General features: G+C 29.3%; 4 protein-coding genes and 1 non-coding gene across 6 annotated transcripts; 2 read left to right on the forward strand and 3 right to left on the reverse strand.

Moving 5' to 3' along the window:
• Positions 1 to 1,823: 1,823 nt before the first annotated feature.
• Positions 1,824 to 4,610, reverse strand: LOC123295677. The gene is made up of 5 exons (XM_044877098.1): positions 4,332 to 4,610; positions 4,145 to 4,269; positions 3,982 to 4,075; positions 3,154 to 3,363; positions 1,824 to 2,089 (listed from the first exon to the last, which is right to left on the reverse strand). Exons 1-5 carry the CDS (start codon positions 4,572 to 4,574, stop codon positions 2,018 to 2,020), a joined length of 744 nt encoding a protein of 247 aa, XP_044733033.1. The 5' UTR covers positions 4,575 to 4,610; the 3' UTR covers positions 1,824 to 2,017.
• Positions 4,611 to 7,066: 2,456 nt separating this feature from the next.
• LOC123294612 (acylamino-acid-releasing enzyme-like) lies at positions 7,067 to 11,445 on the forward strand. Of its 2 annotated transcripts, none has more exons than XM_044875697.1 (11): positions 7,067 to 7,166; positions 7,225 to 7,436; positions 7,496 to 7,659; positions 7,878 to 8,029; positions 8,090 to 8,503; positions 9,124 to 9,301; positions 9,364 to 9,624; positions 9,988 to 10,125; positions 10,182 to 10,482; positions 10,838 to 11,050; positions 11,124 to 11,445. In XM_044875697.1, the coding sequence occupies exons 1-11, from the start codon at positions 7,140 to 7,142 to the stop codon at positions 11,221 to 11,223; spliced, it is 2,160 nt and encodes a 719-aa protein (XP_044731632.1). In that variant the 5' UTR covers positions 7,067 to 7,139; the 3' UTR covers positions 11,224 to 11,445. The 2 variants fall into 2 exon arrangements, with proteins under 2 accessions (XP_044731632.1, XP_044731633.1); XM_044875698.1 differs by having other exon boundaries at positions 7,069 to 7,166; positions 10,841 to 11,050.
• A 137-nt stretch (positions 11,446 to 11,582) lies between these two features.
• On the reverse strand, positions 11,583 to 24,829 carry LOC123296181 (GATOR complex protein Iml1; the record flags this gene model as incomplete). Its single annotated transcript, XM_044877642.1, has 17 exons — positions 24,694 to 24,829; positions 24,498 to 24,632; positions 24,127 to 24,428; positions 23,830 to 23,970; positions 22,737 to 22,879; positions 22,470 to 22,657; positions 22,214 to 22,410; positions 21,285 to 22,143; positions 20,856 to 20,984; positions 19,936 to 19,956; positions 16,088 to 16,902; positions 15,467 to 15,565; positions 14,860 to 14,933; positions 13,261 to 13,365; positions 12,800 to 13,104; positions 11,839 to 12,695; positions 11,583 to 11,768 (listed from the first exon to the last, which is right to left on the reverse strand). Coding segments are annotated over exons 1-17 (4,602 nt in total), but the record flags the coding sequence as incomplete, so codon positions are not given.
• Positions 24,830 to 25,364: 535 nt separating this feature from the next.
• Trnak-cuu lies at positions 25,365 to 25,437 on the forward strand. Its single transcript has one exon. It is a non-coding gene; the product is annotated as a tRNA-Lys (tRNA).
• A 649-nt stretch (positions 25,438 to 26,086) lies between these two features.
• Positions 26,087 to 34,385, reverse strand: LOC123296182. The gene is made up of 5 exons (XM_044877643.1): positions 34,275 to 34,385; positions 27,813 to 28,030; positions 27,606 to 27,734; positions 26,325 to 26,390; positions 26,087 to 26,122 (listed from the first exon to the last, which is right to left on the reverse strand). The coding sequence occupies exons 1-5, from the start codon at positions 34,342 to 34,344 to the stop codon at positions 26,087 to 26,089; spliced, it is 519 nt and encodes a 172-aa protein (XP_044733578.1). The 5' UTR covers positions 34,345 to 34,385.
• Positions 34,386 to 54,644: the final 20,259 nt, after the last annotated feature.

Below are 54,644 nucleotides of genomic sequence, written 5' to 3' on the forward strand. Positions count from 1 at the left end.
AAAGCATAGAAGAAAGATATGTGTATCCTTTTTCTATAGCAAAAAGTAGTTGTATATTTTATGGATGTAACTATTATCATTTTTTTTATATAATAAATATTATGATTATAATTTACAGGTACATTAATATTTACATATATGGGATTATAACTGTTATTAGATATTACAAATATTTACTCCCTTCATAAGGAAATAAATAGTTCTTCAATCCTTCGGCTAATAACTCTTTTTAGATAATTGGACAATTGTTGTGACATTTGTTCAAATTTCAACAATTTATAAATTTTTAATTTTATTTCTTTGATAAATACCGTTAATCAAGTCATATGTTTTTTATAATAAAGTATTACTTGGTTCTCCCCCCCTTAAATTATTTTATAGACACGTGAATAAGAATAATAATGTATTTTAAAATAAACAAATTTTGTTTAGAACATTTTGGCTTAAAAATTAAAAAAAAAAAAAACGTATTTTCGGTGTACCATCATATTTTTCTTTGCATTTATTCAATAAATCTAGATTGTACAATTAATTATTTTCTGGACATATCTTTCCCCCATGGGTGATATCAAATAAATATTCTATTATGCTATTCCAAAGATGTTTATTTATAAATAATTTATAAATAAACATTCCATATTATATTCTAATAAGTTTAATTTAAAATACGTAGTAGGTATGCAAAATAATTATTGAGTCGAAAAGATAATGGCTGTCATTATACACCTAGGGTTCAAAGTTAAAGAATGTCTCATATCTCATGCTCTGACAAACATGAGATTTGATACATTCTTTACTTGCTCCCGTGGTGTGTATACTATTTTTCTCCCCGACTTCTGTCAACTTCGTTTTGCACACTGGGCAGAAAGTTGACACTTTCTACCCGGAGGTGGGAAAAATAACTTTTTATAATTTATAATACACAAGAATGTATAGATTAGGTTCTGAAGTTAGTCAAGTATATCATGTGAGAAATGAAATTTTTTGACTGATTCGTATGCCTCAAGAACTATGTTATCAGATTGAAAATTGTTGCATTTACTCTCAGCATTTTTTAGGAGTCTGGGACAATATTAATTCCAAATCGAAAGAAAATAATGTTTACGTAATATTTGTTTTTCAAGCCAAGAGTTCTCAAAGGTATTTTTGACTTAATTAATTAAGCCGTTTTCGAATCTTATGTCTGAAACTTTCGAATGGGATAAATATTACAAGGTGTTGTACCTTGGGTTTTGTATATGAAGACAAAATTTACTCACCAATAAGCAAACAACCCCGAGAAAGATTGTCTATGAGTTTTTGTTTTCAAGTAAAATAGAAATGATATTTTTTGATAAAAAACAATAAATGTAGCTTTTACTATGTTAACAAGCTAACTATTGTTTTACGAGCTTTGTTATGCCATATTTTAGCAGATAAAGTTTGAAAAACCTCGCCGTATTAGGTCAAAATTATATTTACATTTTTAATAAATGTAAACATAATTTTTATTAGAGCTACCTAATATTACTAGAGCTGCTTAATATTTATTTAGAGCTACTTAATAAACCCTTGCAGTAAGCGTGTTTATTCGATATATCTGTATATTTATCAATGAAAAGGGTGCTCAGTTAAATACGAAGATTGTTAAATTTTAAAAAAGGACTTTTGATCCAAAGTACATACGATACTCTCCTCTAATACTGTATATATTGAGCGGGGTCTGGCTTATTAAGAATACATTATTATAAAAAAAGAACCAGCAAAATAAAACAAAATAAGAATCCAAAATTTATTTAGCAAATGTTTGTATACATATATATTTAACAAATATTAATCTCCATAATTCAATAAAATATATACAAAAACCAAATAACATACCGATTTGTACAAAATAGGACTTTGTATTAATAAAAATAATAATTATATTCTTTTTTTGTATCATTAAATGAATGGCAGATTCATCACTGAGAATTATACTTAACATACCTATATTAATAATTAATTGCACTTTCAGATATGCATCATTAAAAATAACTCATATCTGATCATACACAGTGGCACCAGGTGGTGTCACTTTACAACCATTTTGAAGAAATACAGCTCCATCCTAAAACAAATTTTAAAACATTTAAAATTTTTATAGATATATGAACAAATTTCAAATGATCCCCCCTCTTTTGGAAAAAGGCAACTTTTTGTTACAGAATTAGATTCCAAAACACTTTACATTCAAGTACAATTGTCAAAGTTCAGAAAAGCAGGGTAGTTATATTAAATCTGCTGTGCCATATGTTCTCCCCTAGTTTTTACATAAATTTTGTAGTTTGTGTTCTTATATAAATTATGTACACTCAAAGTCAAAATAAACAAAAAAGTTGAACCATTCTAAGTGATATTACTATAATACTACATGTAATTCACATATAAATGTTATAGATATATTACTTAGAATGGTAAAACACGTGCATTTTTTGTGTCTCAGAGGGACATATAATTTTTTATATAGTTAAGTCGAGATTTAGTATTTTAAAGAATTGAACATTGATACACTACAATGATAGTTAAACGACACAGTGACCAAAATTAAATTATGCAATATACAATATTGTAAAAAACAATTCCGTTAAATATTATATATCTATAAGAGTTAACTCATATAGTTCTTTTTTATATCGCTAGATAGAAACTTTCTTAGCATTAATATCCCACAAGGTCTCTAGAGCGAGTCTTAATCAAATGGTTTCATTTTTTTTTACAAAATACAAGGGGCATTTTTAAATTGCTCTTTCCAATAGGGCATTTTTAAATTGATCTTTCCAATAAAGCATTTTTAAATTGTTCTTTTAAATTTTTCTTTCCAAAATAATTCAGATAATAGATTTGTTCTGTCAGGTTGCGAACTATAGTCTTGTCATCTTTGGGTGAATTAAAAGTTATCAAAAATCTTAGATGTAATGTATATAATTATATGAATGTGTGGGTAAAAATAAATATGTATAATAAAAACTTTTTTTGAAGTTTTTTTTTAAAAATATTAACTTTCATCTAAAATATAAAAATTTCGAAACGCGAGAATTTATTCTAAGTAGGATCAAAAAATTCTTAAATCAAAATTCTTTCAATATGTGTTTATTAAATAGAATAATATTAATTATTATGTTAGTTACTTACTCGTACTAAATATGGTAAATCAGTCCAAAAATCAACATGTGGTATCATTTCACGACCACGCGCTCCTCGCAAGAAATACAAGGCTGTTCCACCACCGATAAAATAGATCGCAGATGTTAGTAAAAAGAACATTACTAAAATTGATCCAGAACTCATTCCTTCACCAGGTAAATCCACTATACAAGCTGTAGGACTGTATAAACCTAAATTCTAAAAGAAAATAAAACATTTTACGATTGTATCATTAACTTTTTATTTTACGAGACTTAATTTGATAAAATTACAGACTTTCGAGGTGCACATAAAAAATCTTTTATTAAAAATATACTTATAGACTTAGTGTTAAAATTAAAATTATCTGTAAGGATATTCGGACACTATCGTGTATTTAATGGCTCTTTGAACGTTAACGCTATCTTTAATGACTTTTATTAAAAAAGATTTTAGAATCCTAGAACGTCAGGTAAAAAACCCAATTTAAGGATTTTTTACGTAGATTACGAATCTGCTCGTCTGTCGAAACTTTAAAAAATTAATAGTTTTTCCCTGTGATTTCGTTCATTCACTGATCTACGAGTTGCCTATACCTTTAATGGGGTCGGTTTAGCACGAGTTTAAGGGTTTTTTAGGCTTATGATTAACCCTGTAAATAGATTCATTCACTGATCCACAGAAACTCCGAGAAAAGTTCAAAAAACTTAGATAATATTCTGTTCACGCTAATCATCTACTTCATATTATGTTAATGTGAGGCTCACGCTAAATACACAATAGTGTCTAAATAACCTCTAATTTTGTTTAAAAGGCATAATAATATAAATCATTTACCACAACTTTAGGATTAGGAGCTCCGACGGCAGGTAATTCAACAAGATGAGTTTGGTCAAAATTTTCTACACAAATTAAAGCAATAATTGTATGGCTAAAATACACAAAATAAGTCATTAAAAAATGTAAAATAACACATACATACAAATTTATAAATACATACATATCATTATGAGTATATTCCAGTCTGTTAACAGTTTGATGAATTTCTGGTGGAATAAATTCACCTTCCGCTGCAGTTCCAATATTTTGATATGTTACGACAGGTCCATTTGATTTAATACATATCTGAAAAGATCATGTATTATTTAAAATAGTAAATAACAATTTTATTTTATTAATTAGCATACAGATGTATTATTGCATGCTTTATCAGGCATTAAAGTTGAATCAGTGCATGGATGAAAATAAATTGTTGAATAATTTGCTAAAGTAACTGATACTATTGACGTTTCTTTTAAATCTATTCCAGTTCCATCATTATAACGACATCGGCATGCCGTTTCTTTTCTACAAATTGAATTTCCAGTAATTGCTGTACAATTTAGTATTTGAAGCAAAATAAAAAGTAAAAAAATAATCAACGAATGCATTTTATGAAATGATAAACGTAAAATAATGACATTTAAAATGACAACATAAATTTTTAAAAAAGTGGTAGCACTGAGTGAAATTCGGAAATACCCAACATGAAAAAGTTAATTTTTTAAAATTTTGCTAACTTCACAATTATGGAGTCAACCTAACTAAAAAAAATAAAAACAATTATTAATTTTCTTTGACTTTCTTACACAGTCGTGCATACCGTGTGTGTTTGAAGCATCTAGGGATAGAATTATGTCTGTAGTATGACTGAATACAGAATACATTCATTAAGTAATGCATCTAAAAGAGAGGAGAAATTGTTATAATAATACCAATAAACAGAATACAAACACGTATTTCCAAAAGCATTCACATACTAGTAATGATTGAACGTTATCAAAGCACTTAATAATATTTGTATGCAACAAATCTCCCACTGTCTGCAAGCATACAACAGCTTGTCCTATCGTATCTGTTTATCGTATCTGTAGTCTTACTCTTTTAGATGCATTACTAAACGAATGTATTCTGTATTCAGTCATACTACAGACATAATTCTATCCCAAGATGCTTCAAACACACACGGTATATGACTGTGATTTCTTGTCACAGAAAAAAGAGAATTACCGCGCTTTTGTGAAGCTGAACAATACTAGTTGTATGTATTCTTTGACAATAAAATTAGCTGCGTCAAGCCCAACTTGGGATAGTTCTCTTAATTTCGACACTCCATCGTTCTATAATCTATTTTTTGTTTAAGACACATGGCATGCCCGCATGCCGTTAGTCACTGGGCAATACTGAGCGATCACTTCAGATGCTTAATTTGGGCCTCAAATTATGTCGAATTGATACTAATTATTTTGAGCACAAAGCGGTGAGCGACGAGCGACATGCGCTTAGGCGTATAATTTCATAGAATTTTATGAACATTTTTGTTATTAATCGTACACTGCTCATCGCCTATCGCTTTCTGTGTGAACTTTTGTAAATAGGTGATTTTCACGCCAGATTTAGTCATTTAACTCCAAGATAGATAAAAAAGACGCATAAATTGGGTATAGAACGACAACACAAGCTTGTACAAAATAGAATTAAAAACGATAAATACTTTTATTTATTTTTTTTAACATTATACATGATATAGCATATAACTAAATTTTTGGCCTTTGCGTTCGCCCTGTGATCTACGGGTTAGCCATGCCTTTAATGGGGTAGAGTTATTATCTGCCGCAGGTTTTTTTGGCCCTTGCGTTCACCCTGTGGTAGAATTCACTCTGTGATCTACGGGTTGGTCATGCCATTGATGGGGTCTAGTTAGTACAGGTCTGCGGGTTTTTGGTCCTTGAGTTCACTCTCTGATTGAATTCACTCTGTGATCAACAGGTTGGCCATGCATTTAATGGGGTCGAGCCAGGACGGGTCTGCAAGTTTTTTTGGCCTTGAGTTAGCATTGAACGGTATCGAGTTAGCATGAGTACCGTAGATTAATAGTTTTTTTTAGGGTTTTTTAAAATTATCCATAATTGCCATTACACTTATTTAATAAAATATATCAATATCAATTTTAATTTATAACCAAAAAAACTTTTTAATTTGACATTTAATCTGGCGGATAAATTGCAAATCTAAACATTTTTACCATTAAAATGTTGTTGTTCATATTTAAAATAATTTTACGTTATATATTTGTAAATTAAATTTTAATGCTGTTAAATAACCATTATTGCCTTTTTTTTCATACATAGATGTTCAATATAATATTTTTCTGTGCATATTATATAAGAACTGTTCCCTCTTATTATCTGGCGTTAAAACACACTTTTTTGACGTGATTTACACCTTTTTCGACGTACATTTAAATCGCACCCAAAAATTAATAGTAGATCTCTATGCTTATGAAATATGTTCCATAATTTTGATATATTCTTTATGATCCCGATCACAGACTAAAAATAGCCAAACCGTTATATCCATAGATAGGGAGAGATTTTAACTACAAAGTAGTCATCAATTCATCATCAGTATGCATTGATCAATATTATCCAAGCTGTAGATGAGTATGAGAGTATTTCACATAGATATCGTAACATAGCTTTTCACGTTAATATAAATTAATGTAAAGTATAAGATCAGACAAGAGTGCCAAAAAAATATTGCAATTCTTTTCAATTTTGAATCATCTTAAGATAAATTACTCAGCTTTTTCAATTGCTCATGCTCAATTGTCTTTTGTTAAAAAATGGTAATAATTGAAATTTTATAGTTTCTTATAACCAAAAAACATTGAAATTTGACATATTATATTAAGCATTATCTTTTGTTAAATTAAACATACAAAAATAGATCCATTTGTTTGCAAATTTTTTACATGAAAACAATACCTCTTTGTTTGATTAAACATTTTTAAATTGATAATAATTTAATTATATGACAACAAGTGTTTGTTTATCTTATCATTTAATTATTTAAGTAAATTCAATTTCATAGCTAGAGACAACTGTTGTAGATGTCAACTTTTTAATTAGTCCCTAATTAGTAGTGATTTTCAAAATCCGTGCTAAATTTTTACTATGGATAGTAAAGATATAAATAAACAGGTATCATAGCTTTAAGTTTATATTTATATAAATTATTCATTATGTGTATCTAAACTAGGCAAATAAAGTCGTTGATTTGTTTCGAAAATTTGCCGTAATACCGACTTTGGTAAACGGTAAAGTATTTTTAAAGAATAATTCAACTCCTATTATTCATTCAACATGGACTCAAAGAAATTTAGAAACTGGTACAAAAAATAAATTTAAAAAGTTCTTTCTATTGGACTCTACAACGCCAATTGAAATTTCTACTACAGATGTTTCACGCGAGTATGTATTTAATTGTTTCTAACATTAATAGCTATTAAAGCAAATAAAATTTGTTTTAGACTTTTATGTGCTACCAGTCCTTCTCGAAAATATACAGCCATTTTACGAGATGATCAAAACAGTAAAGCTGATAAACAAATTTTAGAAATATGGGATGAAAAGTCAATGTTTAGAACCGTGGATTTAGCTGCTTTGGATTTACATGGAAATGTTTATACAGATGGTATGTTGATACTTATTAAGGAGGGGGGGGGGAATATCAGATTATAAAGTACGTGGGTCAAACAAGTTTTGTTTCCGATTCTTTTGATGGTGTATTCCCATACGCCCTATTTTTTGATGGGGAGAGATCTGTCTGCTGTACTACTGTTTGTAAAAATAGATCATTGTTCCATAGACAATTTGCTTTATTAAATCCAATTATTTTTAACATTATTTCAGGTGAGTTTTATACTTTCGAATTTTCCCCATGTGAAAAAAAATTAGTTTACGTTGCGGAGGCGAAAGCACCGAAAACTGAAGCTTATTATAAACGAAAGCCAGTAAAAGATCCTAAATCCGAGTCAAAACCTGAAGAATCCGAACCGATAAAGGTATTTTTGTATAAATATGAATCTGTTTTTACATATAATCATTCAATTTGTATTTTTTAGGGCGATGAATATGTTTATCGTCAAGAGTGGGGCGAACAATTAGTGGGAAAAATTCAATCAGTCATATGCATTTACGATATAGAAAATGACAATGTAACTATATTAAAAGATTTTCCAGAAAATTTATGTCCAGGTCAAGTGCATTGGGAAAAAAATGGAAACGGTTTCTTTGGTGTAGCAATTAATACCGTGCCCCGAAAATTAGGTTTAATTTTTTGCACAAATAGGCCATCGGAAATATTTTATTTAGATAAGGAAGGGATTTATAACCGTATATCCAATTTGGATAATTCTGTTCGCTCTCCACGATTACATCCAAATGGTAAATATTTATATTGGTTAGAACGATTGCGGGATGGTCCTCATCATAGCTGTGAAGCACTTATGAAATTGGAACTTCCATATCAACCTCAGGTATGCAGTTTAAAGATTGTCCTGGCAAATTCTTCACAAGTTGCTATATAGTTCGCGGGACAGCACTATTTTTGTTAAATGATCAATGCATACTTGAAACTTCGTGAATGGCTTCCTTTTGGAGAGTCAACGAAACTTTCTCTCTGCGACTTTTTTCGAAAGTGTGTGTATGGCCTGGCCTAATGTCCAACAAATTTGACTGTTGCGTTTTTTTACATCGATGTCTTAAATATGACATTATTATGCTCATATTTGAAAACGCAGTACTTTCGAAAAAAGTCGTAGATAGAAAGTTTGGTTGACTCGTCAGAAAGAAGGCATTTACGAAGTAATAACAAAAATGATATTGCCCCGCGGACTAATAAACTCCTCTGTGGAAGTAAAAAGAAATCTAAATTTTCGAAAAAGTTACCAAAGTTGAGTAAAAATTCAAACTCAAAATTGAGTTTTTAAGGAATCAAGTGAGAAAAAAATGGAGCAAAAGTAACATACATATTTTTTGCTACTCTAATAATCGTATAAATAATTTATTTTTTTCTACCAAAGTTCTATTTCATGTCAGGACAATTTAAACAAGTTTTTTTTTAAATTCATTTTTGAAAATTACCAATTATTTTTAGACAAAACCACAAGTTATTATTGAAATTGTAGACGATGTAAAACAATTGAAAAATTCTAAAAACTTTTATGGAATATACAGTCATGATTTACCAAACCGTTGCTTTTCAAAAGATGGCAGACAATTAATTTTTTCTACATCACAGCAGACTGAAATTCTTAGTTATATCTTAGATTTAGGTATTTCCATTTTGAATTTAACGTGTGGATTTATGCATACGTAATTGTATATTTTATTCTAGAATCGAATGAACTGCGGCAAATTATTTTACCAAATTATCCAAATTATAGCCAAACAGTTTTGGATGTAAATGATGATCTTATATTATTCCAAGTGACTAATATTAAAAATCCAGATATTCTAGTCTTTGGAAAATTATCAGATATTGGTGAAAATGGGGAATTAAAAAGTCTTGAGATACAAAGTTATGGAATTATTCCTGAAATTCATGATTTTAAACTTGAAAATTTAGAATTCAAACAAAATAATGATGATGCAGTTAGTAAGTACTTTCGCTTTTAACCTTTGAGTAATAAGAAAAAAAGGTATGATAATCAGGTCCCCAATACTCGCAGCAACTATATTTAAATCTTCTCTAGGTCCGCCTTGGTTAGAATCCATACCATAAAGCAAAGATGTCTTCAAAAGTCTTATTATATCGGAGGCAAATCAAACTTAAGTATTCTACCGACAGAGCTTTTTTGCCCGGACGATTTTTGATTAAAAGGAAAACTTATTCCTAATTTTACTATATTGAAACTTACCTTTATTACACGAGTTTCTGAGTAACACTTTCAATAAAGAGTGAATTTGTTTGGTTTTTAGTGAATTTTGACTATTATTAATTTTAAATCAACGATTTCAGCTGAATTTAATGGCATTTATTTCGGTCCAAAAGAAGCTTCAAATGCATCAACACCATTAATTCTCTATATTCATGGTGGCCCACATAGTAACTTTGTTAACTCGTATGCTTTATCATTGGCTCTTCATGCTAGTCTTGGTAAGTTTTAATTTTTTAAACCGTGGGTTCAAGTATATAATGAATTACTTTATTAGGTTTTGCAACGTTGTTGGTTAACTACCGTGGATCAACTGGTACCGGGCAAAAGAGTGTATATTTTCTACCCTCGAGAGTAGGTCAAGCTGATGTAGAAGATTGTGTACTTGCAACTAAAGAATGTGTACAAAAATATACGGAATTAGATCCAAAACGTGTCGGGTTGGTTGGTGGATCTCATGGTGGTTTCTTAGTGACACATTTAAGTGGACAATATCCTGATTTGTATCGTACGGTTGTTGCGAGAAATCCAGTTATTGATATTGCTTCAATGTATATTGTTTCTGATATACCTGATTGGTAAGAATTTCTATAAAAAATATTTAAAATTTATTCAAGAATGATTCGAATTGTGCAAATGGGTTCTCGAAATCAAAAAGTGTTTTTTTTTCGAAGATGATTGAATTTTTAAAATAAATAGAACGGCACGAATAAGTTCAAGAACGAGTGAATTGCTGATCCCTTCCCTATTTCCGCAGGCAATTGTCTAAGAGGGTATCGTTATTCTTAATGATATTAGAAAATTTGTTTATTTGTACTTTTGTCTTGATTTTCTGATCAAATAATTTTCTGTGCGTCGTGTGATTCAAGAGTTCTGTGAAAAATTCTAACCACTTCCTGGTATTGAACACTTTCTAATCCATATTTTATGAAGCAGGTGTTCAGTTGAAGCTGGTACAAGTTATACTCAAGTTGGTCCAATTAGTGAATCATTGATGATCAAACAAAGAACAGCTTCACCTTTAGTACATGCGCACAATGTTAAAATACCAACATTATTGCTCATTGGAAGTAAAGATTTACGAGTTCCACCTTCTCAAGGAGTTGAATTTTATCATCGTTTAAAGGCAAATGGTGTTGACGTTCGGTACGTAAAATGCACAGTTTAATTAAAAAATAAATGAATCGAACTTAAATGTTATTTAAAATTTTAATTGCAGGATGCATATGTATGAAGATAATCATAGTTTATCGAAGGTACCTGTTGAATTCGATTCTCAAGTGAAAGGCATGTTATGGTTACTTGAACATACATCGTAAATATGTAATTCGATGATAAAGAGGTCTTGTAAATTCCGCTAGAATAATTTAGGATAGTAATGAGACGAGTGTTGTATACTCTTAACTTTAAGGCCAGCAGAACATTTACAGAACATTCTTAGAAATTCTGATAATAATTTCAGATAAAATGTGGTAGACCTCAAATCGACTTATTTCTATAAAATTCTGATAGTGTGAGGATTTCTTGAAAAAAAATTTCGTATATGCATTTTTATAATAATTTTTATAAATATAAAATTTTTAATAAGAATAAAAAATATTTACATTTCAAATGTTTTTTCTTTTTATAACAAATAAATATTAACCTTTTATATTACATATACAAATTTTTACTTAATTGATGCATTTTCTTTAATTTCCCAACATTTATCCCAAAAATGTTTTAAACGTCCATCAGTATTATTACAAAACTCACGAAAATCACGTAACATATTCGTTTGAAATGTATCATCGCCAGCCGCTGGTGTATAACTTGATCTCCACCGACGTGATAACATATGATTCCATGACCATAAAAATCCAACCTGGTAAAAGGCAAGTTAAAGCATTTATTGCTAGTTGAAAGCGATCATCTAACTCAGACTTAATTCTTACCTTTTTGCAATTGTCAAAATCGTCTTTGTTTTTTCCACTAACATGGCGTGTAATATACGCATGATGCGGACTAGATAATGTCTCAGTTTTCACAACCTGTGATCCATTTCGACGTTGCGTAGGAGCTGTAACTGATCGTTGTCGTGGCCGAATCGTTGGAACACTTGGTATTAATACAAACACATTTCCTGACCTATGTACATACTGATGATCATGCATAATTGTTAAATCGTTTACGTGAGGCATTTCAATTGAACATGCCATAAATCCAAATTGAGCAACAATAGATTCTTGAAATAAAAATAATCGTTCTGACCAAGTGTCCTCTCGAAATTCTTCGAATAAAAACTGTTTATTCTTTAATAAACAATCAATGTTTAAAGGGATAAAAATTGGTCCCCTTAAAGGATCTGATTTATTGGTGAATGGTAAGGCTAATAAATCAGCGGGTATTGGTATCATTTGAAGGCCACATGCTTGAGCTTTACGAGCCCAACCAAATACTAAATCAGATATAATTGCTGCTGATGATGTTAACCATTGGACAACAACTTCGTATGGTTGATCAGGCCTGTACACACTTTGATAGCGAGCATGACCCCATTCAACACGATCACTTTTTAAAGTGATATCGGTTTCCAAGTATGAATGTCTGTATAAAGGAGTTATGTCATTATCAATATCTCCATGTAAATAATTACTCTGTAGTGTTTCGCAAAGAAAATGAGGTATAGCTCCCTCTTTATTAGACGTTGATTCTAGATTTCCCCATCCTTTCGGATCTTTTATCTCAACTTCCATCCATTCATTTTCAAATACTTGTAATTGGTCACAAATTGGAAACGTTTCGTTATTCTCTAAAAAATTAACTAAAATTAATTCCACATTTTGAAGAAGATAAGAAAGAAAAATAAACAGGAAAAACCCATCCGATATTATTTTTTATGGTCGTTGATAGTACCTTCTTCTTGTTTAACAACATAATATAAATAAAATCCAAAAACAAAATTTTTAGTTTGATCGCCAGAAGCATGACAAATTATCTTTTGTTCAACCATACTTGATAAAATTTCGACCGCACACTCAATATTTGTCAATCCTTCCACATTTGCCATTAACCAATAAACAGCATCGGCACTAACAAATGTTTGTTTTGGTAAATTTGAATGTGGTAACAAGAATCCGATTCCATTAACTGGATGACACATTGCTAGTAAAATCTCTTGAAAATTACTGGTTGCTTTTAGCGGAGTTACTGTATTTGATCTGAAATAATTAATTATTTTATAATTACAGAAAAAAGTATCATTTTGTAAGCGTCTGGAAAAAGGTGGGTTTAAAATAGAGTTTGAAAAAGCGGTAATAATTTTTTTTTCTGGAGAAGGCTGGAAATTTTGAGTATAAAAAATACTGTTTGATTACCCTTCTTCTGAATCGTCGTTATTTGAAGTAGGAGTCTCAGGTGAAATAGGTAACGCAGCTTCTGTAGCTGGAGAAACACGCCCTCGTTCAGCTTTAGAACTCGATCTAAAGTATTGAATGCATCCTTTTTAGAAATATGCAAGATTATTCAATTTAATATTGATAAATACAAAATATAAGCGTGCGAAAGCGTAATTACAAATTATAATATTTACAGAAGAAAATTTTGGTATATATTTTACTTAAAAACGATAATTTGTGACTTTAAGTAATAAAAATAAATAAAAAGTTTAAGTGCAATTTTATTTTTGTTCATAGTTAAATAAAAATGGTCATTCTTAATTTAAACATTCTCAAATAACTAATAAGCAATAGATATTTCGCTTAAATAAAATAATCTTTACGTTATTAGGTTAGACATTGTTATTATTCCGTTCATAAGCTATTTTCCTTGCATTTTCAATGATACAAATCTGAAGAAAATTTAAATTTGTATACAAACGTACTGATCTTATTTGATGGTCTACTACTATTTCGTAAACGATAGGTCTAATACCTTCAACCTACCTCTCGTCCAATATCTAGATCAATTTTTATAATACAAATACGTATTTCGCCTGAAATGTAGTAACGTAGATTAGATAATATTGTGAATATTATCCGGAGAAATGTTACTCTCTAATTTGGTGATACTTTCACGGAAGTCAAATATATATTTAATAGCATGTCTTAGTTATCTCAAACAAAATAAAACTTGATAAAAGACTGGAAACATCTACAATGTATTTTAGTCTTTTTCTATATCTGATGTATCCTTGAGATAAACGTTAACAAGTTCAAAATAAAGTAAACTTTGTGCTAATTTATATTTGATGTATCGGTTATTTTAACGATTCAAGTGAATAAAAATAATTTGTAGGATTTTTCAATGAAAATTATCTTTACTTAGTCAATTGTTTCGAATTGAGTTTAAGCTTGCTTGATAATAAACAAAAACTTGGGCATTGAAATAAAAGGGGAAAATTATTTTACGCTTGATATCTCGGTATAATATAATTTTCTAAGTATATCTAGAAATATATGAATTTAACATAAAGTTACCATTTTGAAAATATTCATAGTTAAGTTTTACCTGGTAGCAGTGGACAGTACAGAACGTTCTACCATTCTTGATGCAGTGTACTGAAAGTAAGAAATTATCAGCATCCATTAAAACTAAACCAAAACCAAAAATAAAGCCATAAAAAAATTTCAATATAAAATTTACAAACATTAGACAAAGTTTATAATTACTTTAAACCTTTTGCAATAAGTAATCATTGCATTTGGTTAAGTAAAATTTTATTTGCTTAAAGAAATAATTTTTGGCTGAAAACAAATGAAAATATTAGTACAAAAAAATTAATCAATAAATAGAAAAATAATTAATACAAAACCTACAAGCAAAAAGCGACCATTTTTCTGCAAAAAAAAAAAACGACAAAATATCCCAAAATTCAGCACTAACAACACAAAGGCAAACCTTTCCTAAACATTAAATTAATCATGCACTGTTTTAAAAAAAATACATATTACTATGTGAAAGATATCAAAAATCACCTTGGCCGCGGCTTCTCAGGTAAACGATTGCTTCCCAAACGTTCACGAAATGGCGAATTTCCTGTTCCAGCATTCTGTTGAATTTTTAACGAATATTTAATAAATTTTTCAAAAATTTGAAATATTATTTCAAATTGTTAAAAAAGTCTAATGCTGTTTAATGCATAGAATTTCATGCGTTAGCAATGTTCTAAAAATTCAAAAATTATGTTCAAAATTCTTCAAAAAAAAAAAAGATGCCTACTATTTATTAAGCACGTAGAAGCTAATGACTAAAGGTTTTTGTAAGAAGCTTTCTCGAGTACAAACGTGTCAAAGGGAGATCAGACAGTTCAATAATTCCATGTTTTAATGTTTTTTTTCGGAATTCATTCGGATTCATTTCAAATCAGAGATGTAATATAGATTATGCCTAGTATTGTCTTGATAGGTCGAGTCGGTATAAGTTTTGATGAGCAGAAAGAAGTTTTGTGCCAAAAATCATCTTTGGAATTGATTTTGGGGGTACTATTTTAACCTCAATTCACTGGAATAGTAGGTTTAAGCTTTGTTATGTAACAGACTAATGCAACTCTAAATTTCTATGGCAAATATTGAGTATCAATACCTGACTGGAAGATGATGGAGTAATAATGCTCATGCTGTAACGCCGTTGTACCTGTTGAGTCTGCATTCCAGAAAATCCCGGCGATAAACAGAAAGATGCCTACAAAACGAACATGCCACACACATTTTCTCGCCACAAAAACACAAAAAAGCTCTACTTTATTTTTTTTTAATTTAAGCTAAATAAATCATTTTTTTATATGCATGCTTCTTGTTTTCTACGTTTACCTTTTGTTTGTTCTAAAAAGCTGAATTTGATTAGAAAGTTTATTTGGATGCCATTTTAAAAAAAGCTACTACATTCAATTTCTGCATAGCAGATAATTGCATGCAATTAATTAAATCATGTTTATTATTTCTGTACCCCAGATATATTTTTTCATCGCCATTATCAATTTTTAGGATGACATAAAATATAATTAATATGAATATCAGAATTTTAACCCAATAATGTAGATATTCATAAATAATGATGATAATGGCGAAATTAGAATAATTTTTTATTGTGATTTCTTACTAATTGATAGAATTTTCTAAGACAATAATCTAAATTAAATCATGCATTTAATAGAAAAATTTGTCATACACGCATCTCAAAAAATAAAAATTTTATATTCCTTACCCTGGGATTTTTTTTCGAATTTGGCCGTTTCACACGGTTTACATATGTTTCCATAAATCGTAAAAATCCCTCAATTAAATTATTATTATCCGTATCTGTTTGTGGCGTATATATGTCACAGTGCGAATATCCATCCAAAATTTTTCGTGTGGCTGGATGTGTCAATGGTAACAAATACACACGAAATCGCCAATACTTTAACGATTCAAAACGGTTGTAATCCGTATCACCTCGCGTGCAAATATAATGATCTAAATAATTCCAACTATAATTTTCTAATTTTTCCGTAGTGAACGAAACCCAAGACACTTCATAAGTGTCATGATGTGGAGCATGGAATCGATATCGATAATGGATGTCAAAAGGTGGATACGGATGTCTTGGCCGATATCGTGTTACTGTAATCGCATTGCCACATAGTGAAATCTTATGAAATATTCGTCCAATTGACAGTAAATATTCTTCTCGTGGTTCAATATTTACCGAGCGCGCTCCAACTATACTACTTGCAGCATTTTGCTGTTGAAGATTATTTGTTACTCCAGTGTTGGCGGTTACTTTTGATTGAGATGATGGTAGAATAATCAACTGAAATCCATGGGCTAGACGTTGTGATATTAATTCTTTAAACACTTCTTTGGTGGTTAGCGGTTTTTTATTATGCGCTCGTTGTTGAGCAAAATCTGCATTTACATCGTCTGGTAATAAATTATAATCGGATACAAGATAATCATTTTGTAAAGCTCGTTTATCGGGGAAAAAATCTGTTGTTATTGGTAAACATGCTGGTATTGTTAATGATTTCCAATCGACTCCTATATAACAATAAAAATTTTTGTTTAAAATTGTAGAAAACTAAGGGTTATACACTGATCATCAAAAAAATCGGGTTACCTAAAAGTATACAAGCTTTTCCGAAAAATTAAACAGCAATATCCCTAAGAAAAATAATCGGTTCATAATAAATCACATTATTTGAAAGCACTAGTTTTTTTTTTTACTTTTAGCATCCCATGCCACTTTTTTTTCTTATTTATCCCTTAACTATTTATAAACTTTGAAAACTTACAAAAAATACACAAATTTATTGCAATAAATCTAATAAGATAAATTAATTTTTAAAAAGCGCATTTTAAAGATAAATAAACAGGCTTAAATATATTATTTTTATACGTGGTTTTATTTGTTGTTTTTCAAAAACATTTTTGCTCCCCGCGTACGGATTTAAAATTAACGGGTAACTTTCCTAATTTTGTAAAAATCTAAAGCGATATGTCTCATAAAAATTTTCTAGCTTCTGATAAAAAAATTTGATAGTATTAACTTTCGAATGAGCTGAAAAATGATGGCACTTTCCTCAGAGATACTACTGTTTGAAATTGCTTAAAAAATTTTTATGGCTAGCCCGTTTTTTATGACTAGCGTAGAATGTTTTTGCAACTATTCCAAAAAATATTTATGTCATAGGTTTGTAAGATAATTCGTTTTTTGGTGCAAAATACGAACATGATTTAATGAACTTTATAATACTATGAAGAAAATGTAATTATGCTTATGGGTTTCTTTGTTTTTCAGCAAAAAACGGATTACCTGAAAATACTACACCATAGGCCCCTAAGAAACATAGAAAATGGAAAATAAAAATAGTTCTTTACAAAATATAAAATAAATTTCTTGCTTATACGACTAATTTTAATACTAGCACTAGATGAAAAGCCGAAGCTAGGTAAGTATTTCCGAGCCACTTTTTTTAACGAGAAACGAATAATTTTGTGATCCATCAACGTCCATGAAGCCCAGATAGGATAATGTTGATATACTATCCGAGTGTTAGGATTCGATTTTATCTGTGGATAATTTTTTTAAATTGTTCTAATTGGCCGGAATTTTATTGGCCGGAATTGGCAAAATTTACGCTATTTTGCTTTATGTATATAATGATTATCATTGAATTGTATTGATTTAAAAAGGATGGAACTTAGGAAATCCCATTCAAAATTTATTCCAATATCATACTTTTCTCAGCTTTCATCTCTGTTTTATCCTTTCTCTAAAGACCTGACTCAAATAGTCACTTATTGCATTACTTATAATATAATAAAGAACTGACTCCTTAAGGATCTTCAGTTTATGTTATTTAATTTTTGTGCTTGTTCCATTTTCTATGCCTAGATCAGTTTGTAAGCAAACTTAGTGTAAAGCAACAGGAGATGAAAAAATTGATACATTGGATTACAAAATCATCCATTTACAAATACAAAACATGTTTGATTTCGGAAAATTTGAGTGAATTTTCTTAGATGATTTTAAATAAAACAAAAGCAACATACAAACTACGCATAAAATAAATTTTACAAGTATGCAAAAAATAGTACGTAGCTTTAAAGCAAACGGCGTTTGAAAATGAAAGGAGATAAAAAATTATAAAAATGTTTTAAGGAAAATTCGGGATATTTTTAATGTTATGGTAATCGTGATTTTAAGTAATATAAATGTTTTAACATATTTATTTTGTCTGTTAAAATTAAATTGTTTCAAAAGCAGTATTTAGAAGAAAGTCCCTTTTTTGTTAATTCAAATAAAAATGAAATGCATTGGTTACTTACTAACATGCAAATCTATAGAAGTAATGTAAAGTTTTCATTCCTGGGGTAACGATTAGTAAAAATTTTTTAATAACTTTAGAAAAATAATTAGTAAAGAAAAATTAGAATTTACACCAAATGAATGCAATAATTAAGCTACTATAAGACTATGGTTGTAAAGAAGTTATTTTCAATAAAGAGAGGGATAAAACTATTTGTAGAACTTGCTTTATCTTCAAAGATGTTGCTTTCGCCAATAACTTAACAATTCTCATTTACTAAGATCCCTCTTTGTTTTCGGGACAGTCCGATTTTTGCTAAATGATCAATACATACTTAAAACTTCTTGAGTAGTTTCTATAACTTTTTTAAAAGTGGTGCGTTTTCAAATGAGTATGATAACGACATATTTTAGCTATTGGTCTGAAAAAACGTAGAAATTTGGAAGGAATTTTCCAAACACAAAAATACTTAAATATGGTATGTTCGAGGTGATAGGCAAGCTCATTGATCTATTATTTTGCGGACAAAATATTTTATTGTTTAATAAATAATTATTAAAGTTATCATGTGGTCATGTGTCCGACAAATTACCTGCTTCGTTTTTTCAGACCAATAACTTAAATATCACATTTAACATAAAGGGTGGTGTATCGTGGACTGTGTGTATTAGAGATCTGGGAAGCCTCATATACCGCTTGAGATACGCGGGAGATCTGTCTGCGATTTCCTCTCTTATGTATTAGAAACTTAATGGCGGACATCCCGTATGATTTGTTTTAGGCACTATCATGCTGTTTCGTTTACTTTCGTGACCAATAGGAGTTGCATCTCATGCTATTGGCAGATTTTAATATATAGATGGACTTTACCATGTACTAGAAAAAGTATAATCAGAGTTTGGACAGAACGTTTGCTGCCAATTTTAGTCAAAAGAAAAAAAAATATATAGATATGTTTTGAGTTAACATGGCGAATCAATCAAAGACTATCTCGTGTCTTATGGCTCAATCTCACATTATCTGTCTAGTGCCTGTTTCCAAAAAGTACTGTCGGTCAAATAGCTACGATTGTAAGGCAGTAGCTGTCTACATCAGTTAGAGCGAGCATTAAATTAGGTTAAATTTTGTATTCATTTGATGTAAAAACCACATAAAAAGTAACCATCTACGTAAAATTAGTTTGTTAAAATAAGGCAAATCTTTCAAGTGCAAGTTAATAATCGAAAAAAAAAAATAAAAAAAGGATTATTAAAAATCAAACCTATTATAACTTCATTCACTGCTGATGTTAAATGACGATGAATTCCAGAGACCATGGAAAAAATGATTGTTAATAAAAAAAATCATCAATTATGTTCGATTTACTTTTCGATTTTAATATATTAATTGAAATATCTAGAAATGCTCAACACCTACTCAAATGGAAATGAAATTACAGAAGGTGGGGTGGTAAAAACATTTAATTTAGCATTCAGGATGAATAAATTTGATAAAATTTAAGACTAGCACAACATTGTAATGATTTTATATGATATCAATTGATTGGTCAGAGTTGCCAGGTATCCGATATGTACTTATAGTTCCTTTATTTCCTAATAGGAGAAATTTGAATCTAAAATTTTAAACCTGCCTCAATTCCTAAATTAATTTTTATATTATAAGTAACCGATTTTAAATCGTGTAATCATTTGCCGTTTCTAGAGTGATTAGGATCCAAAAGTCATGAAAATCTAGTTCATTTGACTATTCAACAAGTGGCGATTTTGAAATTTTATATTAAGTAACTAGAATCCCCATTTTCCCCACAAATCTACTATTTAAAAATGTAAGCGAATCTGGTGATTTTACGCATATTAAAAATAAAGAGTAATATTTTTAAAGGCTGTCTATCGAAATGTATGATTTGCCACTAATTTTTATCTGCAAAATTTTTTCTATACACGATCCTACTCACTAACCATCATTTTAGCTCTTTGTACATCGCCCATCACCGTTTTTTAGCTACGCTAAAAATATTTATATTTTTTTGTACAAATCTGGCAACCTTGATTTTAGCAACTTTATATTACACGGGGAAAGTATGAAAATATATTATACAAATTGAGTTAATTTAAACTAAAATTAGTTTGATCACCACTCAAAATAGTTATAAAAATATTCACAAAATTGTAACCGTGATACCTGTAGTAAGAGCTGGTGTCCATTCCTGTTCCCCAGTTGCTCCCCATAGTAATGTTAAACTTTTTTGTGGACCATATTTAGAAAATTTTCTTGAATTTGTATTTTGTAACATGCTATTTCGCTTCTTATCTAAATTAAAAATAAACATTAAACTATTCATATTTTGATAAAATGTTTCAACGTGAAGGTTGTCTCTATTTTTCACTGGAAACGGGGGAAAATTATTTATTAATCTGAAGAACCCACACTTCTTGAAATCTAATACTAGCAGAAAATAATAATAATAGAGGCAGAAAATTTTTTGTTTAGTTTCCAGTAAGAAAATATGCCAATAAGACTGGCGTAAGTTTGGAATCTTCTTTGTTGGAAAAAAATTTGATTTGCCTCTTTTTCAAAGATATGTCTATGACGTTTACTTTTAATATTTACCTATGACTTGAGAATTGGACCGATAAATTGTACTAGGAACAGGGCTCGAACTGGGTCCGTCAATTTCCGAACAATCATCCGAAACAGGGTTAGTAGGCACAGCTTGATAATGATGTTGTTGAATTAAAACTCCCGTAGGTCCTTTGGGAAATATATGTGTCCATCGTCGACGATTTGATGTCAATTTAATTGTTACATGTGATGGATCAAATGGATTGATTAAAGCCCGACTTGGCCGTAAACCAATTTGTCCCATGGGTGGCGGTGAACCAGCCGAACCCACAACAGCCCTACATGGCGGTGATAATTTCCCATCCAAAGCATCTGTAGTCCAAGGTTTTGGTTTTTTCTCTTCTTCTATGATTGGTGATATTAAGGGACTTTCCGTGTTTGTATATGATGAAGTCGGAATGGATATTGCTTGAGATTTAGGTGTTCCAGGACTTGCTAATTCACCACCATGGTGAATATCCGGATCAGACATTTTTCGATGCAACGACTTAGTCGAATCATTACGATTATTGTCTAATGCTGGCATCTTTTTACAATGTTTTTGATTGGATCGTTGTAAGCTGCTTGTCCCATGTGTTGAAGGTAATTGAAATACTTGAGCATCATAAGCATCATAATCGAAAAATGAATTGTGAATACATTGATCTTCATCTTGGATCAATTTTGTCTTGGACATATGTTTACCATCAAAATCATTAGCTGAATTTGTAGCTTTCGGCGGGAGTTTTATTCGTGGTATAAAATTTGAATATGCTACTTTTTTATTTGTCGAATAAAATGAAAGATTTATCCAATGGGGCATAGAATAATCATCCGCCGTTGTTATGTATGTATCTTTGTTATGGAACTAGAAAACAATAAAATTCACACGTTAAAATCGTAAAAAAAAAGATCGGGACGATAATCGACACTTTTACCTTTAATAAAGGTACAGCATGTAATGGCTGTTCTCCAACACAGACAAGATCGCTGCCTACACCGTTGTCAATAATTCTTTGTTTTGTTACATTAGTTAATTCACGATCAACTTCAAATACTCCCACTCCAGGTGTAATAACAACACTAAGTTGTCCTGTTCGTTCCAAACTTCGTTCTAAATAGTGTTTTTCGAATACTGTAAAGAAAAGCAACATTTACTGATTGAATTTTAACAATTTTTAAATTTTTTTTTACCATTCAATGACATATTTAACACTTCGAGAAAATTTCCTTGAGCAGCTGTACTATTTGTAGCAATGGGAATAATTACACCGGGTTTATCGTGATAATTTAATACGTGCCGTTGATAATCGGAAAATAAACGTCTTAATTGAACTAAAACTGGACTCCAATCATCGAATCGTTCGTTTTGAACAACTACTCTGAAAACGAAAAGAATTAATTATAAGTTGGTACATTATATTTGCTTGCAAATAGAAATAGAATAGTAATTATTTTTACCGATAAAAATCTTCATAATACCGCCCTCGATAATCTAATTGTAAACATTCTCGCATATACAGCGGAAAATCTTCAACACTATTTGCTTTATAAAAAGTTCGTGAAAATAAGACAATTGTAACTTCATGATTGCTACCGTGTTTCTGTGAAAAAATAAATATTTAAATAAAATTATTTTAAAAATAGCTGTAATTTAGAAAAGAAGCATTTGAATAACTTTTATATACTTAATTTCAAATGTAATGTATTGAATCATAAAGGAAATAAATAATCGTTTGAAGAAAACCAGCGGGGAATATAATTTTGACCCCAATTATATATTTAATTTTTAGGAAAAGGGTAAGGTAGGACTGCTTGGATAAATATTTTTTAAACAGAAATGTATAAAAACATCATATATTAAAAGTAGGTCGGAGAATAGCTCCGAGAACGAAATAAAAACAGTTCAAAAAACTATTTTATAAGATCTTTATAAAAATTGTATTCGTCTTTCCATGCACCAAAAAAATTACCTCAAAAAACATATTTTCACACCTTTTAAGGATGTTAAGGACGACTATGAGTTTGTAACGACATTTCGATTGCGTTTCTATTGTGTTTCTATTTTCACCCAGGAGGCTCGGGTTTGATTCCCGGTATTAGAACCAAAGTAATATATTTTTTGTAGCCCACTTTCTGAGAGTAATTGGTTATTAACGTAAACAAAGTAATATATGCGAGATGATAACCATAGATCTCATTAATCTTGTATAAGATCAAAAAGAAATAGGAGTCATCAAGTCGTTACAAATTCATTTCTCGAGTTCTTACGTCTCTATGTCCCTTTTTATAGTCGTAATAGATGAATTAATTTTTCCAAAAAGTGTATGTTAGACCTAAAATTATTTTAATTTTTCCGCTGTCATAAATAGCTCTGTACCCTGCCTTTCTCAAAATTGTTTATTGTAAAAAAAACGTAGGTACTAAGCTTCATGGAATACCTTTAAGAAGGAATTGAGATGCTCCAGAACTACATGAGATATTGTACTTAGAAATAAACTAAAATTTGAGACACTTTTCTAAAATTACATAGTGTTTATTTATAAATTTCTACCTTCCATTTTGTAAATAAATCAGCTAGAAAGCCATTCACTGCTTTTTCAAAATACAGATCGCCATGAATATCAAAATCCCACATTTCTGAAGACATTTGTAAAAATAAATAAACCATTGATGTAGATGATCGAAAAACTATCTGTGAAAAAATAGGGAACCATTACGGACAAAGATCTGGAAATATTGATGAATATGTTCCGTTTTACACTCTGACAGTAGTTTTAGTGTATAAACGGAAGGTAGCTTATATTTTACTGATGAAAATACCTAAGTATTTAATTGTTGTGAGCTTTACCTTAGTATCTTCAGTAATTACTCCACATGCGACACGATCACCCTGTGACCACATTTCATAGACTTGACATCGAATAGCACCCATACAAAATTCTAATTTCTTATTCATGTAAACACAAGTGTTCACTAAACTATTTTTAATACGCCACATTTCTGATCGACCCATATATTGATCTTTAAATGTAATTTCTACAGAATCTAAGGCCACATCATTTGCAGAAACAATCCGTACCAAAACATCAGCGTATGTTCGAAGCTGAAATGTGTTTGCAATACTCTGCTCAACGCTAATCGTTTCTGTAACTAAAACAGAGATTAGTTAATCGATAATCTCACGAAATACAATAAAATGTAAAAAAAAAAAAAACACACCTTTGAGTAAATCATCTTTCAGAGCTGTTATTTGTAATAAAAGTCGAGGACCAATATCTTCAGGGTGATAAATTTCAACAATATCACCCTCTTTTGCACCTTGATAATCTTTTAAATTTATTATCAAATCGGCCTCTAAAAAAATTAATTTATTTATGTATTTTAATAAGATTAAAATTAGGATGGAAATATTTACCGCTAAAATTCTTTTGATGTACATATAACTTGACCTGTTTGATCATTTTTTAAAATTTTACTTAAGTAAAAATCTACAATTTCAAAATTACATTACACCATAGCTATTAAAATTATTATCTAAATGTCAAAAAATTCCATACTATCATTTTTGACAGTTCGTAAAAATGAAAATAAACAATTTTTAAATTGTGCGTTCATGCAGTTTTGAGGCAAACGACAATAAGCAAGTTGGTTAATTATCCCGAAAAATTCTCCCTTTTTTCATAATAAATTGGTACATTCCGAATGCTGAGTGCAATGATTAATTAAAAAAGGATAAATTAAAATTCCAAACCAAAAGTTTTTTTATAAAGAAAAAATAGATCATTTTTCTATATTTTTTTAGATTTCGAAATTTTAAATCGCAAAAATTGAGTCAAATGAGATCGGATTTCTTTAAAAGAAGTCAGTTTGATTGAGAATTTAAAAAAATTTATATTGCCAATTAAAAGTAGGAGTGAACGTTCCCTTTTACTGCTTTTATTTTTGCAATAAATGAAGTTGTCGCTAATAATTGTTTACATCAATAGATGGTGCATAGAATAATACAGTTCTTTCTTCATATCTCTGTGAGATGGTGCACAATAAGTCTGCAGAAAAGTGGTATTGTAAAAGAAGATGTGATGTCAAGCCCGGCTAGCTCAGTCGGTAGAGCATGAGACTCTTAATCTCAGGGTCGTGGGTTCGAGCCCCACGTTGGGCGAAAATAAATTTTTTCAAGAAACTATACAATTTTTCATAATAATATTTTGTATCATTAATTTTCGTTATATGACCGGAGTTCCAAAATGGATAACATTACGATATGTTCTTCAAATTTTTAACAAATTCTCTTTTATGAAATAAGTCTAAACAAGGTGAAGATATTTGAAAAAATTTTGGCAGCTGAACGGAGAAGGGACTGAAAAATTTTATGTTGAAAGTCGTAAGTTGTTTCTATTATGTTTGGAAGTTTATCTTAAATATGCGTAAATCCAAAAATTTTCTGGATACAAGTTAATTTTTATTTACAATAATTCGCAGCTATCGAGCTTACTATATTTTTATGCTTCTAAATCTATATTATCTATAATTTTGGAGAGATATGGAGTTTAGATATCCGTAGATCTCCCAGTACTTAAATTTAAAAGGGGAAATCTATTTTTTTTTTGTTTATTTTCAATAGGTCGGGAATTTTCATAAAAATACACCTTTGTTGCAAGATTCAAACTAAATGTTTGTACCCTTTGACAACTCTATTTGTGGATACCCTGTCGTCAATAATTCTATTAAAAAAAATTTATTTTTCTCTGAAAATGCCTAGTTTTAAAGGCTAGTAACAAATAATTCATAGACTTTAACAATAACAAACTTTATTTTTGAGTATTTTGAACACTTGTGTAATAAAACTAAAAATATATACATAATTCATAAATCTGATTCTATTTTTAAAATAATAATAATTATGCTTTTGATAATATCTCTTCTTTATACAAATTTACTATTTACATATAAAATATGTTATAAATAATTAACAAAACATATAATAAATATTATAGATAATAATAATAAATAAACATTTTGTTTTTTAAATAAATATAACGAAGACACGGTATTTGATGACGATCTAGGTTGTGAATATGATTCTTGTATGTTCATCGGTTGTTTTGATTTAATCTGTGAAAAAAGTATGCATTTAGATTTAATATTTTTATAACTAAACTGACATATTGCTTGTCTATTTGTAGAACAAAATAGTTCATTTTATTAATAAATTTAAATTTAAGGCGATACATAAATCCTAGTTTTCGACAATTGTGCGAATGTTTTCGTTTCTAGTTAGGCAACTGTGTATATGAATATGTTTTCAATTTGCCTACTCGCTTAATTTAGAAAAAAAAACTATTGTTTAAATAGTATACTATAAATATTTATTATCTATGGTTTAAAGTACTTAAGGTAGTTCTCTCGTGAAATGGTTTTTCTTAGAAATTCATTAAAATTGAAATATAAGATTTATAAAAGTATTCTGTATTTAAAGTATTTCGATACTGTAAAAATGAAAATTATACTGGCAAAACACTTCTTTTTAGGAGAATGTGAAACTACGTTTTGCAAGCAAAAAAAAAGTTGTGCTAACTGCGTAATCAGTGAAAAACTGCAAAATTTTCTCTTTTCAATTTTTGCAATTCAAAAACTATGATATTTTGACATTCGTTGTTGTTATCATTTTGAAAGTATATTTAATTTCAAATTTGAAACAATTGAAGTCAATCCACAGCTCCGTATGTCTACCAGTTTTTAAGATGTGATGCATGAAAAATTTACATGGTTTTCAGAAATATGAAAATTTTGAGTTTTGCTTATGTTAAACAGTTAGAGATAGAAATCAAGTTTAAATGTAAAAAATATTTGTTTGTTGAAAACAATTTTTCGTAAACATTATTGTTTTCTTGTGAGGGGACAAATTAGGGCAACACTTTGTTGTTCATTTTCATCAAATATATAAAAGATAGAGAGATGAAAATTTGTACCATATACTTTCTTCAAAAAATTTCAAATTTTTCAGTTATTTAACGTTAAATACTACGAATTTCAATTGCCCATAACTCGGAAAGTATTGACTTTTCGAAATATACTTAAATGACTTTTTTTGCTTAGAATTCATCCTTCAATCGATTTCCATTGTCATTTTTAACATAAACTTTTCCACCCCCAAGAAGGGATGGCCCCCACCCCAGGGCAAGATCGCACAAATTTTTGTTTTTAACTTCTTTAAGTAAGCTTTAAACAATGCATTCGAACAGTTTTTATAACGATTCATTGACTATCCTTGGATTCCGAGCTTTTTACATATTTATGCCTTACGGATCTTTATTTAGTTCAATTCACCTTTAACAAAGCCGTTGCCGAACCAATTGAAAAAAGAGGTACATCTGTAGTCACTTCACAAGTAAAATTTCCACTTAGTATTTTATTTACAGCTTTAAATGTAACTTTATTTTCATCAGAATTTGATATCTATAAAAGAAAGAAAAGAAATATTAAATTCCACATTTTATGAATTAGAAAAACCAGTTAAACAAAAATTTTACTAACTTCAACAGGTATATTGTATTGGCTATTTATGTAAGGCCACATTTTGTATGCAGGAACGTCTTGTGGATTATACCGGAAAAATTCATGTTCTCCACGATACCAGTTTACTGCATATAATGCTTGATTTCCTAGATCATATAAACAGTACAGGGTGATTGAATCATTTTCGTAAACATTCTCTGGTATTATAATTCGTACATTTAAATCAATAGAAAAACCTAAAATTAAAAAGAGAAATATTTATAATCATTTTAATTCTTAGACACAAAGTTTACGTTACGTAATTTCGAACGTGGAGGTTCAATTAAAATCAAAATGCAAGAATTTCAAGTTACGTAACGTTTTTTGAAACATTTTAAGAATAATTAAGTAGTGCGTATTACCTTAGCAAAAGTAAACAAACTTTTGGATTGTCACGGTTTTAAGTTTCAATAATTGATACCTTAAAATCGCGACAACCCTAACATTTGCTTATTTTTTAACCCCCGAACTAAAAAAACGGATGAACTGATTTTAATTTTTTGGGTTTCATTTGAAAGGTAATTAAACGGAGAGTGTTTTGAGCGTACTATGTTTCGAGTGCTAGCTTAATGATCAAATAAACCTGGTTCAATTCATTTCGAAAAGAGAAATGGTAAAATAATTAGGTAATTTAAAACAATAATTCAAAAGAACAAAGTCAACTCAAATATTTCAATTAAAATATTTCCAAAAATTTGTCCCAAAAAATGATAGTTCTCTAAGTATCCTTTTCATTTCGTTTGATGTCCTTGACCATCACTTTGATATTGATTTAAGAAGGAGTGTTATAAGTTCAAAGTGTTTATCTTTGCGTCTTTGTGTTTCACAGTGGCATCGTAGCCCCTAAACGGTCGAACCGACTCGAGTTTCCAAAAATTGATTTACAAGGAATAAATCGCATTTGTGGGGGGTTTTTTAAATTTTGTAAATTTCACTTTTACCCGACTGCGACGCAAAGTAGTGGTAATGTGCTTATTAGTCTATATGTATGTTTCTTTGTAACACTAATTCATACGTCCATGGGATTGTTTAAATTGTCTCTAGGGCGCCACAACGGAACATAGGCTGAAAATTAAAATCGATGAAGCGTGTTAAGTGGTGTATCATTGATTAAAGTGTAAAATAAAAAAATTAATTAAAAAAATCAAAAAACAATTCAATACACACTGAAATTAAAAAAACAAGTTTAGTAATAGCGGCTTTTTTTTCTTTTCAGTATTTATTGAACACAGTCGGGTTTTTTGATTTTTTAAATTTAATAGGTAACTAGTATAATATAAATATTTATTATCTATGTAGGTAACTATGTACAATCGTGTTCACAATATTGGTTGCAATTAGCTGCACAAATTGTTTATGGATATATTTATGTATATTTATTTTTTATGTATTCTATTTGTAACGCTTAAAAATATTGATGCTACGAATAAAATTGCAGTATAACTATGTTCATAAAATCACCTAATTAGCCCCCCATTTCCAGTTATCTGCCCGTCTGTTTGCCCATTCGTGGACACGATAACTCGAAAACGCAAAGCGATTTCAAGCTTTTCAAGCAAAATGATAATTTGTTAAAAATAATGCGAAGCATTAATTCTATACAGGGTATTTAAACAATTAAGTCAATTGTTTGTTTTCTTTTGTTATTCCTTTCTAATTTCTCAGTTAAATTGATATTAATTGATATAGGTATACATTGAAATTAGAATTATATTTATAAATTTTTATAAATGCTTTTGTTTTTATTTTTATCACATATCTATTCAACTGGGAAAATCGACTTGAACCATTCATGCATTTCAGATGAGTGGCAGTGATACTCAGGAGGCATTTGAATATTAGTATTAGATGATGTCGGTTATCCTACTTGTGGTAAATACTGGGATAGTTATTATCAAAGTGAGTCATAGGCACCATAGCTGCATACCTTCCCCTTCCTTTTATTTTCCTTATCCCATTTTATGACTTATTCTGTACAATGTATGTGTATTGTTTAAAAAGAATGAATAAATTGACTTGAATTGAATAGTAGTGTTTACATTTCCATATTGTAAACTATACTATTACCAATATAATCAATTTCGCTAGAAGATATGTCCGTAACACGTGTAGCTGTATCTATCTATACTTATAGATAACTAACAGTTAACCCACCCGCTTCGCTGGGGAACTACAATTTTAAATACAAAGACTTTTGCGTTATAAAATTTTTCTTCATTTGCTATCAACTTAAACCCCGCTAATTTCGTTGGTTTTAATTTTTAGGTGCAGAATACTAATTTTTTTGAAAATAAAATACATTCCATTGCTGATGATAATGTAGCTTTCTATAGGTGTATCCAAAAAATTTTATTCGCTTTTTCAACACTTTAAAAGTTAAATTTTCAAAAATCCTTCCTAATGGCTCATCTATAGTGTCAAAAACACCCACATTGTAAATTTATATGAACCTAGCACCAGGAGTTTTGGCTGTGCGTTGATATGCCAGTGAGTCAGTTATTCTTTTCAGTCATTTATAATATTTTCACACCCGAGCACTGGAAGTGTAGATATTGTATATATTATATAAACAACTGGAGTGATTGATTTTGGTTTTAGATTAGTAATATTTATTTTTAAGAACTGAAAATTGGATACCAACTTTGATACTTGAAATATGAATATGAGAAACATAGTGTCTATGAGAGGAAAGAAAAATTTAGTAGATATTGTATAAAACCGTAACTATATACAGTAGTTCTGTATCAAATATTCATTCTATGTATATAAATATATATAAAAGCTTATAACCATTGTTTGAAATTTTTCAAACAGCGATAAAATATAGTTTCAGATTTTCGATTTATAAAGAATCATTCCTAGCTACTGCTGATGAGATGAATAATTAGAATTATCTTTTGTAAATATTTAAACAATATGAAGTTAATAAACCTTAGTAGCGTGACATTATAGCAAACGTTGATCTATATTTTTCTATAAAGTTATTTACATGGGTTTTTCATATACATTTCCCCTTTTTAATCCCTTAGGGAATTTCCACATTTGAATGCACACTTGTATAGAACATTTCATGTTTCTAGACCCAGCTGTATTAGCTGTGTGTTGATCAGTCAGTCAGTCAGTTTTTTCTTTTATATACAAATATAGATTTAAATAAATAAATAAAAACGTGTAATTGAAAAAAAGTTTTACGTTATTATAAAATATTATCTTTCAATATTAAATATTATATAGCTCCGTATAAAGTTTTATATTACAAAGTAGATTAGACTTTATAAAGTCGATAATTACCTACCTTATATAAAAGTAATCAAACAACTTGTGTAAAATTATTATTAATAAATATATATAATAGCACAAGAAATAGAGAAATGAAGGTAACTCTGAGTTCTCAGTAATTTTAGGGACATGTTGAAAATTCATACTTGAAAGTATGTAAAATATCAAGTCAAAATTGATGTCACGAAGAAAAATGAAAATTAAAAACAGCTTTCCTTCAATAACTTGAAAACTATTTACATAACTAAATGTAAAAGTTGTAACTGACGTAGGTGGGTAATTTTGCACATTTCATATTTTTAATCGACTTTCTAGCATAAAACTTGACTGACATAATGGTATACTTTTTACGATAAGTAGGTACTCTTTTCATGTTATTTTTCATTATGATACTGATGTTGAAAACGTACCCTCTGTGTCATAAAAATCGCATGAATTAACATACAGTATTTATCCTAATATTTGCGTTTTTGAGACGCAGAGTATACATTCAATCGAAAAAAGTGTATTATCAGTAAAAAAAGCTCTCAAAATAACAAAGGGAGTAGATTTGCTTTTTGAAAACTGAATTTGAATTATTTAACGTTTAATATAATGGTAAAAACTCAAAAGAATTATTTTAAAATTCGCAAAAAATCTTCGAAAGGAGCTGTGGAAAATGTCAGTAGTATGAAAAGTAGCGGAGTTATGAAAAATATAAAATTACTTTTCGGATCTAAAATGCTTCATTCAATGAGCTATATTTCGAAAAGTCTTATTTTTATAGGAACGAAAAGCCATCGAATCTCTTTGTTTTTTATGAGCTTTCCAGTGATATCTTTTTTCGATTGAATGTACTGTTTGAGTTTTCCGTGAAAAACTGCTAAAATAGATAGCGATCAGCGACACAGGCAAGCACCTCATCGGCTCCTCTCTAGCGACCATATATTAGAATTTTTAACCAATACATATATAATAACTCCGCTTCCGAATCTGGATATTCGCACATGTAGCATTAAAAGTAACATGTAAAAAAGTGAAAACAAACAATTGGCTGAGTTTAGTCTTGAAATCCCATGTATGAAAAGTGTTAAATGTTAGTGCTTGCATTATTTTTAATAAATTAGAAAAACTAATACAATTATGGCAATATGGCGGTCTTTCGGCCGCAATCTGTTTTGAATTCGGAAATTTTCGAAATTTTTTCAAGGATTTTTTTTTCGTTTTTGATATTCCTTTTCGTTTTTGACTTATCAGTTAGTCAACTACAAATTGACAAAGAGAGTCGATGCTTAATATTTTGCCTATAGTCTCAGATATGGTTAGAGATATCGAAAAAAAACTATTAGAAAAAGTTGCTTAGAATACCTTTATACCGATTTTCATGACAATATTCGCATTTTAAATTTTTTCATTATTGACTGTGCAAAATTTCAAATCGATATTCCTCTAAATAACGAAAATATGAGAGATTAAATGCGACACACTGTAGTGCTTGCATTATTTTTAATAAATTAGAAAAACTAATACAATTATGGCAATATGGCGGTCTTTCGGCCGCAATCTGTTTTGAATTCGGAAATTTTCGAAATTTTTTTCAAGGATTTTTTTTTCGTTTTGATATTCCTTTTCGTTTTTGACTTATCAGTTAGTCAACTACAAATTGACTAAGAGAGTCGATGCTTAATATTTTGCCTAGTCTCAGATATGGTTAGAGACATCGAGAAAAAAAACTATTAGAAAAAGTTGCTTAGAATACCTTTATACCGATTTTCATGATAATATTCGCATTTTAAATTTTTTCATTATTGACTGTGCAAAATTTCAAATCGATATTCCTCTAAATAACGAAAATCTGAGAGATTAAATGCGACACACTGTACATACAGGTTTAAAACGTACTTATCGTAAAAAGGAAAAAAAGACGAAACTGTTTTTTAAATTTTCATTTCTACATTTTCCAAAAGCATTACGTTTTTATGTTATTTTACACCAAGCCATGTGTAATGTAAGCACGTACGGGTACGAACTAGCGACTTGTTAGCGCGTACTGCCCAAGTAAGAAAAAACTAATTTTTTGAAAAATATCAAGCATTGAGGTGAAAATGGCGAGGAAGAACATTTTTTTAATTATTTATTTCAAAAAACGATGCGTATTTAGACTTATATGATTCGAAAAATAAAATTTCAAAAAATACATAGCATATACGCTTTTTACATATCATTTTTTGAATCATATGTTGTTGAAAATTTATAATCCTGCCCGTATTTTATTACTTTGTGCTCGTATTACTAGTTAGGTCTAGCTACGAACAAAAGTTTCACTCTTTCAACTACCTATAATACAGTAATCTTCGCGTTTGAAAGTATGGGGTAGTATGCATCAAATCCGGTAGTTCTGATTTGTTGCAGACTTGTTTATGATGTTATTCCAATGAGTAATCCAAGTTTGTGAGCTCGAGCGCTGAACGCAACCTTGTAAAAATCGATAAATCCGTGAAAATTTTGGAATTAGCGGCGATTATATCCTCAAAGGACCAGTTTTTTGATTAAATATTTTCAGAACGTTTTTAAACAAGACTAAATTTGCTACAATATGCGCCGAGAATGGACTCTGTAGACCCAATACTTTCCAAGATAAAGCCCTCCAAAATTATCGACATAACTTTATACATCAGAGGTCATGTCAAATCCGGTAGTTCTGATTTTTAGCAGACTTGTTTATGATGTTGTCCCAATGAATAATCCAAGTTTGTGATCTCGAGCGACGAGCGCAACTTTGTAAAAAATCAAAAAAACCCGAGATAAATCGCTTTTCAAAATTTATCATTTTTCGCATATTGTAGCAAATTTAGTCTAGTTTAAAAACGTTCCGAACAGGTTTTATTAAAAAACTTGTCCTTTAGGTTTATAATCGCCAAATTCCGAAATTTTCACGGATTTTTCGATTTTTGGCTTAGTTGCGTTCGGCGCTCGAGGTCACAAACTTGGATTAGTCATTGGAATTACATCATAACAAGCCTGCAAAAAATCAGAACTACCGGATTTGATGCATACTGTACCTAATGTATAAAGTTACTGTAATTTAGTAATACTACTATTAGTTTTAAATTTAGCTTAAAATTTTTGAACTGAAAATCTCTATTTCTTGTACTAAGTACTAAAGTAAATAAGAACACTCACCTTTAGGTATATCAATTAACAACAATATTATAACAATTATTAAATAGTAATAAAAATTTCTGATAATCATTGTATAAATATTATTAACTAACAATCAACACTTCATATTTTAGAATATAAATACATTTTATATTTTATAATATTTATCATTTGATACTATATAAAAAATAACTTAAACGTAATATTTATAAATAAATTATGATAACTTTTAATTTAAAATGAATTTAAAAAAGTTGTAGGTTTTTTGAATGACAACTAAAGCACACTGAAAAAGAGAGTGTTAACGATGAAATTCTTATTCAAAAACGATGTTATCCCCTTGAGTGTGTATCGTCCTCTTCTCTTTCTTCTTCCAAAAAACTATATTGAGAAAAGTAGTTGACAATTATTGTCTAATTTTAACAGTATTATTAATGAAGCAAGGCTTTCTTTCATACGATCTATTAAGTTGTGTGATAAAATTGAGTTCAAGAAATGTTAAAAAATAAAAATATAAATACACGCGTTCAATTATTACTTTTTGTTTTTGTTTACTTTTAATCATGTACACGATATTTATTTACATCATGGTCTCGCGATTATAATTGATGTTTTCAATATGATACATGCAGCGTAAACTAAATATTGACAAATATTTTGTCTAGTAATCTTAATTAAAGAGAATTGAAAACAATTTCGCGCGTTCAATATTTTTTTTTAGAATCAATCTAACGAAATGAAAATCTTTCCCTGTTAATCCGCTGAGGTGGGGCCAATTTTAAAATATGAAATGGAAACTCTTGCAAGTGCTTATTTCAAGTAGTTTTTTTCGACTAGAGTTAGTTAATGCTGCTTATACCTAATCGAAAATTTTTTTTGGATAAATATTACAGACTCAAGAAAAGTAATAAAGTATAAAGATATACGAGCGCCAGGGCAATTTTGGATAAAAGGCTTAATTCTGTTTAATTATACTACACATGGATGGATGGAAGATATGTTTTCTTAGATTTCTCCAAAACTATAGCCGGTGGAAATTATTATGTATGAGCACGACAGTGGGGACACAAATTTGAAAAAATGTATATTTTCAATTTTAATGGTGAATTATGTTATAACTTGACAATATAAGACGAAAAGTAAGAATACAATTTTTCGATATCTGGAGTAACTTTTAAAATATCGAAAATATTTCAAAAACGAAGGCATATATCGAAAAATTTTATTATTATTTTTCGTCTGCATTCATGAAGTTATAACAAAATTTATCATCAAAGTTGAAAATAAGGTACAAATAATTTCAGCCACAAGTCACTTGCTTTGGCGCTCGTACTACCTTAACGGTTAGATCATTTTAGACAGACATACAAGATTTTCATACCGGACTTAAATAACCGTTATTAAATAAATCTGATTTTTATATCTATAGAGCAAAAATTACCTTATATACCAAGTTTCATTAAATTCCGAAACATAATTTCCGAAAATATAAAAAATTGGTTCTCTTTGACGATTGGGCGAGTATATTCTGAGACGTCGACTAAAATTGTCTATGAATGGTGACATCCAAAAGCAAACTCTTCAGTCAATAGAACATAAATTTGCCATTCAGTAACAAATTCAACCAAATTTTTGCGTCTTTGGATTATTTTAAGTTAACAGACAAAAATTCCAACCGTGAGAAATGAACCCAAACATAGAACAATTCAGAAAATTTATGTAGAAAGTTTTAATTCCTAAGAAATTTTCGTTTTTTCTTCTCGATTGTGCCAAAGATGAAAAAGAAATGAAAATTACAATAATCCTCTTTCTAAATATCAGGATAATTTTTTTGTCTCCGCTTTAGATTAAAATTATTTTAAAGAATAATTTTAATCCAAAAATTGGATCCTTTTGAATTGAACGTTGATTGGTGTAACAGTTTTCGGGAATTTAAACTCCAAAAAAAACGAAATCTATTTTACGGTAGCTAACATTTTTTTCCAGTTTTATATTCTGGTTGTACAAGCCTTTTTTCATTACGTTAAAATACTTATTGTACTGTTTATATACACTCTTTATGCTCATACCATTGCTAACTTTATAGATTCATTTTTAGTTATATTCCATAATAATTCACAAAGAGATATTTAGTATTTATATTTTAGTAACATATCATATACACCATAAAAAATACAAAAAAAATTATAAATTACTAATGCATATTATTTACGACAACATGAAGTCATTAAACTTTAATGATTTTTTAAACTAAAGATTTGACGACGAAAAAAATCATAATTCTTAGTAGTGTGGCATATTATTGTTACACCTCATAAATTGTCACATTTACGGCTGAGTAGTTAGATGTGTTGACAAAAATTTTTATGACTGTGTCATTTCAGGTATTCGGATTTTCACATTTTTCAGACATAATTCATTTCGCAGGCTTCATAATTGTATCATTTGTATGCGTCATGAGCATGCGATGGCCCGAGACTATCTTAAACCCAGAACTTTACGAAACTAAAGTTCCAATAATTATCTATTGATGAGGCTTAAATATTAATTGGTTGTTTCAAAGGTTTTTCCGTTTTAATGTCATATGTTTTTGTAGCTTTTTATCTCAATAAATATTTATTATAATGTGTCTGGACCAAAGTCTAGAATAACTATTTTACAGCTTTTAAAAATAATATTGCAAAATATTGTAAACTGTTAGAGATAGGACTAAAGTTTAAATGTAAAACAAGTGAAAACAAACAATTGACTGAGTTAATTGTTGAAATACCATGTATAGACAGTGTTGATTACTCTATCACATTACCCATATAAATATACATGTCACACCTATATAACTGATAATCCCTTATTATTGTTTATTTTTATTATTATTATTGTTTATTGTTTTATTTTGTTGTTTATTTTTTAATAAGGACCAGTTTTTATATTTTAACTTTTGTTCTATCTCTAACGGTTTACAATATAATTACAAGACCCAATTGACCTATGTTGCTCATTTACGAACTCGTTCTCACTTTTTACGTCCTGAGTGCGCTGTAAATATTTCAGCTTGATATCTTTTTTCGTTTTTGATTTATTGTGTTGACAGACGGACAGACGGGCGGACGGAAAGCCGGAAATGGACTAATTAGGTGATTTTATGAACACCTATGCCAAAATTTTGATCGTAGCATCAATATTTTTAAGCGTTACAAACGTAGGACTAAACTTAGTATACCTTGATATATATTACATATATTCATGGTATAAAAATGTTGCTTATTGATAACTAGGGAGTTGCAACTCGCAAACTGGCGATAATAATTCGTACTAAATAAAATAGAAAGTGGACCCGTTTTCAGTAGTTCGAATTTAAATCACCAGATGACAATACTAGTACTTACCATTTTTAGAGGCCAATCAAAACATTCAAATTCAAATCAAATAAACCCCGCCAACTGGCTATAATAATTCGTACTAATAAAAAGAGGAAGTGGCCCTGTATTCAGTAGTTCCATTTTAGACTACCAGGTTACTTACCATTTATCATAACGTTTGTTTGAAACATTTTTTCGTAAACATCATTGTCCTCCCATGAGGGCGCACATTAGGACAAAACTTTGGTGTTCATTTTCTCCAAAACTATAAAAGATGAAGACAATTGAAATTATGCAAGTGGCTTCTAATAATGGTCTTGTGAAAGATTTGCGGAAAGAAAAAATCTAGAAAATACTTTCGAAAATGTTCAAAATTTCCGTAAACCAAAATAAATGGAGGCTAAAAGACCACCGTAATTGTGCTTGCTTTTAAAACTTATCTAATTTATTTCAAAAAATCCACACTGACTGACATTCAACACTTTCTATATACAGAGTAGTTCAGCAATTAACTCAGTTTATTGTTTGTTTTCAATTGTTCTTTTGTAATATTGACATATTTTGAAGATAAATCCAATTTTAAAACCAATATACTAAAAAAACCTTTCCTTTGATATTACATTTTATAACATGGCTATTAAAAGTGTATTATTATAATCGATTTTCATAGATAACAGCTTTCGACTATAATTATTAATTCCTGCACATAACTTTTTTATAGCGTCGAGTACCTTTCGACATGCTTGATAATGCTGAATAGTATTTAAATATTATATGAAAAAAATAGCAACCAATTTTAATGAAATGTTTCATGTATCTTTGAAATAAATATAATAATTATCAGATATTTACAAATTTTAATGACCTAAGGTATAATAAAGGTAAAGAAAATTAAATAAAATGTAAAATATTATGATGAAAACGTCGATAGTAATTAACTTGATTATGTACTTTTTCGGTATACCTATCTATTTTTCAAGAAAAATTTGGACAGTATGACGAATTATAATGCGGGTTTCTGAATTCGATTCGTTAGAGCGTTAGGAAATTTTGTGACCTAAATTGATTTATAAGAAATTCAAAATATGCAATTTGCATAAATAATATGCATTTTATAATAATTGTATTTTAAATTAACCGTAAATATAATAAATTCACAAAAAATGATTCCAAAATTATTACGCGGGGGTTTTTCGTGAAATTCGTTATATAATCGATCCGAACTGGTTTCTTGAGGGTTTTTGGGGATCGCTGAACACGAATATCGTGACAGAATGGGTTTCGAGATATCTGGTGCCTATAGTGAATTGTATTCTCTGCCCATCCTGGGTACCAGGTACCTTAGAGACCAATTATGTTGTGATATTCGTATTCAACGACCCAAAAAACCCCCGAGTAACAATTTTGTAATCATTTTCAGCACTATTAACCGAATTGTGAATTTAGTATATTTACGGTAAGTTAAAAAAGCAATTATAAAATGCATATCAATTATGTAAATTGCATATTTTAAATTTCTTATAAATCAATTTATGTCAGAAATTTCCTGACGCTCTAACGAATCGAATTCAAATCAGTCTTACTGTTTAAATTTTCGAATTTCAGTTTGATAGAAACGCAAATACAGGTTGCCTCGATAGACAAATCTATGAACATTCTAATTGGCCCAGCAAACGTAGTTTTACTTTTTTCGGTATGTATCGGAAAGAGCTAGATTTGTGATGTTGTGTAGTCAAGTTATATCAATGTAAATTTCGAATAGATGTATAAATCTAACTTCAATTGGGTTGAGTTAGCATGCATTGGCTTGCTGTTTCTGTAAGTAACTTGATCACCTATCAGATCTTAACATAACTATGAATTATACAAAAATATTTTGTGTGACTATTGACCTGATTCGATCTCAGTTCATTTTCAACAAGTCTAAAAATTGTCTGGCATTAGTACTTAGGTAGCTTTTCTGATAGCTACTTTGTCAAATTTAAAATGTCTCCTTAGATTAATTGGATTATAAGAGGATAATCGACTCTATCGTCTTCATATTGGAAATTTCCTGTCGGGCTACAGACATACCACATTTTTTAGTGTCGAAGAGTCGATTTTCTTCTTATTAGACTAAGAAAAAAGCAAAAATTCATAAATTTTTACCTGACAAAACAATTAAAAATATTACTCGTTGGTCAGTTGTTGGACTAACTACGTTAACACAAATTTTTAACTTATTGCAAAAAATTTACTATATACCTTTATACCGGTAATCATATTATTAGAAAGCGGAATAAAGAAGAAAACATAATAAAGACAACAAGAAAAATTGATTTATTTGTCTCCAGATTGTCTGTTCCTGTGTAGTGTTTTAATAAAAAAATCTTTTTGCTCGTTTTCTAATGTTATAAATACGATCATAATAGATTGAAAAATGGCGTGCACCTGCTCTACAGGTACAATCACTGTTTTCTAATGAAATGCCTCTTTGAATAATATAATTTTATTAAAGACAATTTTCAAAAAAGAAAATCATTCTAATAATTTAAAAGCAGTATATCTTTTCAAGTAACTCATAACGGTACATTATCTACAATAGGACTCATTCACGAATCATAAAATTTTTTTTTTTATATATGCATCCTATTATATTATATAGTTGGGTAAATCTACCGGATTTTTATAGTCAATTCGGTAAATTTTGGGAAAAAGCTAAGTTTTTTTAATATGTTTGTTTTGTTTTAGAAAATACAGAAGAGGAGTTTTCCATAGCAACGATCCGCACGACTTTCTACCCGCAGTTTTGGGAAAATTTATCTCTACATTGTTTTCTTTGGTGATGTTTTCTTGAATATCTCTGCTTCTATTGATCGGATTGAGACGAATAAAAAAAATAATTGTTTGTTGTGAATTTTTGCATCGATTTTGTTTGATATCAAACCCTAAACATATAGAAAAATAACCTTAAAATCTCAAGAAAATCGCAGTAGCCTCATAATTTCAACTTTTTCTGATAACTTTTTGAAAAATGAAGGAATTGAGTTGAAATTTTGGAAAAAGATATTCTTGTTATTCTGAAGAACTTATCATAAAAAAGTGTGGTAAATTTTAGCTCGATACATAATAAATTTTGAGAAAAATGAATTGTTTTGAAAAAATTACTACAGTTCGTACAAAAAATTACAACGTTATGTACTTTTGGATTTAAAGAATCTTAAACTTCTCTCTAAATTTACCGAATCGATTATCAAAATCCGGTAGATTTACTCAACTACCTATATAAAAGGTACGAATATACTTTTATGTGTCTTCAGTGGCGGATCCAAGGGGGGGGGGTAGAGTTTTTTAATTTGGGTTGCTTTTTTATGCTTGTTTCAATTATGCTACCGAAATTTTGTCAAGTGAAACAAACTATGATCGATTGCAAAGTCAAAACAAAAAATTTATGCTCAGAGAAAAGAAAAATTCGTGTCATTTAAAGCACTTTTATACTAGTACTGTAGGTAGTTTTCTTTTGAATAAATCCATAAAAAATCATGAACATGTCCAAATTTCGGCAGACTGTGCAGTTGTTCATGTTATTTACATTCCATTATTCATTCACAAGTTTTTAATTGAAAAAAATACAAAACTTTAATGTATTTAGTTTGCATTGCATTGCATATACACATATTATATAAAATGCATTCATGTTAAACCACATTAAATAAAATTACAATCTAAAATAATATTGTCTTTAAAAAACAAACACTTTAAAACATACAATAACGATAAAATTCGTGCCAAAACATCTGTCGTTATTAATAAATAAATTCTCTTGTCATATAAAAAAAAACGTAAAAACGTAAAATGAAAATATATTACATTTTGGATTTACCACCTGGGATGCATTTTCTAATTATAAATCTTTATTACATATCGGATGGACGACACATAACATAATATTTTTAGACAGTTTTTTTTTTTTTTGTGTATGTAAAGGGAATTCCATTAAGAGTGATAGAACTTTAAACTTAAATAATTTGTGTATTAATTATTATTTTTGAATGAAGGAGTATAATGTGAGATTTTTGATATCAGGTACCAGACTACCAATTCTTCATATTTGATCGAGAGACTCCAGAAACCATGTTGTTTTTTTCCGACTCCTGACATTAACACAAATCCTCCACAGTTCAGTAAATAATATTTTGGTTTCTTTGTTTCATACTCAGGTAAATTCGACAGTTCTGATTTAAAATTTTTTGAAGGGGATTTATTTAATTTTTTAATTTAACTATGGAAAAACTGCGCACCTATACAAAATATCAAAAATCTCCTATCCCCTGACTTTCTGGTTTATCTACCGACTTTTCGGAGCTTTGAAATAAAAGCTCTATATAACTATAGTTACGTGATTAATATTGGGAAAATCACCATGCAATATTACTTATATCCAATGTTTAATAACGCATGCAATTTGAAATTGAATTTTTTTAATCAAAATGAGTGTTCAGTTCAAGCTTCTTACCATGTACTACATGTTTTTCATTGTCTCATATCATCAATTTGAGTCGATTATCCATTGTTTGGCAAGAAATGTGAGATCGAAAGTCTTTAAAGTAAGTGGATACAATCACTGCCATCGATGGTATCGAAACGAAACTTATCGAAGCGATTTTATAATCGGGCAATTTTATTTTTCGTACACATATTTTTACATTTATAGTTGGTATTATATATCACATATTGCCATAAAAAATATATGTATATACACAAGTTGTTTAGGGTCTATTGCTCTTCATAGAAAACCTTTTGTTTTAATTTCAATTATTTAAAAATAGATCATTTAATAGAAAAAATAATATTTACTAAAAACGGTTGTTGAACCTAATAAGAAATTAATATTTAAGAACATACTTAAAACATCACAAAATATTTACATAGTTTGACGTAATCGAAAAAGTGCCTGATTCAATCTGTTCAGGAACTTCCGTTATTGAAACATCACAATCTTCTCTTTTAAACTTAATATACCTTGATATATATTACATATATAAATGGTATAGTAATGTTTAATGATGAGTTCTCTTTTGCTTTTTCCGATTAAGATTCAATCAAGATTTTTGTACTATTTTAAATGGATATAAAATTTATTCATGATTTTGAATAAATAAATTCTAAACAAATAGTTTTTTTATTTATTTATTTATAAAACCATAACGCAAAGCCACAATTCTCAAACAAGAAATATTAATGATTAGTTTGTTTTTCTCTTCTATTTAAATAGCTAATTATAAATGAAACCACAAGGGTATGCCTTAGATCTACATACATCCCACACATACTAAAGTAGCTTATTATCTTGAAACAGTTGTAGAATAATAGAACTTTTGCATGCATGATCTAGCGACCGTTATGTAGTTGTGAATGTGCTTGGTATTTTATATTGTCTGTTCTTTTTATACCATTTATATATGAAATATACATAGTATATTAAGTTTAGTCCCAAGTTTGTAACGCTTTCAAATATTAATGCTACAAATAAAATGTTGGTATAGGTGATCATAGAATCATCTAATTAGTCCATTTTCGGTTGTTCGTCCGTACGCCCGTCTGTGAACACGATAACACAAAAACGAAGAAAGATATCAAGCTGAAATTCAGCGCACTCAAGACGTAAAAAGTGAGGTCGTGTTCGTAAATGAACAACATAGGTCAATTGGGTCTTGGGTCCGTAGGACCAATCTTGTAAACCGTTAGAGATAGAACAAAAGTTTAAATGTAAAAAATGTTCCTTACTTATTAAAAAATAAACAACTAGAAATATTTTTTTTGTAAACCTCACTGTTTACTCATGAGGACACACGTTAATATGAGATTATCAGTTATGTATGTATGACATGTAATAGATAAATGTGTAATGTGATAGAGTAATCAACACTGTCTATCAGGGGCGTAACTACCGCCGTATCAGCCGTATCAATGACACGGGGCCCCCGGGCTACAGAGGCCCCCAGACTAACAATTTACACAATGTATATATTTAACCATGTAAACTCGCAGCAGCATATTACTGCATCCCTATCTTATAATATTTGTAAAATAACTTATTTTAAAACCTAAGGGGGCCCGCAGCTCAATGGGGCCCCCCAACCAATTTTGATATAGGGCCCCTCCAAGGCAAGCTACGCCTCTGCTGTCTATACATGGTATTTTAATAATTAACTCAGTCAATTGATTGTTTTCACTTGTTTTATGTTATTTACAGTCGTTTTCTAACACCAAGGTTTTTCAGGAAATTAGAGTTTAAGAAATAATTTGAATAAACCGGGCTTCCAATTAAATAAAAAAACTAATCGGTTATTAGGAAGCTACGATGTCATAGGTACATGGATAAAAAAAAACTCGTAATATATTACAAATTTGGTGGAAGCGGTGAGTAAATTATATATTGTGATAAATATATATGTTCAAGATGCTGATTTGCGCTTCCACCATTATAAATATCCTCTTACAAACTTAGAAAAAGTTGTATTTTTTACTGATTGATAAGATATTTATCAAATATAAGTAGCTAAAAAAACATATTGATCTAAATAAGAACTGTTAAAAATGACGAACGTTGATTTTAACGTTTGTGTATACCACAAATACGTTGCTGTATTTTTAGATACATGCTATATATTATTTTATTCTTGTTAGACATACACAATCGTTAAATATAATGTTTATTTACATTTAATATATTAATAAATTTGACAATATTTAAGAAAATTTTAATTTTCCAAAATATTTCCAAATAAAAAGAATATATTTAATATTTATATTATACCTATGTATAAATGTATCTAGGTAGGTATATGTATTTATAAACTCTTTCAATCATAATAAATTATATCATGCTTCAATTAATTATACAATTTACAATTTGTGTTTTTAACAAATAGTATAAGTAGGGTTGTCAACCCAAATCCGGATTACATATCGATAAGATCGGATAAATTTGAAGATACCTAAAAATATTTGTGCCTTTTAGATTAAGATTTTGTGACGAATTTCACATGATCATTCCCTTGTATGTGATTCGAGAATACTGAAATATATGAAAAAACTAGCATTATTGGCGTCAAATTTAAGAATGTTAGACATGAAAACCGACAAGCATATGGCCTGCAAAAGACCAAATGGCTTGATGGTCTAAGAGACCTTATAAGGTCGACCTTCACCCATTTGATAACCAGATGAGACATATTTTTTAAAAATTTTATTGATTTTTAAACAAGCCTATCATAGTTTTTCTATCGAAAAGTGTACATGGCTATTTTTAATAATTAAATTAATTTTAATCAATATTTCCATGAGTGATTTTTTTCAGGCAAGTCTATACCTTTATTTTCATAATTAAATTATCTTTCTTCTGATACCAATTTCGATTGGTTAACAGATCGGTGTAGTTACCTGTACTGACTTACCTGCTCATATGGTTTGAATAGATCTATACTGATATGTTAACCAATCGAAATTTTAATCAGAAGAAAGATAATTTAATTACGAAAATAATGGTATTGGCATACCTGAACAAAACCGTTCATGGCAAAATTTAATTGAAATTATTTTAATTTAAAATAGGCATGAACAGTTTTCGTTTAAAAATCAATAAAATTTCACAAAAAGTATGTATCATCTGGTTATCAGATGGGTGAAAATCGACCTTACACCGTTTCCTGTAGGTAGTATGAACTATTTTATACTTGTAGAAGTTAACGAATACATAAAATCGTAGGGTTAAAACGATTAGACTTTCATATTTTGGACTAAATAAAATCATTCTTGAAATTTTATCTAGACAGTTCAGAAAATTTTGAGTTTTAAAATTTTTTTCTCCATTTCCTTTTACTGAATTATTACTTTGACGTATTTTATTTTAAAATAAATTCACTTCGATAAATCTTTTTTTTTCGAGATGAAAGAACAGTTTCTCGTTGAAACTGAACTGATTATCGTTCCTATTTTCATGAAATTAGTTCTTTTTTACCTGAAGATCGGGAAAAATTATTTTAGAACTTTCGGTTTAAGTCTGATAAGTTGGCAACCCTAAATTTGAAGAAAGTAAAGTATATATATCTTACACTTAGATCATGTTTAAATAAAGGGGACCTTTAAAATAAGACATGCTATAGATGTATATTTTTTGATTTTTGTTATTTTAACAAACATCGTAGGCATCTTTCGATCTTAAATGCTTTTATGTATTATCAGTTTAAAGCAGTGTTGGAGAAAATGTGAATAGTGAATAATGCTTAATCGTGACTCCAAGAAACTATAGGTGCCACTATAATGGCGCGGTGGTTGAAGAGGATATAAACATTTTATCTTCATGGTATATAGAAAAAGGGAGGCTCTTAGAGCGCAAACTATTATAAGACACATAAATGCAGAATATTCTAGAATATGGCACGTAAAAATATCCATGAATGCTAATTTTTTGCCGCGTGGTAAATAAGCTCCTGAGTCGATGTGGAGCATTTTCTCTCATTGATCATCTATATGACAGGGCGGCCATTTTGGAGATCGAGGGGATAGGGGAAATAAAATTTGTAAAAATTGAGAAAAATTTCTGAGCCTTATCAAGTAAGCTCTCTAATGATCGCACAAACGTTACATACTGCTGACAGATATCCCTCCCCCTCTCCCTTCTCCTAAACACCCGAAAAAGGGTGACTTGATTTGATTTATGTTAGTCTAGAGGAAAGAGAAGATATGGCTGTTAGCATTATGTAACATTTGTGCGGTCGTTAGTAAACTTATTTGGCAAGGAACAGAAATTTTTTCAATTTTTAATCGTTTTATTTCCACTTGCCCCTCTATCTCGAAAATAGTCGCTCTGCCATATATCTATGAGAGAAAATGTCCCACATCGATTATTGAGCTTTATTTACAACTCGCCAGAAAGTTAGGGTTCATGAATTCTTACTTACTTAATAGAAAAGCAAAATGTCTAAAAGTTTGATGTTCACTGTATGATTGTTTTAAAAGTATGAGGATATTTTAGAAATTGTAACATAAATTATTTAGAAAAACTAAGATAGAAAAATGAGGGATATTTGACTGTATTTTTACTTGTTAATTTCATTATTTTGACTATAGATTTGTTTATTTTGATGATTATAACTAAAGAGTGATTTATATTTTACTAAATATCTACGAAAAGTTTGTATATATTTGTTAAGGCATTAATTTATCATAATATTATCCGTTAAAAATAGTAAAAAAATTATTTGAAATAACTTCGGATGGATTAAAACATCAATCGTTTTAAAATTAACCAATCAAAATCAACGAATTTAAACTCGATTATTTCAGAGAATACCTTTAATTCAGAGACATGTGGTGTTCTTATTTTTTTCATTTTCATTTTCTAAGGGTTTTGAGACCAATTTACATTATTGATAAAAAAAAACGAAATAGAAATAAACATGAACTTTTTCTATCTCTGAAGACGAGGTACAGATATTTATTGATTCAAATTGATCAATTTATGTGAACACTTAGTAGGAGAGATAACAGAGTTGTGTAATAATTCTTACACAGAAAAAAATGATTTAATTGGTTCGAGAATATCAACAGGAAAACGAAAATTTTTTTTAGCCAAGAAATTTTTCTTGTTACAGGTAAGTACATTTTCTGGTGTTTTTAGGATATTTTTTTTCTACCTGAACTGTTTTCTCAAGCATAATATTCTTTTTGGTTGAAGCTATAAATTTTTGATAAACAGAAAAAACATACGAAGAAAACAAATAAATACAGATGATGGACGAAAGTAGAAGTTGAAAGAGATCCAACAATTAATACTTTGTACTCTTTAATATATTCCCAAGACTAACTTGGCTATAGGACACCTCATAAAGAACATATATCGAGGGGAGTACAAGATGTCAAGACAATACCACGTTATCGCTGGAATGATCGAATGAAAACTTCAGAAAAATGTCGTTCATACACGAAAAGAGGAGGCTGTGGTCGCGATTGACTTGAAAGGGATAAGTAAGCCGCTGATTATAGTTACAAATTTTAGAAGCGACAGAGTTTTGAAGGTTGCTAAAATGTAAATTTATAACGACTTTAGAAGCTACAAAGCTAAAATCTAAAAACGCTTGAATATAAGACATTTTTGTCCCAGTTTTTTAGGTAAAATATATTAAAAGTTGTTAAATTATTATAATAATACTCATTATAAAAGTTCTCACTACTTTTGATGCGCATGAATTTAAGGCAGTATTATGTAGTACGGGAAAGAAAACACAGCGTAAAACTGGAGATCGTTCGCTCGGTTCCTAAAATTAAAGTTGTGTATTCCGCTAATTTAAATTTATGTGCGATAATAAAAGGAATGCACTAGAGGAGACAGCGATCAGTACGGAAACTGTAACATGTCATATTCCTACTGCCAAATTCTAAAATCAGGCACGACCTGTATCCATATGCCTATTCTGACTGACTTCAAATATTATACAATTAAAACTTGTAGTCCATGGAATAAATAATAAATAAAGATCGAACTTCTCGGGATCAGGAATCACAAAATACGATTTTGCAAATGTATCCATTATCATTGAAGAGCGAAAATAAAAATGGAGCTAGTTCATATTTCAAAAAACTGATCGTCCAATCTTGTAATGCTTATTTCATTTAATTTCTTAAAAATCGTTAGTTTCACGCAAAAAGGTAATTGTATGTTATTAGTAAGAAATTACCTAATACACAAATTTGATAACTACCATATTTTCGATAGCAGTGGTCGTTAACGAAATATTCGCGAAAAATCGTATTTTGTGACCTTTAACTACCGGTAACTTTTGTAGCGACATTCGGATCTATGGAGACTTTTAGAATTTTTTGGAAGCCATGAATAGATAGTTCATGCAAAGATCCAGCTTTCCGGGAAATTTTCCAGAAGTGAAATGTCTTTATTCTCTGTATTATTGGGATTTAGGAAGTAAAAATATATTTTTAAAGTAAATTACAAATCATCGTTGACAAGATAACAAACATATCGTATTTCACCCCTCTTTCTATATACGACGACGCTCGACAGTCGACACTTCATTTGCAGCAATGCAATGAAGACAGATTTATGATCGTATAGCGACTACACAGTTACTACCATTAAATTAAATATGCTCTCAAGCATCGTCATAGTCATCATCAAAGCATGGAATAAATTATACTATTAATAAGTAATTAAAAAAACTGTCACTTTTTAAAACAAAGTGCATTTTTTTCTTAAATTAAGCACGTATGAAAAGTTAAATTACATTTGATAATCGGAGAGGTGTCGTGATTTATACGACAGAATAGAATTGAAATGATTTTTTTCAAACTGCGTTCCAAAATAGATGCTCTGTACTCTGTATACAAAGGCGACTCTTTCTATATCGGCCAGTTTATTGGTATGTTTTTTGAAACACAAGCTTATGCATTGTGGATCCATAGGGTCGAATTTAGGACCTAGGGCCTACATTCAGCGCCTACACTATTACCTAATGAATTGATTCAATTCGCCATTTTTGCAAAACAGTATAATAAGAGGGTTTTTTAGTAAAAAGTCTAAAATAAACTAAGTAATTAATAAAATAAAAAACCTGACTATGTTAAATAAAATCTGAAAAGAAAAAAAAGTTCAGTAGTTTACATAGGACTTTAACAGTCGGGACCCATTAAAATGTAGATCGACTCAAATTTTCCCATTAATGGGCTCCGACTTTTAAAGTCGCTATGTAAACTACTGGACTTGTTTCTATCTTTTCAGATTTTATTTAACACAGTCGGGTTTTTTTTTTTTAAATTATTTATTTTTTATTGCATTGCAAGCGATTAAGAGGTATCTATATGTTAATTTTGGAACGCAAGGATAAATGGAGTATTGCGTAGCGTAGGCCATAATAAATGTTTTTGGATGATGAAAAATGAATAGAATTTTCATCTGACCATTTTTTTCCAGTTTGTAAAAAATTTACGAAACAGTCTTTTAATAAACAAACACGTAAGTAACTTTTAGAAGAGGTATCAGAAGCGGTATTTCTTGAGGCTCGACCCTTTCTTCGAAGTAAATTGATTTTTAATAACAAATGATATCCAATAAATAAATATTTTTGTACGAAAGTTTTAACTTTTTTTTATTTATCTATTAAAGAAAATAAACAAACTTTATTCACAATCATCTGTTATGTTCGATTCCATCAAAACTTTCACGCATCGCTTTAAAAATACCATATTTTGGACCAGCTGTGGGTCGGGGTTTTATAACGCCAACGAAGTTCTGAAAAAACAAACTTTTAACTCATTTATAGAAGTTCAAGCGAATCTTAAATAAACTAATTTTTCTAAGTTTAAATTTTAAAACTTAGTAAATGGTTTCGAAAAAATTAAAAAAAAGGACGCGACGAAAGAATATCAGATATAAGCGATAGTCAAAAAATTTAAAAATTGCAATTTTTGAAATTGTTTTTCTTAGACGGTGGATCATTTTGAAATTTTGAAAATACACTACCCGATGAATAAAAAAATATTTTATATAACTAGATAAAATTAAATATTATATATATATATATATATATATATATATATATATATATATATTCTATATCTAATTAGATATAATTTATATGTAGTTATATAAAATCGTGCAGGTGAAATATATAAAATTATATATAATTTTATTATATATATTTGTATCTTATTAGATACAATTCTTTATGATTTTCATTCACGATCTTATATAATTAATTAAAATTTTATAGAACTGTACGTAATTATATATAATTGGATTCAATAATATATAATTCTATGTAAATCGATTTTTCGATCTTATATAATGAATGAATATTATAACATAAACTTAGAAAAATTATTTTATTAAAGATTCGCTCGAACACCCTTAAACCTACAGTGCAAGACACCACGATACCAACCCCTTTCTCATAGAATATAGAATTTAGATATATAAAAGATTATAGCCAAAAATCTGGTCTCAAAACTTAGGTAGTTTGATTCTTGGATGAAAACTTTTTAAACATGAATTTGATGTATTCTGCCCTTTTCCAAATTTTACTGTAAAATTTTGTTTTTATTGGAGATAGGGTTTTTTTATGACGGAAGTATTTGTGAGTTTACAAAACTTTCTATTTTGTGGTAAGTTCTGTTCGTTAAGAGATTAAATAAATAAAATTCGAATCAAAAGTAGTTATAAAGCACTGCAGGTGAGATGAGAAAGGTATTCATTCTATGTGATAGAGTTTAGTGTTGCAGCTTCTTCTCACATAAAAATTGGTAAAAGAAATAATTGAAAATTCTTCTTACACCTTTCTTGAAAAATTTATACATATTAAAAATCATAATTATTGGTATTGGAATGAGAATCATTTCTTGAACCACTGCAGTGACAATTAATCCCATGTGGAAATTAGTTAATTGACATTTCATTACAATAATTACAAGAAGTCCCTAAAAAAAAAACTCGTGATTAGCAGAACCCCATTACTAAAGTCATATTTCCCCACCATTATATATTTCTTTTTATGAAAAACTTTTTATTGAAATGATATTTTTGTTCTTTCATGTTTTTGAAAACATGAAATATCTAGGTACTTAAAAGGGCTGGAAAGTTGACATATCTACAAAAGGAAAATCCAACTTATATACCGATTTTCGACTTTTTAGATCTTTTGGTAATGCTGTGCAGATATTCGAAGGCATAAATAGCGCGAAAATACAAATTATTTCGATGTAAAAAGGGGAATGGAAACTAGATGATTGACACTACTAAAAGGCACATTTTGGATACTCACCCAACCAATATACCGACTTGGAACCCTCCAGGTCAATTTGAAGAGGGCATATTAATCGCAACTCCTAAAATAAAATGTTAGGTACAGCATAGAGTTATTCACAATTCTTAAGCATTCAGGATTCAAGAACTATCCACTTTAAAATTCTTATCTGAAGTCTGATGCGATCTCACTTTTAATGTTATCGCGAAGCTAAATATAATAATTATTTACTCAAATCAACAGGATTCAGGATTCAAGGACTATTCACTTTAAAATTCCTATCTGAAGTCTGAGGGGATCCCATTTTTAATGTTGCCGAAACTAAACTTGAATTATTATTTACTTAAAATTACCGTTAAGACAATGATATTTGCAAACCAACAAAAACGTAAAAAGTATGATGGCCGTGAATTTCTCATAAATTCAACATCGGTACAAAATTTTTTTGAACCATAAAATATACAAATTGATATTAATTCTGCTAATCCAATAACAATTACTGATCTTCCAATTACATCCGAAAGTATTTTGTCAGAAATAAAACCGTCAGGACACTGCAAAGTACAAATTTTTGAATTTTTTCAAAATAAAAAATATTTTTGTATTTTGTGATCAGTTTTAAGCAATAAAGTATTCTTGTGATTTTTTCTCTAGATGCTTAGTTTGCAATATTCGATTTTAAGAAAAATGTGTTATTTTTTCAATCTCTGAGGGAATTCGTTTAGCTAACATAGCTCCTGCGCTAAGATGTTTTTTTGAAATTTGTACATTTTTTGAGGTATTGCAACTAAAGGGTTCTAGGCAGAAATATGAAATCGCCCAAAATTTTCATGTATCGGACATTTTCCATTTGGCAACTTTATCTTGGAAAATCAAGGGGAGATCCGTCAACATGACTGGAGATATGCCATGACCGTCATATAATTTAAGCGTAAGGTCAATTGTACAATGTTGCTAGATTTGGTCTAAATTCGATTCAAAAGCTACGTTAAAAAAGCTAAGCGGGAGTTAGTAAAACAGATTATTAATTTCGGCTTAGGAGGTAGCATTTATCTACAACATATATGTGCCTATGGACTTGTATAGTAAAAATACACCTACCCAACTGGTATTCAGTAAGGTAATCAATAAATATATTGTACACATTATGAATGTCCAAAATGTTTTGTGCTCTGCCACATACGAAATTCTTGAAAATATACACAATTTAAATGTTTCCAACAAAACTACCTAAATATTTTTTTACGAAATTAGTAGTTGATGTTAGGTTAGTTAAGATTAAACGAGTTTGGAAAGTAAAATGCCCAATGCTAACATACTAACAAGCAGCGTTCAATTTGAGTCGGAACGACGTTCAAATAATTAAATTGGAAAAATACAAATAAAGACAAAAATGGCAAATGCATGAATGGACCTCCTATTCAATTCGTTTACCCAGGCTAAGTGTCAACTCATGGCTTGTCTTTGGATACCACTCAGTATAATCAAAAGTTTGCTTTTCACATCAATAATTTGGAAGTAGTTTTTCTAGAAAGCATCGCTAATAGGTATTTCTAAACATTTGGCATGCTCACAAATGAAGTGGTGTATTTTTTGGAGAGAATGCTCTCTCGATGTATATTTTAAAGGCATTAATGTTATTTTTATAGCACACGCACTCGCTATTTTGTAAGCTAAAATTCTAAAGTGGTCACTTTACCAACCATTATTGTATCAATTGGCTTGCTAAGTAATAATACGAGCGCCAATGCAAGTCTAGACTTGTGGTTTAAATTATTTGTAGCTACCTTATTTTCAACTTTGATGATGAATTTCGTTATTACTTCATGAATGTAGACGAGCAATAAGAAAAGGAAAATCGAAAGTTAAATAATTAAACAAAATTTTCAATTTTCAATATTTTAAGAAAAAAAATAGAAATAGATTAAATTTTTAGAATTTATTTACATTTAATTCAACTTCATACACGAAAAAAATAAAGCATTTTATAAAAAATTGCTGTGACGCTCGTACATCCTTAACAATCTTGAAAATAATGTTTACATACAACTGCAATTGATTGAAGTGTAGCAAATGCAAAGTAATAAATAATTAAGAAAAATTGTGGAAATATCCAGTATCTTAATTTTTCTGGAAATACAAGAAATAATAAGTTCATTCCTAAAAATGAAACACAATGTTAGAAGAGTTCGAATAAAATTTATGAAATTTGAAATTGAAAGTAGTAAATTACAAGTGTGAAGTCTGAAAATTTTGAAGGGACTTAATAACGTGCTTTAAATTTTTTTTTATTACACAATCAACTGCATAACAGAATATACTTCGTAACTTTTAGGAATAATTATAGAATGTTACTCTTGACGACAATAAACGACTTGAATGATGTTCACAGTCTGTGTTCTACTTTATTAGTTATACTTTGTTTCTATACTATAAACCTTTATTGTCCCACAGTACTTTCTGAACCCAAGCTTAAATTATTTTAAAGAAATTATTACCTTCAGGAAAAATGTTACGAATACTTATGTCATATTTTTCCCTAATAGAATCCAAATTTGTGAAGAAAAACATTCCCATTAAAATATTGATAATAACACTCACAAAAATAAAAATTAACATATGCCTATGAACGAATTTATTTCGAAAATCGTAGCAAGAGCCTAAGGTAAGTAAAACACCACTGGATGTTCCAACACTTAAGAATGCTTGTATAGTAGCCTCGATCCACACCTAAAATGAAGTTTTTAATTAACATGTGAAGGCATCTTTTGAATTTTGTTAAGGAACATTCCAGGTTCTTCCTTTTTGAAAACATTGGATAGATGTAGTTAAATAAACAAATTTTGAAATGCTTAATAAACTGACCTTCGTACAGAAAAATTCTTTGGAACTAGGAATCCAAAACATAGAATACATTGTTTTAACACTCATTGTACGAATACTTATTGCAAAAAACAGTAGTATGAAGCAAACAGATGGAAGCAATGTTATACGAATTACCTGGAATTTTAAATTAGTATTAATAAGTTCTCCGAGCGAAGTCTTTTGTTATTTGTCGTCAAAATAAATGATATTTTGTCACCTCAATGCAGAAAGTGTTCTGCCTCCGCCGGTGAGAACAATAGTATACACACTAAGGGAGAAAGTGAAGAATGTGTCAGATCTCATGTTCATTGTCGCCTCGGGCGATCTTTTTACTTTTGCTCCCTAGATATGTAATTTACTATTAATGAAAT

The sequence above is a fragment of the Chrysoperla carnea genome, chromosome 3 (genome assembly GCF_905475395.1).
Source record: "Chrysoperla carnea chromosome 3, inChrCarn1.1, whole genome shotgun sequence".
Taxonomy (NCBI): domain Eukaryota; kingdom Metazoa; phylum Arthropoda; class Insecta; order Neuroptera; family Chrysopidae; genus Chrysoperla; species Chrysoperla carnea.

Coding starts and splice junctions, on each gene's coding strand:
- LOC123295677 (XM_044877098.1), bottom strand. CDS start 4,574: ATGCATTCGTTGATTATTTTTTTACTTTTTATTTTGCTTCAAATACTA. Junction 4,076..4,144: donor GAATATACTCATAATGATAT/GTATGTATTTAT, acceptor TGTGTATTTTAG/CCATACAATTATTGCTTTAA. Junction 2,090..3,153: donor ATTTACCATATTTAGTACGA/GTAAGTAACTAA, acceptor AATTTGTTTTAG/GATGGAGCTGTATTTCTTCA.
- LOC123294612 (XM_044875697.1), top strand. CDS start 7,140: ATGGATAGTAAAGATATAAATAAACAG. Junction 8,030..8,089: donor AAGAATCCGAACCGATAAAG/GTATTTTTGTAT, acceptor TGTATTTTTTAG/GGCGATGAATATGTTTATCG. Junction 10,126..10,181: donor GGCTCTTCATGCTAGTCTTG/GTAAGTTTTAAT, acceptor TTACTTTATTAG/GTTTTGCAACGTTGTTGGTT.
- LOC123296182 (XM_044877643.1), bottom strand. CDS start 34,344: ATGATTATCAGAAATTTTTATTACTATTTAATAATTGTTATAATATTG. Junction 28,031..34,274: donor GTTAATTGATATACCTAAAG/GTGAGTGTTCTT, acceptor TTTTAATTTTAG/GTTTTTCTATTGATTTAAAT. Junction 26,391..27,605: donor CGGCAACGGCTTTGTTAAAG/GTGAATTGAACT, acceptor CTTTTTTCACAG/ATTAAATCAAAACAACCGAT.